Raw genomic sequence first — 72,089 nt, forward strand, 5'->3', positions numbered from 1 at the left:
GGAAAACGTGGCTGGTACAAATATAGACAGCTTCAAGAGGGGATTAGATAAACATGGAGCAGAGGTCCATCAGTGGTTATTAACCATAATGTACAGATGGAACACTATGTCTGGTGCAGTGATATTCTGTATTCATGGTGCTTGGGAGGCAACAGTGGAAGGGCTTCTGGAGTTCTGGTCCCACTGGTTGACCTCCTGATGGCACTTGGTTTTTGGCCACTGTGTGACACAGAGTGCTGGACTGGATGGGCCACTGGCCTGATCCAGCATGTTTTCTCTTATGTTCTTAAATATTCTTTGGTTGCAGTAGTTGTTCATTACTCATATGTAACCCCATACTGTCAAAGGGGGCAAATGTCCATAGAACTGCCCCCTGATAAAAGCAGGAAAAGAAGAATAGGAGCAGGATCTTGCTGCTACCACTCACACCCTGCCTGTTTAGGGACTGGGCAGCCTGCTCTTGCTGGCTACATCAAGGACCTGGGAGGTTGGTTTCCAGCAACAGCTTCCACCTACTTTGCATGTAATAAAGTCAGTCCCCAGTTTGATGCTGGTGGGGGGGCAGCATATAATCACTATGACAGCCTCTGAGATTACTTAACTGAGCTTTAACTCTCACACAGGAGCAGAGTAAAGATGAATATGAATGGAATTAATAGGAGGCTGTATCCCAAGCCTTGCCATTCTTGTCCTATAATCTGATTTGCCCTATAATCTGGATTTCCCAGTTCCCAATCTAGCACTCTGCACTGCCAGTCTAATCCCAAAACATTTGTATCCTATTTAGATCATGGACTTCAATGAGTATAACTCTGTTTCGGATTGCACTGCTACCCTCAAGATGTTACAGTCCTACCAGCAACTACAAAAATCACATGTTTTCCCTTTCTGTAGTACTTATATTGCCAAGCCAGGTAAAAGTGCTGATAAAATGACACTGATGATGCCAGTACTTGTAGGCAGAAAGTTTTACAGACAGGGTATTGGAGTGTTGGCCAACAATCCCTAAAGTAGCTCTATAAAAAAAATTGCAGTTGTCCACCAGGGGTTAATATCTCATTCCAGCAGTCATTTTAAAACACTAGCGTTTCAGATTGTGGAATGGATCTGTTCCTAGAGCGGGGAAAGAGATTGCAAGAGCTGAGGGAGAAAAGCAAACATGTAAGGTGTCTGTGCCACTGAGTCTAGTATTAAGAGTTTTAATAAAAATGTGTGTGTAGTATTTGTTCATATATTGTGGCTCTCAAAGATCTGGTGATTATTCTTTGTGGCTCTTACATTAAGCAAGTTTGGCCACCCCTGTTTTAGCCTGTAAATACATAGTGCAGTTCTGCCTTCGCCTTGTTCTGCATCTGTTTCTGCAGCATGAACTTTATGGTTCCTTCTCAGACTTTTACACTTATAATTCTGCTTGGGTGGTAGACAAAGAGTGATTCTACATTCATGTTTGAGCCAGATTTTCTGAGAACTGAAACCGCCTTATAGAAATCCAGATTATTTTTAAAGCATTTACACTGTTTCTCTCATTTGCTGCAGTTCTTGTCTATGGCAGTTGTTTTGACATGTTTCATCCACAAGGTGGTACTATTGCTCTCTGTGTAATCACTAAAAGCCTCAATAGCTCATGTGGTAATCATAGGGTTGCATGTTCAAGCCCCACTTCCCAAGGACTTCAGGAGGCTGAAGTTGGTTCCTTATTCGCAGTTCCTTATGCATTCCTTATTTGTTACTTATTCGTGAATTCAACCAAAACACTGAAGAGAGTTTGAAAGCTCTGAACCCCAAAATAAGGTCTGGTCCCCCATATATCATACACCTCCTTGTTCAGGGGACTCTACTCTTCAAGAAGATATGTGCTGCCTCATGGTCCAATGAGCGATTCTTGTGCCAGCTGCTGCAGAGCTAGGTGCCCCCAAAGAGGCAGACACTGGGGCCAGGCTGTACCCCAAAACAACATTTGAACCACCCCAAGAGACACATGCCCACGCTCGGGACACTGTCCCCTGCAAGAAGATATGCAGTGCTGCCCGGTCCAAACACTGCTTCTGGCACCACAAGTTTCCATTTGGAGTGCCACCAAGAAGCCTGTATTTCAAAGGAGAGTTGAATAAGGAACTATTTTAATTAATTGCCCTCTACACCCCAAAAAGCAATATGGACCACCACATACCATACACCCCCACGTCCAGGGAATACCACAATTAGAGTTCCAAATAGAGTTCCCAACTCTGGGGTGGGAAACTCCTGGAGATTTGGGGGTGAAGCCAGGGGAGGATGGGGTTCAGGAAAGGGCAAGGAGGATAAATAGTATTATACCTGAGACACCTCAGCAGGGTATAATGCCATACAGTCCACCCTCCAACATCTTTGGAGTTCTGTTTTCTGTCTCCCTCCATCCTCCAATATTCACTGAAGGGTATATCTCAAATAAACTGGTCTAAATACTTTTATTTGCATATATTATTTATACTGGGCTCTATAATCCACTTTCTCTTGAAGTTCTCACTACTCCATTTGCCAGACTGGAGAAAAAAAATGTCTCTTTAAATCTCTTACAAACAGATAGGTGGCAGCTCGGAGAAGAATTTGCATTTAAATGTTGCTTTATCCCCTCATTCCATGTCTATTTGCCTTCCCTTCTTCTTTTTTTAATGCTTTGCACCCTCCCTTCCCCCCTCCCTCCATTGCTTTGTTGAGGCTTTGAAAAACTCTGATATGCACGTTTTGCTGCTCTCAGAAATCTGATGTTTATTCTATGTGGCTATTACATTGAGCAAGTTTGGCCACCACTTATCTACACCAAGCAAAAACCATGTAAGAAAGCTGGGTTACCGCCTCAGAGAATGTAAATATTCCAAAATGTTTTTGGTGTATGTGTGTGTGTGTGGGTGGGGGATTGATAACGGTTGATTTGGAATTTCCAGGACCATTGTCCTCAATTGCTATTTTCAGCATTGGAAATGATCCTTTATATTTGAATATTAAATGTGGCATCGTGAGATCTCCAGTTTCCCCCTTTAATTTAGCAGGAAATATAAATAAATATAAAACACACCATTAATTGATAACATTAAACAGTAGAGAAAGTGAACACACACACTTTCCACTGGCAGTGCCAGAGGCTGGCAAACCACCTTTCCCCCTTTAGATCCAGTGCCAGAGACTGGCAAACTATCTTTCCCCCCTGACAACCCAGCCCTAGAGCTGTAAAACTACCTTTTCCCCTGGCAATCCAGTCCTGGAGGCTGGCAAACTACCTTCCCATCTTAAAAGTTGAAGAACTGCAGAACAGAATTGGTGAGTAGCTGGCTGCAGAATGAGAGGCACTTTCAAAGCTCACAGCAGAAGGAACGACAAGAAACATGTCACATAAGAGTTACCAATAGCAATTGCTGAAGAAAACGCCACCTGCTGGTGGTAATGGAGAAAAGATGATGATGATGATGATGATGATGATGATGATGATGATGATGATGATGATATGATGATATTGGATTTATATCCCGCCCTCCACTCCAAAGAGTCTCAGAGCGGCTCACAATCTCCTTTACCTTCCTCCCCCACAACAGACACCCTGTGAGGTGGGTGGGGCTGGAGAGGGCTCTCACAGCAGCTGCCCTTTCAAGGACAACCTCTGCCAGAGCTATGGTTGACCCAAGGCCATTCCAGCTGGTGCAAGTGGAGGAGTGGGGAATCAAACCCGGTTCTCCCAGATAAGAGTCCACACACTTAACCACTACACCAAACTGGCTCTCCGCAGTTCCTTATGCATTCCTTATTTATTAAGAAAAGCAACAAAAAGAACTAAAGCCATCTACACTCATGCCGTAGATGGGGAGCAAATGGGAAAACTCCACTTAAGAAATGGTCTGCGAAAGTAAGGAGCAAAACCATGCTGGAGACGGCTTCACTGCTGATCCAGGATTTTAAGTGTAAATGATAGCCAAAACACCGGAGCAAGACAGTAGTGAGGCCAGTTTGTAATGCAGATGGTCAAATCTGAAAGGGTAGCATTACTGGATCTTTTGCCCAGTGTAGAATCCCCCAACGACACTGGTTTGTATCACTCTCATTTTCTTGGGATACAACTATACCTAAGGTGGAGACCATAGTTTGAGTGTAAAAATTGCCAATATGCCTGCATTTTTCTTGCCACGCTGTTTTGTTTCTTGGACTTGGAGAATTAAGTAACTTGCTGAAGTTGTCACCCTCCCTGTCACTTGAAACTCCCGTGACACATGAGTAGTAGCTTCCTTGAACCACCAAAAAGACAAATCAGTGAGTTCTAGACAGTGCTTTTCTTCCCCCTGGAAAAAGAGGTACCAGAACTCTCAAGACAGAAATGAAGGAGAAACACAGAGGTGCCCCTCATGAACTTTTTTGGGAGAACTTTGTTTCCACAAAGAGGTTCCAGAACAAGGGCTTTTTTGTAGCAGGAACTCCTTTGCATATTAGGCTATCCCCCCCCCTGCTGTAGCCAATCCTCCAAAAGCTTACAGAGCATTTCTTACAGGGCCTACTGTAAGCTCTTAGAGGATTGACTAAATCAGGGGGTTGTAGCCTAATATGCAAAAAAGTTCCTGCTACAAAAAAAAACAACCCTGTCCAGAACTCTGTTCTGCCACATTCCCCCAGGGGAAAAAAGCCCTAGTTCTAGACCAAATCAAGCCTTAAAGTGACTGAACTGAGGCTATTGTTCTTGGTCACATTATGAGAAGGCAAAAGTCACCGGAAAAGACAATAATGCTAGGAAAAATTGAAGGCAGCATGAAAAGAGGAAGAGCCAGCATGAGATGAATTGAGTCAATCAAGGAAGCCACAGCCTTCAGTTGCAGGGCCTGAGCAAAGCTGTTAATAATAGGATGCTTTGGAGGTCATTAACTTGTAGGGTCACTGTTAAATACTGGGTTCGATGCATAGATGTTCAAAACAGGAACATGCTTTATTGATAACTCTGGAACAAGACAAAATGGCGGGACCACGACCCCGCTTATATGCATGCAAAGAACCTCTCCCCAGATCCCCATACCAAATCATGGCAGTCAAGCTTCATGCCAGAACTGCTCATTGGTTCCCTTTTAGATTCCAGATCTCAGAATCTATCCCAGAGTCTTCCACCAAAAAGCCTCCCACCAAACATAAACTCCAGTACACAACAGTCACCATGTCAGAAGTGATTTGACAGCACTTATCACACACAGTTGTGTCAGTGGCTACCAATTATATTGACCAGAGGCAGTAAACCTCTAAACACCATACCATGGAGGCAAATTGGCCCTGCAAAATAACTTTTTGGCCATTGTATTAAACACTGTGCTGTACTAGATAGACCACTAGTCTGATCCACCAAGGCTGTTATGTTCTTATCATTTTATGTTCTTACATGTCACTTCCATTCATGGTATTGGGGAGTAGTAGAATGGTAGGAAGTCAGGCAGGGATCAAGTTGTTGGCTTATGCTAAGTACATTGAACATGTTATTAACCTCCTTCAGAATCCTTTTGTTAAAGATGTGCCCTAACTTTAAAACAGTAGACAGAACAATTGAAGAAGGCAACAGACAGACAGCATCCTTCAGTTAATCTGCAATTCTAGTTTTATCTGAGCCTTTTAAACAGCTTTTGATGTATCTTATCTGACCTATTTGGTTTAACTGGACTTGTACTAGCTGTCTTTGGACTCCTTCCGCTCTTTAAATACTGGATGGATTGTGTTGCTTCTGGATACAAGAGCTGTGACCCTCCAATCTCTTTTGAAGGTCATACAGAGTCAAATGGGGAAGAAAAAGTAACTAAGAAGGCATATAGATTCTCTCTAAAGTTGGCCAGTTATACATTGATGATCTTTCATTGAAAGATCATTGAAAAAGTGACCAAGAAGGCACACAAATTCTCACTCACCTCTAAAGTTAGCCAGTTGTACATTGATGATCTTTCATTGAAAGAACTAGTAAGTGACATTTCTTCTTTTCCCTCCCCAAATAATTTTAATGAGCTAAATTTAGTGAAGGAGTTGCTAATACAGTTATCTCCAAACCATCATTTATCTGTGGGAGCCAAATCCCCTAATGTGAATGGGATGATAAGTCTCTCAACTGGCACCCAACATGGATCTATCCCTTTACTGAAGTGTATAGGCGATCACTGCCCATTTACAGGCGAAACGGTAATGGCTATTTGGGGTATGTAGAAAAAAAATTTGCTATTTTTCAGATTCAGGTATACCTTAAAAAATTCCAATATCCCCAAATTCCAGTACTGGTGTGGTATTCAGATATGGTGAAGTTTTTTCAACTTTTTGTTGTTGTTGTTCATTATACTCCATGGAGGAGTTCCCTGGGTTTCTGGAGGGGACTGCTTTTCAAGATACAGTCACCAAATTTGCAGCAGAGCTAGTGGTAACTATTTGCAGAAGAACAGGGAGGTCCAGTTTTATGAGACCTCAAAGATGGTGCCTTTATTTATCCTCCATTATTTCCAACAGGAGAAACAGCCTTTCCCCCCTCCAGGGCAAAAACAAAGAGAGAAGCCTGCAGCAGCTGCTGATCAATGCTCCTCATGCCAAGAACCAACACAAGCACAAAGGAATGAAAAGAAAACCCAGGAATCCATGCAGAACCACAAGCCAGCGTGGTAAACCCAGAAGAACTAATGTCAAACCAGGGAATCTCTTGCAAACCCAACAGAACCCAGTGCCAGTGTGGCAGTGCCAGGTCAGCTGAACCAGTGTCAAACCAGAGAATTCCATCAGGGTTCCCTTCCCACATTGGTAAAGTTATTCCCATTCTTCAAGAATGCTTTGCCAACTGAAATAACTGCTTGAAATTCTGTCTCTTGGAGGAATTGTTGATTCATGTCTTCTGTGTAACAATTTTGCTATTTTTTTTCCTCATTATGTTTTTTGACATGTGCATGGATGATAACAGCTCACTCCTCTTCTGAGGAAGGCTGTGAAAAGAATGATATGATCTGAAAACTCGTTGAGAAAGAAGCAAGACTCAAGGAGAGTTTTGAGAATACTTAGACTGTATGGGTTTAACATAAAATGCCTAAGTTTTGGACATGAGTTACATTTACCTTGACTATCAGGTTGGAATTTGAACACATATGTTGATTAGATGGTATGTATTGCACGCTGGATTATTTACTTAAAGAACACACACAGAGGATATGATAATACATTTTATTGTATTTTATTATTAATTTATTGTACTTAGTGACCCTTATCAATTTATTGTACTTAGTGACCCGCCCTGAGCCTGCTTCGGCGGGGAGGGCGGGATATAAATAAAACGATTGATTATCACCGTGTTTTTGCTTACGGAGGACTACTGAGAGTGGAAGCAGGGTTGGTCCCATTCAAAGTACATGCCTGGCTTCAAACTATATGGTTTTGGCTCAAGTAAATTTTATTCTCCCTTGGATTAACTTCTACTCTGGGTGTGTGAGAACAGTAGAGTACAAATGACAATGATACATTTTCTCTCATCCAGTCTTACTGCATCTCAGGTACTTGGAAGCCAGAGCAAGAATTCAACAGAGACTATGGGATACAGCCCTCCAAGTTGACAGATCATGGACCTGTTCTGTTCCAGCTATGGAAAATAGTAGCCAAATTTTTGTCCACAGAATTCCCCAAATATCATAGGGCTTTTACCTTTAACATTCTCCCATCTGCCTTTGTTGAAGGGAGATATGCATACCTCATATGCACAACATCTCTGTTCCTGTCTGTCTGATATGATAGAAACAATTCAACATGTCTTTCTATACTGGGGTTTTTTTTACAAGGACATTTGGAATATGTATATCACTTCAATTACATCCAAAAACTTAAGCAGATCCAATATTTTTTGTGTTTTCTTCTTGCTGACTGTTTTAATGAAACTACCTTTAGGGTTGCAAGATTTGTGCACTGGTGTGCTCAATAAGGAAACAATTGTTTGAGTATTTTAATAATGTTATTTTATCGTTAATTGCAGGAGTTCTGCACCTGCTCATGTATCTAATGTGTATTATGCATGGTTATTTTTTTTTTTTATTGGCTGCTCCTGGGTCATAATAAAACTATGTATGTATATACTTTAGACATACCTAGGCATCTCATGCAATCCTCACTCCTGCTCTTGAAACAACCACACCTGGAAAAAGCATTGCAAGAACAATATGCACGTTGTTGGCATTTGGTTCTAACATCTGGAAAACCTGGATACAACAAAAAGCAGTATCTATTAGGGGGAGTATCTATTGGGCTCAATACACTCTGCCAATCTTTTTCTGTATTATATGTTTGTCTACATAAAATGACCCTTTTTGAAGCCATCCGCTGTGATCTATAAGAAGTATGGCAACAACACTTTGGAAATACTTGCTATATTAGGCCACAGGGAATATATATATTAGAGAATATATCTATTAGAGAATATATATATATAAACAGGCAATTTCTGCCAGAGCTCTCTCTTCCCCACCCACCTCACAGGGTTCTGTTGTGGAGAGGGGAAGGGAAAGGAGATTGTAAGCCACTCTGAGGCTCCAAGTGAAGGGGTGGGGTATATATCCAATATCTTCTCTCTTAGGGCTCCAGCCCCATTAAGTCCTCCCTCAGAATACAAAACCTGGGTAGCGCTCTGTCTCACCTGCCTTTTACTGACAAAAACTAAAGCTTGGCATTTGTCAATATTGTTGTGGTTTCCTAGCAACCTCCAGAATGGCCAGTAAGATGGCATTTGTTTCTTAAAGCTACAGCTCCTGCTTCTATTATTTTGAGTGTTTTAACTCCCCAATATTTTCTTTTTTTTTATTTCAGATTTCTCCACAGACCTGGAGCTTTTTTATTTAGGTTTGTAGAAAGATCCATCTTGTTGGTTCATGGCTCTGTTCTGTAAATTTAAGTATCCACAAATCTGGCCACATTGATTAGATATAGTGACAAATAGTGACCCATGATACTCACGGGAGGGAAATCCTTCTTTCCATCTTAACTTACCATCATTGCTTGTGGGTCCAGCATGTGTCCCAACCTTTGCTGCTGGCTCACTGCAGTTCTTTCCCCCTCCATGCCAGAGTCATCGCCAGGTCTACCACAGCTACCAAGCACCCCTTCATCACTGTCACCAGTGCTGCCACCTAGCGGAGGCATGGGTGTTGTCTGTGCATGAGCAGACTATTTTTTAAATTTTAGAAGAATTTAACACCACCACCCCTTTTTTTAGTTTTCAGTTTTTTCTGCTAACCTGGCAGCTCCCCAAGTTTTCAGGAAAATCTATTTAGTGTCAATGTGGCCCCAATCTGCAGATTTTTATATCTTCATATAGAGGCCATACTTGAGAAGTAAATATATAGATACAAGGCTATGACAGTGTTTAGGGATAGCCAACTAAAATAGAAGTAAGAAAACAACCTCTCCCCTTTCACAATACCATCTAAATATTCCAAGCCGGATGAGGCTGAAAATCCCATGACATCATGTTGTCTGTCCTATAAAGGAATGAAAGACTGCGAAGTTTCTTCTGAATCCCAAAGCCAAGTATGGAGAGAATGGCTGTATAGCTTCATAAATTTATATTGTGCCTAATTCCAAAGAGCATGTGTGGGCCAACTGGCAGTAATCCAATAGCCTCAGGTCTTCAATTGCTTATCACTGAACCATTACATATCAATAGATCAGAATCAGATAATAGATGCAGGAATGTAGGTACCGACATCACGTTAGCACATTCCATAGAGAAGAAACTGCAACAACTTTCTTTCCATTCCTGGTATCCATATTGGTTTCTTTCCCACACTAAGCTTCTTTCCCAGTCAGTGTTTCTTACAGCACTGTGTCTAGAAGCATGAATGCTAATGCCCTCTTTTCCTTCTTCTGTATTGTGGAGATAAAAAAAATGCACCTTGATTCTACTCACAGGATGGAATGGAAAGGTGTGTTCCAATTGCCACAGGGGTAGAAACTGTAGTAATTTCTTCCGCCCTTCTCTAGAAGAGATTGGGAACTGCAGAAGTTTACCCTGACATATTTAGTAGGGTTGCCATTTCCCTCCTGGAGGAGGCAGATCTCCTACTCTCAGCAGCCCCTTTCTCAGGCTGCTGAGCTGGATGGTGAGAGACAAATGGCAGTGTAAAGGGGGGGGGGTTTACTTCCAGAGTGTTGGCTGATTGATAGAGTATTGCTGGCAATGCACTGACATCACTTCCGGTCAACACGTCAGCACATCACTGGCAATGTAACTAAATTGCTGGTTGGCAAGCCCTGCCAGTTTACAGCTTTGTGCTGCTGACCCTAATATTTAGAAAGGTTAGCTGGAGAGCTAGTGAAGCAAGACAGACTTATTACCTCTAAGCATTAGTGATGGAGTGCTACTTTAATGTCATAGATCAATGCATCATAAACGTTTATGGAGAAACATTGCACCTCTTTGTAACTTCTGGAGAATAATGGAGGCAGATGCAAGAATGGAATCCACCAGGAGCAGGTCCTTCTCAGCTTCTACTGGCATTCTGTAACCATCTTCCATAAACATATATTTATTTCCTTCACTTGCTAATTTTTAGAGGGAGGTGAAAGCTTCCTCTTCTGGGTGTTTGAACTAAAACTGAGGGTGGGATCCAGGCAAAATTGAAAAATTTCAATCCATTTTCTCCTCCTGCTGAAGACCTCCCCTGTATCATTCCCCTCAGTTGCTTATCCTGGAAGATCGGCATTTCATGGAGGTCAGTGGGAGCGGGGAGGCAGGAAAATTCCATTCTGCTACTAGAAAATTTAGTCTCAATCCATCCCTGATTTTCTAAACTTGATTGTGTATAATACTTATTTGTTCAAAAATCTTACTTCTCTATTATAAAACTTACTCAAGTTGGTCTCTGTTGATTTTAAGCTTTTATTAGCTGCTATAATACTTTTAGACAGTTATAGTCAGGGCTTTGGGGGGTAGAAAAAGCCCAGCAGGAACTCATTTGGATATTAGGCCACACCCCTGATGTCAGCATTGTTCCACACAGGAACTAAATTGCATATGAGGCCACACCCCCTGACACCAATCAGCCTGTATTCCTGTGCATTCCTGCTTTTTTAAAAAAGCCTTGGCTGTAGTGATGTAATTTTTGATGCATTATATCATAGAAAAGACAACTTTCCTTATTGCTGGTTGCTAAGCCTGATGTTTTAGAATGATTTGATTCAGTTGTAGTAGATGGAGTGGAGTCAGCATTTGGGGAACAGGCATTTGGGGTGTTCATGGACCCAGCCTTGTTGTTTAAGAATCAAGTTGGCATAGTGGCCAAGAATTTCTTCTATCATCTGTACCTATTCCTCAATCTGTCTTCCTTCTTAGACTTAGTGAATCAAGCTACATTGATCCATGGTTTGGATCCCATGGTTAGGTTACTCTAATGTACTTTATGTTGGGCTTTCCTTGAAGACAGCAAGGCTGGTTCAGATTCTAGAAGGCCTATTATTGTTATGGGCTAGCCAACAGGAACATAAATAAAATAGGGTTCTTCAAGTCAGTACAGTACAGTAATTTTATTACAGTTCATAACCAGCACAAAACAGTCCCTTTTGGGGACAATATTGTACTTTCGATTACAAAAACTGGTTTTAGGAAATCAGCAATGAGCAAAGCCTCCCTTCCTTCACATATTTGTACATATATATTCTGGATCTTTTTCATGATTTTCCAGATGCAGCAGTCATTGTCATTTATGGGATAATATGCTAGGAACATTTATAGTTTCATTGGGTTTTTATTATTTCTGTTTGGTTTTAATCTGTAAACCACTAAGCAGACCTTCTGTGACTGAAAAGCTGTACAAAGATATAAAACAAAGATCTATTGCAGGTAATTCTACAGTGAAGTTGAGTGCAGATCTGATACCAGAGGTGTCAGATGCGCCAGCTTGTCCTATGGATACTGGCAGGGTCCTTGGGAGTATTAAGGCCACCACTTGTGCTCAGAATCCATGCCCATCCTGGCTTTTAAAATCTTGCCAGGGAAAAGTATTGAAGCCAATAGTGAAAATCATCAACTCCTCTCTAATTGAGGGGGCTCTCCCTAGGCCTTCGAAGGTGGCAGTTACTAGATCTCTGCTCAGAAAACCTTCATTGGGTAGGGATGAGGTGGCCAATTACAGGCCAGTCTCCAATTTACCTTTTCTAGGAAAGGTAATAGAGCATATGGTAGCAAGCAGCTTCAGGGCATTTTGGATGACCCATCTGTCCTTGACTCATTTCAATCTTGGTTCAGGCCTGTGACTTTAATTGGCTTTAATTGAATTGGTGAATGATCTTCAAAGCACAGGGAACCATCTTCCCTGTTGATACTGGTGGACCTTTCAGGAGACTTTGACACAGCTGACCACTCCATCTTATCCACAGGGTTCTATTATCTCATCTATGCTATTTAACATATATGTGAGGGTGCTGAATGAGATTGTCCAGAGTTTTGAGGTTGGGTGTCATCAATATGCAGATGACACTCGGCTCCATTCTTTATTATCTATCTGTCTTAGTTCTGAAATGGACCTCTGAGTCTTGGCCAGGTGGTTATGACAAAACAAACTGAAGTTGAACCCGCACAAGACAGAGGTAGTGTCATGGGTGCTGGGGACCCTGCAGAAGAAGCTGAGCCTGCAGAAGAAACTGTACCCCTGCCACCTGCACCCATGCCCCTGCCGCCTACTGGAGAAGATCCAAGCCCCCCGGCCTCGCCCTCTCGTGTGGCTCGTGTACGTGACCGCCTGCATCAGGATCTCAGGGACCGGAGGAGGGCGGCACACTCATGAGCAAGACGCTCCCTGAGCCCTGAGTTTTAAAAGGATCCTGGCTCCTCTAGGAGTGAGGATGCTTGAGTCCCAGCAGGATCCTGGCCGCCCTCTGAGTCAGCAATTAATCCAAATGGGCAACAGCCAGCAGAGGGCTATATAGCTGTGGGCTTTGGGAGAAGGCTTTGTGGAAGCAACTAGTCACTTACCTGACATTCTAGCATCCACTTCGGCTTCTGACTTTGGCTTTAACTTCTGGACACCCCCCCCCCCCGACTTCGGCTCCTGGACCTTTGATTTGCGATACCTGGACTGTGATTCGGTTTTGGCGTATTGGACCCTCGTTGCTCCCCAGCTACAGACCTTGGACTGTCCCTGGACTTTGCCTGACCCAGCCCCAGCATGTGACAGGTAATGCTGTTCAGGAAAGTTTATATTCTATAGGGAATGAATCCAGTTGTTCTATATGGAGTGACATTGTCTTTTTCAGGACAGGTTAAGAGCTTGGGAGTTATCATGGAGCCTGCCTTCAATCAGCGGTATATGATTCACCAACTCTCTCACTACCTAGACTCAGGCAATCTGTCCACAATGATCCATAATTCTGTAATCTCACAGCTTGCTGCCCTCTAATACAAAAGAAAAAAAAGGAATATAAATCCAACAAAAAAATCTAAGTAGGTACTACGAAGTTAAGCAGTAACAATGTTAAAAATGAATTAAACAAAATAAATCAATTTATGGTACACTACTTTTAAAATACACATTAAAATATAGGCCTTTAATTTAGTCTTCAGATAGAAACCGCTGGACTAAGTAGTCCTTATTGTAATAGATAATACAAACAAATATCCACAGGCTGCCCTTGAAGACAACCCAGAAACTAACTAGCTGTTCCCTCCAATGAATTTCATTGCCATTCTTCTTCAGCTTACAAATACCAGGCTGTGAACTGTCAGCTAAACAGGTGGTATGTAGTAGTTTTGGAGGAGTATGCCTTTTGTTTCCAAGGAATCTGATCTCCTCCATTAGTTTCTCATCTGATGCAATGCATTGTACACATGACTGACATCATTCTGAATGACTATCAACAACTTTTTGAATGTCCCTGAGGCCATTCATGTATAGTCATTTGTGGTGTTATCACCCTTGACAATTCAGAGGATAGTTTTACGTGCATATAGAATTGTTCTTGCAAACAACTTATTTTGAGAACTGAAAATTGCAGGAATAAACTTCATATGAAGAGATGTTAATATGTGCAAAATGGAATATTTGGGAATTTACAGACTGATATTGAGCAAGAAAACAGTGTTGCCACTGGAGTGCACACCCTGAAATAATAATATGTTAGCACTGGGTGTGTGAGGGGGGAACAGGTGCATGAAAGAGACTGTAGGTATATAAAAAAGGTTGGTAGGGAAGCAATGGCAATGAAACTTTCAGAAGGTAGTTGTCTCTGTCCTGCTCCTGTTAACAGAGGATTATCAGCTTTTCATTTCTTCCAGCACCTGGTCTCCTTCCAGAGCAACTAGTCTACTCCGGTAACGTCTTATGTTTGATTGATACAGTCTTTTGCCACATAAGAATGGTGCAGTCATCTCATGGTGATCCTTCTAATGTTTTGACAAATCTTTGGATGCTAATATTGTAAATGCCTGCTTCTTTTACAAATGGATGAAATATTATGTTTGATTAAGGCTTTACAGAATAAGTCTGCATCTAACTTAAGATGAAAGCAATCATCTCTAGTTTATAATAGGCTGGATAATAACTCTTTCACAGTTCCATCCTCTGCAGAGTTACTTTTGCTGAAACTGATTGATTTTAATGAGTTTAGCCTGAACTAACTCTGCAAATTTGGATCATACTGTGACTGTTTATATAGTTGGAAGTCTTATGTAATGACGGCAGTTTTAACAGGACAGTTTACCAAACCAAACATAAAGACATGTATTGCACTTTTAGAGCATCTTTACTATTATGAAATTTAAGAGTCAAGATTAGACCTTCTGGCTCAACATGTAATTTATCCACCAAAAACAGCTGCAGGGACAACTGATGCAATGTAAGTGAGAGATATCACTGGGCAGTTGTCATGGCATCAGTGGCGGACTGGCCAGGGTGCCAGCTTGCCTGATGGCATGTGGGCCCCCTTAAACATTAGACAATAGGTTAAAAATGTTAATGACCTTTTAGTAGCTTGAAAATATAATAGAAGTTCCAGTATTACTGTAATGCAACTAAAATTTACATTGTATTTAGGGTTGCAGCCTCCAGGTGGGGCCTGGGGATCTCCAGGTGGCAGAGATCACCTCCCCTGGAGAAAATGCAATCTGTATTTCCATATAGTATCTACTGTATACTGCCAGTAATATGTACAATATATGTACACTGTAATTACTAAAAATATGTTTATTTTGCAAATTTAATCGTACCTTTTTTCCACTTATGTATTTTTTGAAAATTTTATTTATTTCTTACAAAAATGGAATGATACCCTTATGGTTGTGAGTGGGCCCCCTATGTCTCCTGGCAACCAATATTTTTAGACCCAGTCTGCCACTACATGGCATTATGGCCTTTTGAAGAACCCACTATTATGAAGCAGCACTGAGTGCAGCTTGTGCTTTTCCTTGTATGGTGGATTGGGCTTGCCTGAACCTCATGCTACCCCTTTTCTGATAGCTGAGGGGGAGGGATGACATTGTCCATTGTTGACACACCTATTCGAACAAGCAGTTAGGAACAGTGGCCTCTGCCTTGAAGAAGAGGGTAGGTGACAAGTGGTCTCTGCAGCTACCCATGCTGGTGGCTGCTAAATGCTCAGGTGTAGGGTTGCCAAGTCCAATTTAAGAAATATCTGGGGACTTTGGGGGTGGAGCCAGGAGACTTTGGGGGTGGAGCCAGGAGCAAGGAAGTGACATCACTTCCAAGTCAAAGGTCAAGTGATGTCACTTCCTGAGCTTCACTCCTCTATATCACTTCCAGCACACTGCATCAAACCCCACCTCTAAAACCCTTCACGGGGGTTTAGGAATCCTAATTTCTACATCACTTAAATTGAATGTGTCCATCTAAAAAATTCAAACCCATGGGCAATGGCTATCCTCCTACACTTCAAAATGGGGTCTCTTCTAATACTAAATGTATATATCCCTCCCCAGCAAAAATGATCAGATATAGCAAGGTGCTGTAATTAATCTGAATTGTTTATTGAAGAACTTTTATTAGATACTCCAGCACACCTGATTCTTAAGGGGGGGGGGGAGAGAGACTTTAGTGCTAGACTCAATTCAAATGATAAGATTCTAATTGACAAATTTGGATGAAAGCTTGCTAAATAATGTCACTTAATTCAAAACAGATATGGGCTTCCCCCTTAAACAGTGGAAGCCATTCCCAACCTAGTAAGACTTAGTTACTGCTGTCTTCTCAGGTCAAACACAATTACAAGGCTAAGTAGCTCTATCATACCTCTGGTAATTCTGTGGTCAGGTATTTCTCAGTTGCATTCCCTTTGCCACAAAAAAGAATTTGTTGCTCTTTATGCTTCAGGAACTTGGCAATTTGGAAGCTTAAGATAATTCACACCAGAGAAAATTCTTATATGCACACTAGAGCATATTATGTCCTCCTCTATGTCTAGCAATTGGGAGTGGAGGTTTGCATATATCACCCCTACCAAAAATCCTAATAAGCAGCTCTGGTTACCATCATGTAATAGAATAGCTCTAGGGTTGCCAGGACCTGTCACTGACCAGAGGCAGGAGTAGGGTTGCCAGCTCCAGGTTGGGGTATTCCTGGAGACTTGGAGGTGGAGCCTGGGGAGGACACAGAACTCAGGGGATTACAATGCTCCCAAAGGCCACCCTCCAAAGCATCCATTTTCTCCAGTAGAAATTGACTTTGTAATCTGGAGATATGCCATAATTCCAGGAAATACTTTCAAGTATCAGTTATTCATCTTTCCATTTAGTGGGATTAGAAAAGAACACAATATCAAAGCAATATCTGCAGTACTGCATTTAGAACACCTGAGACTCAGAAGCAATGTTCCCTCTAAGCTGTGGGGTCATGTGAGCAAAAAATCTACTTTGTGAGCTACTGGCATTGAAGTCATGAGCTCCTGCATAAATTAGTTTCATGTGGGGCCATTTTTCCTGAGCTAAGACAAAAATGTGTGAGCTGGAGACTAAAAACTGAACTAGCTCACACTAACTCAGCTTAGAGGAAACATTGCTCAAAAATATGTTTAAATGTCATCTAGAACCAACATATTCATAATGCAATAAACTATATTGCTTCTTTTTCACAAAAAATACAATTCCTGTCAAACTATCTGATCTTTACCTGGAAAATCCCTCCCCCCAGTTGTTATAGGATTGGTTTGTTTGGTGTGTTTGTTGTGATAAAAAAAAACCCTGCTATATCTTAAGGGGGGGGGAAGGAGAGCAAGATAATTAACTCAGCTAAACAATGCTAGCAAATAAAAATAGGTTAGTTTAACACCCATTTTCTCAAGTGAAAATGACTTCTGTAATCTGGAAATGAGTTGAATAAGTATGCTTGCACATGAAAAAATATACCTTGAATTAAACGTTGTTGGTCTTAAAGGTGCCACTGGGTTCAAAGTTTTAGCAAGGTTTTAAAAATTAAGACAAATTTCTTCAGAATGTTCCAGACACCCGGGCCAGCATATACTAAAGTTAAGCTGAACATGGGGTAGCCAAAGGCAATAAAAGCAGAGGAGGCAATAAATCAGATAAGACAATGAAAAAATAAACAGTCTCCACAAGAACACAAGGCTGGGACTGCGCTTAGCCCAGCCCGGCTGAAAAGCACATAAAACGAAAACTTAAGCACTCTAAACCAATACCTTAAATCATTGTAGAAAGCACCTTAGTAGCAGAGCAAAACAGCGTCAGAAGATTACTCCTTGCCTGTACACCCACCCACTGCAATTCCTGTTCTGGAAGAGAGGCTTTTCGTCTTAAAAGCAAAGCAACCCCAAAAGTTCTCAATAAGTATTCTACTGCAAAGTTCTGCAGAAGTTGCTGCTGACAGGTTGAGGGCAAGGCAGTTTATCAGTTCATGCATCATTCAAAATCTCATCAAGAACACCTCATGCCTTTCTGTTCTGTAGTGAAGGCACAGGGCAGGTTTGTGTGAGGAGAAAATGTTTGCTAGATCTCCCCTCTCTCGGTGCCTGGAAGGAATGTTTATTTACACACCAACCACCGTTTGAGCAATGAGATCTACAAATCGCGCAGGCTCTACAAATCTTCCTTACTAACAGGACAGGACAGACACCCCCCCCCTCCCTTCCCTTCTTTTTAGGCTCTTTCTTAGTATGCCTGGGTGATGACTGGACTCCAGTGCCGAGCCTTCGGTGGGTGCAGGGAATCAGGCAGGCTCTCTCCAGGAGAGTGGCATGAAATTGGAGCCGTTCCCCTCCCCCCCTCCCGCTTCTGGACTTTTGAAGAGCGGGGGAGGAGGCTATAAATTCTGGAGTCCCCCGCCAGGGCGGGGGGGTTGGGAAGCCTACTCAGGTGGGTGATCAAGAAACACTAGTGAGTAGGAGCAGCATTCATTCCTCACTTGCCTATTTTTGCTGTATTTATCATGACCATGCCTGGAAGGTCCCCACATCTGGCCAGGGCTGAAATAATGGGATGGTAATTTTATCTATTTTACTGGTCCTGTTTCCCTAACTGAAAATGCACCACCCCAGGTGGTTTTAGTGCTAGTAGAGAAAAATAAATAGATAGGAATTGGCTATGTGCCTGTCTTTTTTCCTTTTAGAGATGCTAAAAGCACAGGGATGGGAGCATTTTTAATCAGGGAAATAGCGCAAAGAAAGAATTAAAGCCCTGTCCCATTCCCAGCATTTCTCACTGTATATTGTGCATCCTGGGTCTGTTTTTCATGGCTAGATTAAACATAGGCCTATTATCATAAATCTTGAACATCAAGTGTAATTTGGACCCAAAACTTACTGAAATCATTTAGGAACAAACTAAATGTTGTGACTGTGAACAGCAAAGTGACAGAGAGTGATTTCAGTTTGCACTGAAGACCAATAAAGGAAATGGAGAAAGAACCCTTTAACTATTTTCTTGCTGTTCGTTTCTGCCCTTCCCTGGCTGTTATTTTCTCACCGAAGGCTAAAGTCCCCATATCTTTTATCTGATTGGTGGGATGAAAGCCTGTAGGTGGGGCAGTTTGAGAAGACAAATGGCTTGTAAGGAAAGACTTCAAAATTCCCTTTCCTCCACACTAAATAGCAGGTAGCTTGGGTGGTAGGCAAGTAATGAGTGGATTTTCAGAACCCAACAGTATATTACACAATTGGAAGACACGTGTATTTATTGCAAATGTTTCTAAATGGGGTGCATACTAAGGACTAAAGGATGGGGTGTTTGATCCTTTCCCACATACTGTACAGTTACTTCTTGAAGCACATGGATGATCTTTATTGTTGGGCAAGAACAGAGAAGGCAACTCATAATGATACCACCATTATGGAACTGCATCCAAAATGGAGGCATGGCTCTTGGCCTTTTGGGGAAATGGGTGATTTTTTAAAAAACAGTAATTTTTTTAATCTAAGATGTAGTTATAGGTCTTGTATGAACTAGAAGCATTTAATAGCACTATTATAAGAAGCCATAATATCTGAATTAACTCTTTGTGTAGAGTATGTATGTAAATGTGGTATTCTTATAATAAACATGTCTGCCTGTTTGTCAGTTCCTTCCTCTAGGAAGCTTTTACCTATGAAAATCAAACAACACCTTATTTAATACAGAAACAAAATGTGGCAGTTCCTTTTGGTGTTTTATGTGATCCAAGGAACTGTGTCTTCAGAATGCGATACTACAGATGTGAATCCTGAAGTATACATGAATATTGTAAGTTTTAATTTATTATTGTGGATAAGCTAGATCAGGGTGTTGAATTCATTTGTTATGTGGGCCAGATCTGACATAAATGGGACTTTGTGGGGCTGGGCCATGTAATGCCAGGTAGTGGAGATATAAACTTTATAAAGGATACAGGTAAACACAATTAAAGATATTATTTTAAACTTAAAGTACAAACACGCTTAAAAGATTAGCACTCTTGCAATATTTTGCAATATAAATGAAATGAAATGTTTATTTAATGTTTAATGTGAAATGTTTATTTACAAATCAAATGAAACGAAATGTTTATTTAATAGTCTTTGAAAACTAACACCTCTGAATTATTGCATCATATCAGGTGCAGAGGAAAACCCAGATAGGCAAACTGGAGAACCAGCAAACCCTTTCCCCAGCCTCCTCTCATGCTCAAGGACTAGGACCCAAGGGAAAACATGAAATGGATGGGCATTGAAAGCTTCTCCCCACTTCCAGGTTTACTCAGAATAGTGGTGACTCGCTAGGCAAGGTTTATCAAATTATGCATGGGATGGAGATAGATAGCAAAGACAAACTTTCTTCCCTCTCCCCAAATACTGAGAACTTGAGGGCATAAGCAGCCAGTTCAGGACAGACAAAAGGAAATATGTCTCATATTTAATTATTTCATAGATTAATAAAATTAACAACAACCTGCAAAAACTGCCCTTGAAAAGCTTCTCTGTGACAGACTGCATTTAACAACAAATTTCCCACACAGCAATTTCAGAAATCTGGGAAGTGGAAGGGAGAGCCTGAGTGGCAGGGTTTTTCCTCCCCCCTCCCTCTTTGGCCAGCACCAGCTGAGAACTATACCTTTAGCTGACTTCAGAAACACCTTGCTAAAGCACTTGCTGGGATCGTAAATCAGAAGGAGCCTGGTGCAAAATGGAGAGCTAATCAGCAGCCGCTTGTTTCAAAATGAGATTGCTAATTTGGTAACATGCACAGCAGAGGGAAAGTAAAAACAAGCCCCAACAACACATTGCAACTAAAAGACCACATGGTTCTAAACTTCAGCCTCGGGAAGAACCATCTCCTTCTGGATCTTGCTCTGTTTTCTGAAGAATCCCTTCTCCCTTCTAAGAAGTGAAATAGAATTTTCTTGGTTTTAAGGGACTAAGACTTTGCTCACTCTGATGTGCTCTCCCTCCCTCCTTTTCCCAAAGGAGAAGGGGAGAGGAGACTCAGCCAATGGAGGAATGGAGGCTTTTCTTTTCATCTCAGTCACACAGACAAACAGACATCAAGTCTCAAAGTAAACAGCAGAGCAGAACAATATCCCATCCCTCCAAAGAAGAAAGTTTATGCCTGATAGAAAACTTTCATGGTCTTAAAGAGGTGCCATAGGACTGATTCCACCTTTCTCTTGCACGCGTTTCTTTCCCTTCCTCCTCCCCTTATTCCCATAGGAAGAGGGGGGAGGAGACTCAGCCAATGGAGGAAAGGTAGGTGTGGCTGCGGTGTGATTGAGGAGCCCCAGGAAAGCAATCTGTGATGTCACAGCAGCCCCAGAGAAGAAAGCAAGATTCTACTGCAGGAAGGAGTCAGCTATCAGGAGCCAGAGAGGAACCCTGCATGGGCCACATATGGCCCACAGGCCATACATTTGACACCCCTGAGATAGATGCTTCAGACCTTAGTAAACAATATTATAAACTGAGACTTCAGCATTTAAATGGGGAAGTTATCAAAAATGGTTTGATCTTCTTTCATTCATCTATCTCGCCTATCAATAATACTAATAAAGATGTCCTAGGAACTTCAAACACTTCATTCCTTCCTTCCTTCCTTCATTCTTTTCTATTTATAGCCCACCCTTTCCGGAATGGGCTCTGAGTCGGTGACAACAGTCAATAATACAAGGTCAAAATCAGATACATATAATAAAACAATATTTACTTTACTTTATTTGATCTATATCCCGCCCTCACAGCGGCTCACAGCATAAGACTACAACAAACAATTAAAATCCATACAATATTATAAAATTTCACATTCAATAATTAAAAGTAAAAAATGATTTGGTGCTAGCCTCTTTGATGTTGTATAACAATCTAGCCTCTTTGATTGTTATATAACAATCCAAAAAACAATATAACTGTCTAAGAACAAACTCAAATTCTGCAGTTGGTGGTATCAATTGCCTCCACTCCTACATGAGAAGCACTGTCATATATTGCTAAAACAACAGAATCTCTGTGTGTATCATCTTGTGTAACAATTTTGCTGTACATGCATGTGGTGAAATAAGTGCACATGATTTTCACATATGATAATACCTAATGCAAGTCTCATGTTTCTGCACTGAAATGTTTTCTCCCTCTTGTCATTTCCAACAATTTTCTCTCTCTTGTCTTTTGATAACTTTCTGATCCTTTAATGACTTCTTACAGTTCTCCTGAGACATTTATTTTCTAAACATCAGCCCAAGAAAGTTCATGGGTATTGACTCCATTATGAATAGAAGAACCTCAGCTGCTTCAGCAAATGGATATTACATAACAATACATTCAGTTACCAGCAAGTAGCTTGTTTCTGCTGTTACTAGAAAATTTGTCCATCACATTTGAACTACACCCCCTTTTAAAGAAAACAAATTTTTTTTGCAAACAAATTTTCATAAACAGTTTTAGTTCTTTATTGAAAAGGGGTAACGTTCTCTAGATAATTTAGGCATCATTTTGTGATCAATATAAGAAGGTAATGTTTTCCAACTACTTATGTCCTTCAATAGAGTGAGATTATCCGGCATGAAGGATACCCAGCTGAAGAATATGAAGTGATAACAGATGATGGTTACATCCTCACGTTAAACAGAATTCCTAAAAGACAAGAGTGGTCACGTAAGTAATTATGCTTGATCTGGAGCTTTATTGATACATGGAATAAGCTTGAGGAAAAAACTGCCATACTATTTGCATAGGGCCTGTTCTTAAGTGTTCAATACTGAGAACACCATGTGCAAATGGTGCAAATTGTAGACCCACCCAGTAGTGCTCTATTCCTGTAACTCTTCTACCTCAGTAAAAGGACTGGCTGGTACAATAAGGATCTATATGCACTTTCATGAGACTTTAAGTATCATTATTCTTCAGTCTCTAGTTAAACAGCCAGTGTGGTGTAATTTTGGAAGGGGTGTTGAAAGACCTGAGTCAGATTGAGGTGACAAGAGAGGAGGTCCTACAACTGATAGACGAATTAAAAACTAATAAGTCACCAGGTCCGAATGGCATACATCCAAGAGTTCTGAAAGAACTCAAAGGTGAGCTTGTGGATCTCCTGACAAAAATATGTAATCTTTCATTGAAATCTGCCTCCACTCCTGGGGACTGGAAGGTAGCAAATGTCACCCCCATCTTTAAAAAGGGTTCCAGAGGAGATCCGGGAAATTACAGGCCAGTCGACTTCAATACCGGGAAAGTTGGTAGAAAGCATTATCAAGGACAGAATGAGCAGGCACACTGATGAACATAAGAGAAGATCTTGCCTCAACTAACCTGTTACAGTTATTTGAAGGGGTGAACAAACTTGGACAAAGGGGACCCAATAGATGTAGTTTACCTTAACTTCCAGAAAGCTTTTGATAAAGTTCCTCATCAAAGGCTCCTTAGTAAGCTCGAGAGTAAAAAAAAAAGACAAGTCCTCTTATGGATCAAAAACTGGCTAATTAATAGGAAGCAGAGAGTGAGTATAAATGGGCAATCTTCACAGTGGAAGATGGTAAGCAGTGGGGTGCCGCAGGGCTCAGTACTGGGTCCCATGCTCTTTAACTTGTTCATTAATGCTTTGGAGTTGAGAGTAAGCAGTGAAGTGGCTAAGTCTGCAGATGACACAAAATTGTTCAGGTTGGTGAGAACCAGAGAGGATTGTGAGGCACTCCAAAGGGATCTGTTGAGGCTGGGTGACTGGGCGTCAATGTGGCAGATGACGTTCAGTGTGGCCAAGTGCAAAGTAATGCACATTAGGGCCAAAAATCCCAGCTACAAATACAAGTTGATGGGGTGTGAGCTGGCAGAGACTGACCAAGAGAAAGATCTTGGGATCATTGTAGATAACTCACTGAAAATGTCAAAGTGTGCGATTGCAATAAAAAAGGTGGAAGCCATGCTGGGAATTATTAGGAAGGGAATTGAAAACAAATCAGCCAGTATCATAATGCCCCTGTATAAATCAATGGTGCAGTCTCATTTGGAATACTGTGTACAATTCTGGTCACTGCACCTCAAAAAGGATATTATAGCATTGGAGAAAGTCCAGAAAAAGGCAACTAGAATGATTAAAGGTTTGGAACACTTTCCCTATGAAGAAAGGTTAAAACGCTTGGAGAAACGTCATCTGCGGGGTGACATGATAGAGGTTTACAAGATTATGCATGGGATGGAGAAAGTAGAGAAAGAAGTACTTTTCTCCCTTTCTCACAATACAAGAACTCGTGGGCATTCAATGAAATTGCTGAGCAGTAGGGTTAGAACAGATAAAAGGAAGTACTTCTTCACCCAAAGGGTGATTAACATGTGGAATTCACTGCCACAGGAGGTGGTGGCAGCTACAAGCATAGCCAGCTTCAAGAGGGGTTTGGATAAAAAAAACCCTAATCTTTCTTCTAATTGAGGGCTTGAAGTAATAGAGCTCAATTAGGTAGTGGTGTACTGGTTAAGAGTGGCAGACTCTTATCTGGGAGAACTAGCTTTGATTGTCCACTCCTCCACATGCAGCTGCTGGACTGACCTTGGATCAGTCATAACTCTTTCAGAGCTGTTCTCTCAAGAGCAGTTTCTGCCAGAGCTCTCTCAGTCCCACCTACCTCACAGGGTGCCTGTTGTGGGGAGAGGAAGGCAAGGCAATTGTAAGCCACTTTGAGACTCCTTAAGGTAACCCCCCAACCAATCTTTCTTCTAATTGAGGGCTTGAAGGAATAGAGCTCAATTAGGTACCCAAGAGTCTGACACTGCATATTAGAGAATATCAGTAGTGTGAAGAGCATACTCCTGACATTCCATCATACCCTCATCATTTTAAAGATTTAGACCCGCTTGTGGGAAGAGTGGGATATAAATCCAATAAAATAAATATAAATAAATTTAAGAAAGAATTTTGCATAAAAAGTTTCAGAATTTGGAAACAACAGAAAGCCTGGGGAAATGTGTGGACTGGAGGGACTGGTGCATAACAGTGCAGTCCTAATCAGAGTTACACCTTTGTAAACCCTTTGATTTCAATTGCCTTTGAAGAGAGTCACTCTGTTTAGTAATGTAAATTACTTGTAGCCATTCTTACGAAACAAGCTGAATATGCTTAGAAAAATCTCCCTTTCGGGCCCCTAAAGCCGATTTTCTTTTCAACTCTTGTATATGAGATGTCCTAGTATATTAGATTTTTGCAGGGCTTTTTTTTGTAGAAAAAGCTCAGCAGGAACTCATTTGCATATTAGGCAACATCCCCTGACACCAAGCCAGTTGGAACTACATTCCTGCTAAAAAAAAAAAAGCACTATTCCAGACGATCTTAAAAGGCAGAAATCCAGACCATCTGTTGCCAATTCTTCTTTTGCAATATTTCAAGAGCATAGAAAATTACAAGAGATTGGTTGTGCAAACTAGTAGAAAATGAACATAGTGGTTTAGGAAGAAAGTGATCACTTCTGATGGAAACAATTGTTCTCTTTGATTAAATCAGTGGCTGTGTGTTTTATTGTTACTATTGAGTACTAGACTTTGTATCAGTCTCTTTTCTGCAGCCTGTGTTCCTCATGCATTCTTGCAATGCTGCTGTCTGTCCTGGAGTGTGTTCACAAGATGATTTCACAGGCATTGTGCACACATCCAGTACATAAGAAGACAAGACACAACCATTATGGGTCGAATGGCCACAAGTTTGAAAAGAATGAACCTGGTAAAATTCTATTTTAAAAAAACCAATACAGATGTTATTTACTAGAACCAAAGTGGCTTACAACATTGTCATCATCTTCATTTTTTCTTCATGACATCCCTTTGATATAGGTTAGGCTGAGAATGTAAGTCTGACCCAATGTCACCCAGTAAACATCCAAAATATCTGGATCTATCAAATTCTAGTCTAACATTCTAAGCACTATATCATCTTTGCTGTAGGTGGCTGAATCCTTATCTGCCTATTTAATTTTTCTGTATAGTTGAGCAACCCTACCCTGCTGAGTCCAAAAGCAACTTTTAACTGCTCCTGGATCCTTATAGTCACAGATTAACTGCACCAAAGGAGGTATTTCCAAATTATCCCTTATCTTTGGATAGGTGAATCAGTCAGGTCCCAAGGAGGTGCCTGTCCCAACTCTTAGTACATCCAGGAGACGAGAGAGGCTAATCTGAAGAAACCGTCACCCTTTAGGTAATACTTTAGGGTGTGGATGCAAACTTGGCTTACTCTCTTCACTTTCTCCCTAACTGTGGCTGCATGCATACCTCGCCACTCTAATACTCAATGCAAGAAGAAAACAGTGAGTAAAGGTAAAACAACATAAACATATAAAAGCAAAGAAACAAAACTGAATGCACCAACTAGCTCAGTAGACCAAATTCTGTGCTATGACATGAGCAGGTCTGAAAATCAGCATCAGATTACCATGCCAAGTATCGAGCATACAGTGGGTAAAGTTGTGCAAGTAATATTTCATCTTTTTAACAACCACAGTATTAATTACTTAATAGCATTTAACAAAATGTGCATGAAATGAGAGGTTCACTAAATTCACAAACACACCTATTTGATAACTCCACACAACAGTTTAAACACCAAGTTAATAATGCCATAGAAGAAGGAAATGCCTTAACTGATTTGCCTATATATATAGATATAGATATAGAACTCAAAATGACATACAGGGTTCTCTCGTCTTCCTCATTATCCTTGCAACAAACCTGTGAGGTACATTGGGCTGAGAATGTGTGATTAGCTTGAGGTCACAAACTCATTAGTTTGAGCTTCATTGTTGATAGTATTCTAATAAGAAAGAATACTTAGAACAGATAATAAAGGGGGGAGAATTTGTGGGTATAGTACAACATTCTGAAGTTAGCAGATTTCTTAGCCTAATACACAGTTTTTCACAGTGTTATGTCTCTAGTCTCTCACAAAGAAGTTTGCACCACAAATCCTCAGTAACAGAACAACTTCTTTGTTCAGCCATTTTGAACACAATGCTATACAGTGAGTGAAAACTCTGTTGTCTCCTCTGGTCTACCAACAAACTGCGCTTCTAATATACTCTGTATTATTACACACAGGACTTTTGGTCCTGTGAAGTTCTTGTTGTGAAATAATAACCTGTTTGTCCCCTTTTTCCCCAGCTGAAAAGCCAGTTGTGCTTTTGCAGCATGGTTTTGCTCTAGAAGGCAGCAGCTGGGTTGCAAACATGCCGAATAATAGCCTTGGATTCATGCTGGCAGATGCTGGCTGTGATGTTTGGATAGGGAACAACAGAGGCACCTCCTGGTCACGAAAACATCAAAACTTGACTATTGACGAAGAACAATATTCTGCTTACAGGTACTATGAATGTAAATGTATAAAAGGGTAACGGTAGTCCCCTGTGCAAGCACCAGTCATTTTCAACTCTGGGGTAATGCTGCTTTCACGATGTTTTCATGGCAGCCTTTTTACAGGGTGGTTTGCCATTGCCTTCCCCAGTCATCTACACTTTCCCCCAGCAAGCTGGGTACTCATTTTACTGACCTCAAAAGGATGGAAGGCTGAGTTAACCTCAAGCTGGCCACCTAAACTAGCTTTCGTTGGCATTGAACTCAGGTCGTGAGCAGAGGGCTCCGACTGCAGTACTGCAGCTTTACCACTGCACCACGGGGCTCTTGCAATGTAAATGTATACAGATCATTTAAAACAAACAATTCACTTTCTCATATTGAGCTTCTTACTAATTCATACTATATGGAGGATTCCTTCAGCCTTGTAGTAAAAATGAAAACATATTCCGTTTCCAAAATTTGAATTTTTGAATTATCAGACTATATAGCATATTGAAGATCAAGAATTGTAGGAGAGAATCTTGTAATTCAATTCATGTGAACTCTTCATAGTGTGCCTTCTTTGTTAGTCTACTGATGATCAGGGCTTTTTTTCTGGGGGAACATGGTGGGATGGAGTTCCGGAACCTCTTTGTGCAAACAAAATTCTCAAAAAATGTTTAAGAGTTCATGAAGGACACCCGTGTGTTTTTCCTTCATTCCCCTCTTGAGAGCTCTGGCGCCTCCTTTTCTAGAAAAAAAGCCCTGCTGATGATCCTTCTATAAGGTGCTTTCCCTTAGTACTGCCCATATAGTCATGGTGAGGTTAAAGGCCTTTTCTGTGCTGGGCCCAGCCCTTTGGAATGGCCTTCAGAGGCGGCCCATCCACTAGGCAGACCTAGGCAGTTGCCTAGGGCATGCGCTGGGGGTACACCAATTGGGCCCTCTCCCCCATCCCAGGCTATTGATATTGCCCAGGAGGAGATGCCCTTTCAAAGCTGGACAGAGGTCATGGGCTTCCCAGCCTCCTCCACAGCACTGCCCCACCTCACTGCCTGCCACCTTGCTCCCTGTGGACAAAGCCAGAGGGCGGGGAGGGCACACACAGCAGCAAGGCAAGGGGCAGAGAGCCTGCATGCTGCCTGGCTGCCATCACTCCATTTCCACTTCCAGAAGGTGAAGTGACAGCAACTGGTGGCGGGCAGCCTCTCTGAGCTACTCAGGGCCTTGTTGCACCACTGCTCATGCCCTCCCCACCCTCGGTCTTTGCCCATGGGGGTGGGACCTCACTTAGGTGCCTTCCAGAATAGGTGAGAACACCTTCACATCCTACATGTAGGAAGGCATGTAAGGCAGTCCAATTCCAGAGAATTTTCAGAGGGTGGATTTTTCCAGCAGATTTAGCTGTGAGCGTGTATAATTCTTGCATGATTTAAATATGGCATGTTTTGAAACTGGTGTTCTGTGTACATATGAACATATGAAGCTGCCTTATCAGACCCTTGGTCCATCAAAGTCAGTATTGTCTACTCAGACTGACAGCGGCTCTCCAGGGTCTCAAGCTGAGCTTTTTCACACCTATTTGCCTGGACCCTTTTTTTGGAGATGCCAGGGATTGAACCTGGGACCTTCTGCTTCCCAAGCAGATGCTCTACCACTGAGCATCTCTTTATGTTTTATTAATTGCCCTATTGTTTATGTCCTTGCAACCTGGTTGCTACATTGTTCACTGCCTTTGAGACTATGGAGATAAGGCAGGATAATATTGTTTTAAATAAAACACAGTCTACAATTCGGAACTCAAATCCATGTAACCATTGGGGTTTTTATTAATAGCTGGTAGCCCAGAAACTGGAAATTGAAACACATTTTTGTAACAATGCTGTGGAAAAATCCATATACGCTCAAAAATAATAGTTATAATCATGGGTTGTTTTGTAGAAAAATAGGTGGTGGAGCTCATCCAGGGATTGTTATGCAACTGCACATACTATTCAATGGACAAGGAGGTGGAACTCTTAGAAAGGTTCAGGAGCTGTGCTCCTGTGAGCTCCCGCTGAATCTGAGGCCTGGTTATAATATACAGAATCTATTAGCAGAATAATTTACCTTGTTTAGTTTCTGTGGGCTGGCTTCAAAGAACAGTAAGTAGAGCAGCACTTGAGGAATGAGTCATTCCTGCCACTCCCATTTCCCTCAATCTTTTGTACTGAAAAGCTGTTCCTAGGGCCAGGGCAGCTTTTGGAATGATGTGGAATCTGGTGCTGGGCTGAAGCTTGACTGAGAAGCCTGAGGAAACCGAGGACTTCTCTTCCATTCATGCAGGACACCTTGTGTGCCAGATCATAACATTCTGGTGCAAATCTATCTACTTTGAATACAGACTGAGTGCAATTAAAACAGTTGTCTGGTTACAATAAAGTGAATGCTCTCACCTGTTAGTTATTGTACATTTTATTTCGTACTGCAGTTTTGATGAAATGGCCAAATATGACCTCCCAGCAATGATCAACTTTATTCTGGAGAAAACTGGAAAGCCCCAAATACATTTTGTGGGATTTTCTCAAGGTGCCACTGAAGGTATGTTGTTGTTGTTACACAAAGCAATGGATGGATGGTTGTTTAATGCATACTTATAGGTGTTCTTTGGCTACATTATAATGGAAAGTCAAGTGTTTCCTTTTGAGTTAGAATAAAAGAGAAAGCCCTTCTGATTTAGGAGTTTATTTATTTATATCCTATTTTCCCCCACACTAGAGAGTCAAAAGCAGCTTACAGAATCCTCTTCCCCTCCATTTTATCCTTACAACAACCCAATGAGGTAGGTTGACTGAAGGTCACCCAGCAAACTTCCCTAAAAGAGTGGGGATTCAAATTTAAGCTTCTATGCTAGCTTTCAGTTGTGTATCATTGTACAACAACAACAACAATTTTTATTTGTATCCTGCCCTACCCGCCGGAGCAGGCTCAGGGCGGCTAACATGATTCATACATTGATTATACAAAATTGAATAAAACTACATTTAACAGTTTAATTAAAATTCTGATTAAATTTTTAAAATTAATAAAATGTATTAGTGCTATGTTTACTTTTATGATGGCAGTTTTCTTGACAATTTCCTTCTTCGTCAGCGAAAGCCAATCGGAAGAGGATGGTCTTGCAGGCCCTGCGGAACTGTTCAAGGTCCCGCAGGGCCCGCATTTCCTCTGGAAGTTGGTTCCATAGGCTTGGAGCCATAGAGGAGAAAGCCCGGTTACGGGTGCTTTGCAGCTTCACCTCTTTCGGTTCAGTATTAAAAAGGAAAAAGAGGGGGACCACTGAGGAATTGTGTGGGGAGAGAAAATCCCATTTTTCTCCCACTGTTAGTTTCATGCTAATCCTGCATCTGGGTCTGTCTTTGGTTCCTGCCCCTTTGCTGGCTCCACTTCCCCTTTGCCAGACCCTGCTCCTTCCTGCTGACTCCAACTTTCCTGCATCCCTTAGCTTCTCCTAAGATGCCTAAACACTGCCACTCATCTATGTAGGTACTGACATCAGCTTTGCTTTGTTATTTTTATCCCCATTTTTAAAAAATGGAAATCATGTTTTCCTGTAAACCAGAAGTTTCCTACGCTTGGTGGTGGAAATTGCCAACAAGTCACAACTAACTTACAACAATCTCATAGGGTTTTCAAGGCAAGCGATGAACAGAGGTGACCTCTATTGCTGACCTCTGCATAGCAACATTGTTAGCCTCTGCCTAGCAACTAAGTATGGACATGAACCAGAAAAATTGTGATTAGTTTTATTTCATGGTTTGTTCAGTTCTCAATTTGGTGATTTGGTTTGTTTCATTTTTTATTTTTTGAACAAATTGTGGTTCATTGGTTCGTTTGGTTCAGGAAGGTGTGGAATGGCTCCCGAGAGGGCTAGAAAGCACAGGCCCAGTAGAAAGCACAATGTGCCTGGTGTGATAACATCACTGGGGGGACACTCTATCACTTGGGGGGAACTCTATGATAACCATAAAGTTTTTTCCCAAATGACAGAGCATTGCCCCAAGTGATGTGCCTGGCGTGATAATGTCACTTCCAGGTGACATCATTGCAGCAGGCATGTGCAGTATGTGAGGAGGATTCCTCAAACAAGCATTGCCTGGAAATTAATTGCCTTGGCACTAGCATGTCTGCTAAAAACAAATCGATAATGACACATATGAACTACACAAAAACCAAGCCATATTGTTTTTGTGTGCCATTTGCCAAACCTAGGTCTCAGATTCAGCAGGAGCCCACAGGAGCACAGCTCCTGAATCTTTTTGAGGGTTCCCCCTCCTCCTCCCCATTTTGTCCATTGAATAGTAGTTGCAGCTGCATAACAATCCCTGGATGAGCTCCACCACCTATTTTTCTACAAAGTGACCCGCTGGCCAAACCGATTCGTAATGACCCATGAATCGGACATTTTTTGCATGAATTGCCGTTTGTGTATCTATTAGTTCCCATCTATAGTTGCAACTCTGAACTTCTTGTGTGGTGTCCCACCCAAACACTAACCAGAGCCAACCCATGTTTGCCAGGCCAGGCATGTCCCTGGTGTGAAGATTTTTCCAAACTGCACAGTGGCCAGTTTATGGCTATTCTGTGCAGATGGTTAGAGCAGGCCAAATTCTCAACTGAAATCACAGAAGAAATGCCATTATGAATTGGAGAGAAGACTATGGCATAAAATTTCTTCGTTATACTAAAGAACAGATGAAAATTACTTTGAGTTTCTCTATGCTGGGTTTTTAATAATGCTCTGTTAATATTTTGTTAATGTTTAGTAAGCATGTTTTAATCATATTTTACTTTGTAAGGTACCATGAGCAGGTTCTCTGGTTTTACAGCTGAAAACCTAGAGAAGTAAGAATGCTATAATATATTTTCTCTGTGTGCGTTGCCTTCTCAGGATTCATTGCATTTTCATCCATGCCTGACCTGGGTTTCAAGATTAAAATGTTTTATGCTTTGGCTCCATTAAGCACCCTTCAGAATATCCCAAAACACTATGCCATGCTCCTTTCCATGTCTGATGGAATGATCAAGGTATATATATATATTTCACTCAATGGTAATAATGATAATGGGATAAGTGCAACCATCTGAAGCCTTTGGAGGGCAGGACTCTCCTGCTCCCCCTGATTCCACAGGGAAAACATTGCTTTTGAAATGCTTGGGCTTGGATCCAGACAACTGTTCTACAGGTGCAAAAAGGAAGAGAACCTCTTCTGGCTCCCAAGAAGGCTGTACCAAGGTTGTTGTTGTTTACCATCAAGTTACAACCAATTTATGGGGGGAGGGGGAAGATAAGAGACATTCAGAAGTGGTTTGCCATTGCCTCACTATGCATAGCAACCCTTGAATTCCATGATGGCCCTACTTCCAAATACCAACTAAGGCCAATCCTGCTTAACTTCTGAGATCTGATGAGCAGGCCTCAGATTCAGCAGGAGCTCACAGGAGCACAGCTCCTGAACCTTTCTAAGAGTTCCATCTCCTCCTTCCCACCATGTCCATTGAATGGTGGGTGCAGCTGCAACAATCCCGGATGAGCACCACCTATTTTTCTACAAAACGACCCCTGCTGATGAGCGTGAGCTAGTCTAGGCTATCCAGGATCATTGGACCTTTATTAAAAAAAGGCATGTGTCCTGTAATAAAGAGGGACATTGGGTAAATTTGAATAATCTGGGTTCAACCAACACATAGGATGCTATTTATTTAAAATTAAAGATATTCAGTATCCCATATTCTCTATAAAACATATTCAACCAAAAAGGTCACATAAAAGATTAATGAACATTGTGAGGTCAACAAAAGAAAAATCATACGGCTTGAATCTTAAAGTGTCTCTCCTTCTTGCACTTTCATCATTGCACAAGCAGAACCTTACTTTGAAAATTTAGCTTAGTGGAATGAATAACCTCTGAAGAGGTGACATGAGTACATGCACTGTGGAAGCCCTGCCTCTGAACAACCTTAAGGGTGATGTGTTCAATATATCATTCAATAAGTATTAATGCTTGTGTAAAAATACCCCGGCACAGGTGCTTTTTTTTGCACAACAGTAGTATTTATGAAATATTTTGCACACACTATGATAAGATCCAAATCATGCTAATTAAAACAATTGGAGGAAAGCTAATTAAAACAGAATAGGGTTGCCAAGTCCAATTAAAGAAATATCTGGGGACTTTGGGGGTGGAGCCAGGAGACATTGGGGTGGAGACAAGATCAAGGCTGTGACAAGCATAATTGAACTCCAAAGGGAGTTCTGGCCATCACATTTAAAGGGATGGCACACCTTTTCAATTCCTTCCTTCCATAGGAAATAATGAAGGATAGGGGCACCTTCTTTTGGGGCTCATAGAATTGGATCCCCTGGTCCAATCTTTTTGAAACTTGGTGGGTATTTTGGGGGAAGGCACTAGATGCTATATTGAAAATTTGGTGCCTCTGCCCCCCAAAATAACCCCCCCATAGCCCCAGATACCCGCAGATCAATTCTCCATGATTTTCTATGGGAATAAATCTCCATAGGGAATAATAGAGTTCCCATCAGACATTTCCCTCCCCTCCCCTCGCTTTCTGATGACCCTGAAGTGGGGGGAGGGTCTCCAAACCGGGGGATCCCCTGCCCCCACCTGGGGATTGGCAACCCTAAAACAGAATCAGAATAAGATTTCAAAGAGCAGACCTTACACAAGAACTTGAGAGTGAAAGCCACAACTATCAAAGCAGCAGGACAGAATTATGGAGGTTCCAACAGGGAGTTTCAGCAAGTCTAGTTCTTACACTGGGATGATAATGGCTGATGTCATCAGATCTTGGAAGCTAAACAGGGTTGATACTTGGATGGGAGACCACCAAGGAAGACTTTGCAGAGGAAGGCAATGGCAGACTACCTCTTGCCTTGAAAACCCTGTAAGATCATCATAAGTCGGCTGCAACTTGACAGCACTCTACATACACATAGTTCTTGCATTATAAAAACACAACTATGAGAAAACACATCTGGCACAAGCCACAGAGCTGCAGACCACAGGAAGAGATCATTATTGCCAGTATAAGGTGTTAGAGGCCTGTTTTGCATTCCAAAGGTCTTAGACTGGTATAACTCCGCTTAGGATAGTACTGTCCATTCATTAAAGCACAAAGTTAAAAGCAGGTAATTAAGACAGTTACCTAAAACTAATATCAATGTACTCATAGGTCACTCTTGGGTCTTAACAAATAAACACTGGCTTCACTGGTTCAGTCTTCAGGGTCGGGCACATGCAATAAATCTACAAAATATAGCATTGCCAGATCTCCCCCCCTGCAGTGTGGGCCAGGGTCCCCTGGTTTTGGGCATTCCTCTCCATTGCCAGTCAGCTGGCTGCTGGGAGGGGGGATTACCCCCACAACAGGCAAAAAGCCAGAAATAAAAGTAGCATGCCTACATCATCCAGAAGTGGTGTAGGCACATCAGTGATGGGTGCATGATGCTCTGGTTTTGGGGCAAAACTCTATGGTTAGAACCTAATTCTACCATAGAGGTTTTGCCCACAAAACAGAGCATTATCCCCAACCTGCCTACATCAGTTTCAGAAGTCCCCCACACATGCAGAAAAATGTTTGATCTCCAGATGGTCCCAATTCACAGATATAGATATCCACAGATGGCAACCACATGTAGCTAATAAACAGGGGTGGCCAACGGTGGCTCTCCAGATGTTTTTTGCCTACAACTCCCATCAACCCCAGCCATTGGCCTTGCTGACTGGAGCTAATGGGAGTTGTAGGCAAAAAACATCTGGAGAGCTACCATTGGCCACCCCTGAATAGATATACATATCATTAGGGATGGGCACAAACCCCATTTTTGCAGTTTGGCTCATGGTTCATGATTTAGCTATTTAAAGTTTAATTCATGATCCATTCATAGTTTAAACCCCAGCTTCCTGCTCACTGTGGCTTTTGGTGACAACAGAAAAGCAGGGGGTGAAGCTGGGAGGCATTTCGTTCCCAGCTTTCTGCTGGCTGCAAAAAGGGATGGGGAAGAGAAAGCAAAGGATGAAATGGCTGAGAGACTCCCAGCCATTTCACCCCCTGCTTCTTGCTTGCTGCCAAAAACTGTAGCAAACAGGAAGCTGGGAGCTAAATGGCTTGTAGCCATTTAAACCCTGACTTTCTGCTTTTTGCTGCTTTTTGCAGAGAGCAAAAAGCAGTGGTTTAAATGATTCCAAGGTCTTTAAACAAACAGTTGTTTTTCTGCTTCCTGATGCTTTTTACAGGGAGCAGAAAGCAATGTTTTAAATGGCTCAAAGCCATTTAAACCAAACAGCTGTTTTTTCCTGGAGAGCAGAAGCAGAGAGAGACTGGTCATACAAAGAGAGCTTTTAAAAATAGAAATTGTCCAGGGCACCAGATGAAATGCTGAGGAAGGGAGAACTAGGTAGTTGTGTAGGTTGGGGAGGGAGTGAAAAGACTTACAATTGGATGGGCTGGGGATGGTGGAGGGAAATGGAAATTTGGGCAGGTTAAGGGGAAGGAAAATTGTCAACTGAATTACTGGGAATGGGGCCAAAGACATGAAGAAAATAAAAGAAAGGGGCAGGGGAACTGGAATAATGTCTTCCTTATGAGTCCACACAAGCTGATATAATACTGATTTATTTATATACTTTTAACACTGAAAATATGTATATTTTATTAGAAGAACTTGGTGCATGAGGTCTGCTTTGAGTATGAGAAAATGAGGTAGGATACAAATATTTAAAAAATGTTTAAATACAAGTGCACAGGTCTGAGTCACATAGGGGAGAATTGAAATCAAAATGTAGTTTTGCTTGTTTGAAACAGCAGGGATAAGACCTACTTGATAATGCCAAATACTGTCATGGGGTTGTAACTGTTTCACTGATACATTTGCAGATGCTTTTGGGCAAGAAGGATTTCTTGCTGAGAAGTGAGACTAAGAGAAACATCACTAGATCTATGTGCAGCTCTAAACGCTTGAAGAAGTTGTGTTCTTGGAACCTTTCAGTTACTGGAGGTGCCAAAGAGAATCACCTGAATATGGTAAGTATTAACAGAAAGCTGTATTGGATGCCTTTTAGAGATTGTTCATTCATAGGGTTGCCCTATGTCAGAAAGGAATTGATGGCACATAACACACACACACATTGTATCTGAAATAGTTTGAACTAGTATTACTTACCTTGTGGTGAGAGAGGTTAAAGTATTTTATTTTTAAATTTTTATTTAATAGGCTTATATTCCGCCTTTTCCCGTAAACAAATTTAAGGCGATCACAACATATAAAAGTAGTGATTTGAATATGCTGATTCATGTACATAGATGGAAGTGTGGATAGAGCTATGACTATTAAGATATTGTCTTCCCCGTCCTTGGTAAACAATGATAGCAAAATAATATGTGTCTTTCCCCCTCCTTTAAAAATTAAACTTATGACATTTCTTTTGCAGAGTCGACTTGATGTATACAAATCGCATTTTCCAGATTCAACATCTGTTCAAAATCTACTCCACTGGGCACAGGTAGAGTGATTGACTATTCAAAGCTGAAACTTGACAAGCACTTGAACACCTGTACTTGTGGAAACATCACAAGGAAACAAAACAGGAATTCCAGACTCCGCCCCCCTTCCTTTAAGACCTTATTAAAATGAGGTTGGTCCTAAAAATATAGAATCTATTTAAATTCACAAAAAAACTACATTATCAAAAATTCACTACAAAGTTGGTTATGGTGTAGCGTTGATTAAATCCATATTCTTTCCCCAACATGTCCATGTTTTGTGTTCAGACCATTCGAAATATAAATGTGAGACTGCTGAGGCAAAAGCACTCGGGGGACATTGTATTTGTACAAATCTTGTTTAAATTGGGATGTTCCTGTTCAGAAGCTGCAACTAGTGCAGGGCCCTACCAGAAGCATATTGATTAGGGCACTGATAATCTATGCAGGACTATTCTTCTGTGTGTCTGGTTACTTGGGAACTCCTATTTTATCTCTGACAGCCCTATTTTGCTCTTGTATCGATAAAACAGCTTAGTTGAAACTTAGTTCTGAAAGGAATTTTGACAGTCACAAAACCCTCAATGAAAATAGTCCTGTTCACATGCTACATTGAACATCTGTTTGTAAGAAAGAGCCAACATAAATTCACTTTATAAAAGAAACTGGGTGTGTCTGTGTATTCAGCTGTGTATGCATTAACTGTAACATGACAATTGCTCAATTTACATATAAAGGAAAATGAAATGTACCTTGTACATAGACTGTACATGTTTTTGTTGTGAACAGGGCTATTCTGTGACATGCTCTGGTTTCTTATTCTTAGATTGCAATTCTGAACACTCTTAATTGGAAATAAATTCCAGTGATCTCAGTGGGACTTTCTTCCAAGTAAACATGTGCAATATCAAATCCCCCCATAGTTGACTGACCAAACATTTTAGGCCAAATCCTCTGAGGATTTAAGAAAACTCACTAGTTCCATTTGTGATACTATGGAGTAAAGAAAAATAATAAATCAATCACAATATTTCTGTTTAGAATTCATCCTCTTGCTTTCATTCCTAGGTATACAAATCTGGAACACTGAGAAAATTTGATTATGGAAGTGAAAACCAAGATAGATACAATCAGGTGAGAACATCTGCAACATTTAAAAAATGATGTCTGGATCCAGTGCTCAACATATGCAGCATTGTGTTTATTTATTTATTTATTTCGCTTTATATCCCGCCCTACCCCACCAAAGCGAGCTCAGGGCAGCTCACAACACATAATTCTAACAATAAAATCAAGAATTAAAATACATTAATAATTTACACAATAAAAATAAACACGATTAGTCAGCGTACTATCCTACAGTCTTCCTTAAAATTCAGATTCAGATGCCGGTTAGTTGTATGCCAACCGGAAGAGGACTGTCTTACAGGCCCTGCGGAACTGCCCAAGGTTCTGCAGGGCCCTCACCTCTTCCGGCAGCTGGTTCCACCAACGAAGGGCTGTGATCGAAAAAGCCCTGTCCCTAGTTGACTTCAAACGGGCCTCCTTTGGCCCGGGGATTGTAAGGAGATTCTGAGAACCCGATCTCAGTACTCTCCGGGGAACATATGGGGAGAGGCGGTCCCTAAGGTAAGCAGGTCCTAGGCCATATAGGGCTTTAAAGGTAATAACCAGCACCTTGTACCGAACTTGATATATTATTGGCAGCCAGTGCACAAAGTGCCTCTACATTAGTGGTATGCTCTGTAAAAACTTCCATTTTAATTTCAGTTTTGCCTTCATGGACCCCTCCCCTTCCTCCATAAAAATATTTAAAATTATATTTTATGGCCCTCTCTCTGCCATTATTCAGTTGGCACCTATGGCTGAAGCCATGTGGCCATACAGTGACCATACATTTTACAGTCACTAAGCTTCTCACTATAGTACAAAATAATAGTGCATATAACAAAGTCTTCTCCATTTTGATTACTTAAAAGGTATGTATTATAAGTAATTTCATTGGTAAATTATCTACTATTTAAGTTAAGGATTACCTTATATGAATAATTTATTATTCACTAAATATGTGTGAATAAATTTTAATGGTAGGAAGTGCACATGTATATTTTATTATGTCTATATTGTATGCTTAATTATAACTTTTGGAAAAAATGGTTACATCTCAAATACACTCACCTTATTTCAGAACTGATTATAAGTAGTTCCATAATGTATTATTAATTCTAAGTAGTTGATTATAACACATGACCATTCATGTTTCGGCCTCACGGGCCTTCCTCAGTGGTCAATAATACATACTTTGAAAGTTTATTGCATGGTCAACAGACCTGTGAAATGCAATAATTAAGGGACCATAGCAATTATTATAATTTTGATTGACAACTTTTTTGTCTATCAGAACCCTATTTTAGGGTTACCAACCTCCAAGTGGGGCCTGAAGATCTCCTGGAATTACAACTAATCTCCAGCTGACAGAGATCAGTTCCCTTGAAGAAAATTGCTGCTTTGGAGGGTGAACTCTATGGCATTAGTCTTCCCACCCCACCATCCACAGGCTCTTCCCTAAATCTCCAGAAATTTGCCAATTTAGAGTTGACAACTCTAAAGTGGCTACATTGAGGCTTTAACTTTATGTCCACAGGCATTCAAGGAAGGGGAAACGCCCAAGCCATTTTTATTTATTCTGATTTGTGAGGGGTGGTTGTTGTTGTTAACAATTGTCTTGGTTTAACATGTCAAATATCTCCGTATTTTTTCTAGTCTGAACCTCCTGCATATGACCTAGGATGTATGAGAGTAAAAACAGCCATATGGTATGGTGAAGATGACTGGTTTGCTGGTCCTGATAATGTTAAACAATTAATGTATCAACTCCATGATGTGGTACATGAATGCAAAATACCTAACTGGACTCATTTTGATTTTATTTGGGGTCTTGATGCACCTGAGAAAGTTTACAATGACCTAATTACGCTTGTCATGAATGTACCATAGCACTATAACTTTTTATTTGTTAATGTAAAGGAGTACAGATAATAAAGAGGATGTATAACATGTTCTAACATTTTCCACTATAGGTTAAATGTTAGGCAAAGGACATTCATTTTATACCATACTAACCAAATATTCATCATTTTACCAGATAGGATAAGTGAAGTATAGGGTTGTTACAGGGTGGGGAATTTCTTGTATCTAAAACTTACTGTTTAGATATAGCCACTCATCCCTCTTATTCTCTTCTGATTTCTCTTTCTTGTCTCTTTGACAAAAAATCAACATACTGTTTTTGTATCTTCAGTTCTGGCAGTTGTTTTATGTTTATAAACTACACGATGGTGCTCTAGCAGAATGGTGAGAAGGTTTGGGAAGACATTGGGTGTGATCACATGAGCAGTTTTGCCTGACATAGCCACTCCTCTCGTCTGGATTAAATGGGTGTGGTCAAAACAGGCCACATCAGGCTCCTGTGCCCCACTCATCCTTACCTCTCCTTAAAATAACTCCCATGTGGATTAAATAGCCACCAGCAAATTCCAGTGGCTACCTCAGTGAAGGGCTTCCATGGTGGGTTTCTGGGTGGCTGATTGGCTGGGTTCACCATGGAAACGTATGAGCAGTGTGATCGTTCCACTTTGTTTCTGGTGCATCCTCCCCCACCTCACCCCACTTCAATGTGTACTTCAGCACCCCCCTAGAACACAGCCAGGAGTGTGTGTGAACTTGTCTGCTTCTGCACATGCACAGTGGAAATTTGAAGAAAAAAACCCCCATCCCAGCCATGGCTCCATGGTTGTTGTGCAGATGACTGACCATGAGCCTGTGGCAGCTGTCTGATTGATATAAGCCACCTCAGATTTAAGCAGTTTATTTAAAGTTGAGATACTGCCACAGCAACCTGCCCATCTGAGCACACCCATTCCCTGCCTCTAAGCATCTACCAAGAGAAATCCTGAAATTTAGCAGTCCCTTCCTTCCTGCCTCCCCTCTCTTCAAATTTCTCTTTGATTAAAATGGAATTGGTTAGAAATTGACTTCAGATTCCTAAAAAGAGGGGCAGGGGGAAGGATTGTTAGAAAAATTGGATAAATAGAATTTAAGAGAATTTTTCTCAACAGCCCTAGTGAATGGTCTGTATGTTTCAACGACATCTTGAAATAGCAGTAAACCATGTTCTCTCCGTTCATGGAGACACACTGTACCATCCATGAGATCCCTGTTAATCATAGCTAAGTGATGTATTGTCTGGGATAACTGGTAGATTTTGCCACATTATCATTTCCCCCCCTCTATGGTCTCTGCCTGCTTTGTCTGCACAATAGCACCACTTCATCTTCATAACCACCTCCTGGGTTCTGTTTGTTGGCTATGGTAGAATGTAAAAGAATATGGATAGTATATGGCTGAAACTGACCACTGCTTTTTATAACGGACTTGTTTGTAGGTTTCTAAACCTGCCCAAGATCTAGAGCTGCATGGTGGCTGTGGTGGCAGGGCTTCCCCCACTGGCCAGCTGGGTGGGGGCAGTGGGAAGCTTGTAAAACTGGGGGACCCCCCGCTGGGACCTGGGGATTGGGAAGTCTAAAGGGCCGGGGGGGTCGGGGGGTTAAAAGAAAAAGCTCAGCAGGAACATATTTGCATATCAGGCCACACCCTCTGATGCCAAGCCAGACGGAACTGCGGTCCTGCTCAAAAAAAGCCCTTCTGAAGGGTGTTTATGTTAGCATGGTTAAATGTGTTGTCTGCAGTTTTATTGGGAAGATGCCAAGAAACATTATTATTTTACAGATTATGTACCTGCAGTTCAGGTCAAATATTTCCAAGAGTTTAAATTGTTGAATAAAGCATTAAACAAAGTTTAAAATGTTGTCTAAAATCTAGTAATCATCTATTGTCTAACTACTACACAACTTCCATAACTGAGACTGATTTTGCACTAGGCTTGTTCCGGGTGGAGAGCCCTTTTGCCCCCAGCACTTCTCTCCATTTTTGCACAAGCTGCCATGGAGCTGCGGGCTGGTGCACCACTTTCCCAGAGCAAGGAAGATCCTCTTACAAGTGGTTTCTGCTTGCCATGGAAAAGCGGCACACCAACTCACAGCTTCGAGGCAGTTTGTGTAAAAATGGAGAGAAGTGCCGGGGGCAAGAGAGTTCTCCACCTGGAACAAGCCATAGTGCGAAATCAGTCAGAATATTACCATACACAAACTGACTACTTGGTAGGTAATCTTGGGGCATCTATCAGATAGAAGGAACTCAAGTTTAGCTCTTTCTGGAGGGCCTGATTTTTTTTCAATCAGCTGTGTAATTCTCTCCTTACCTTATAATATAGGCATTTGAAAACAATCTTCTAACTCTAGAACTGAAACTTATTCTTCTATGATGTTGCATTAAGAAGTAACTTTAGAATTATCACATTTCTGTTTCATGCAATATTTTGGCCTCTCTCTCTCAGCCATTCCTGAGCTTCTTAATTTATGTTTCTCCTTTTTCTGAAGCTTTCCCATTCCAGTCTATTCCTGTCCATTTCACAATTTTGGCCTTCCAACTAAGAACAAAATCCCCTTTTTACACTTTTCAATTCGCAATGATTGAAGTGTACAAGTTTTTCTTTAAGAAAGCCATGAGTCTTGAAGTTATAGGAAGCAGCTGCTTAGTTTGGTCAGCTGTAACGTACTCAGACGGGAGACGCAAGTAGGGCAACATTCTTTATTAGGAGCACGTTGCAAGAGCGAGAACACGCGGGCCGGGCCCCGCTTATATACAATATCCCGGAACAACCTCCCTGGCTGGCCAGCCCAATCCTGGCCAGTTAAACTTCCCGCCACAGCCTGTGATGGGCGGGGTGATTCGCGCCCTGTGCGGAGTCGCCTGGGGGCAGCCCAGTCGCCTCTGCACATGGCCACGTTTGCTTGGTCTATCGTCCTTGCGTTATATCATAATGGCATCCTAGCGATACACTACACAGCTATACTTCTTAACATGAAGGAGCATCTTCCTCACCTTGGCAAACAGCCAACTGGCAAAACTTGATCTGTAACCTTTGCCTACCCAAGATGGTTGCTTTAGTTTAATTACTGGGAGTTAACAGAGTGCATTTACGGTCAAAAGTTGTAATTTTTACCAAGATGCCTATGAGTGAAGTGGCATTTTATCCCAGATATTTCTGGCTTGGCATGCTGAGACCTGCAACAGCACACCATTGCCAGGTGAAGTTACCTTGTTTGAATTTCCATAGTTAAATGCCAAGTGAACTACTGGCAAAGTTCAACTTGAGCATAATACTGTGCTGATTAACTCTGCAGATGCATAGTAGCATCTTGTACTACAGGTCCAGGCATTTAATCTCGGGGCTGTTTTTGCCCATGGCCCACAGTTTGCAAGGTATGGCTAAGGCTGTTAATGATAGGATGTTTTGGAGGACATTAATTCATAGGTTTACCTTAAGTCAGAGGTGACTTGATGGTGCATAACACATGGAAACATTTTACCAAACAATGGATCACAAATGACAAGCAGGATGAGAAGTGAGCCAGCAGGTGTTTTCAAGCATAACTATAACTGTTAATTAATGTTACTGTTGATTATGACAAAAGTAATCTAGTGCATGAGGTCAAAAAATGACAGCACTATTTTACTAATACCACCCACTAATTCTAGCTTGGAATATGCTTAAACATTATGGGCATCAGCTGAAGTATGCTGTGAAGTTTCACGTTGTTTTAACAATATAAATCCAAGAGCTAAAAAAAAAAAAAATCTTTCAGAATTCTTTACAATAGCTTTTGGGCCTATTTAAAATTTCAACGTAGATGAGTCCATCTGTGAAGGAATTCGGTAGTTTTTCTGTCAGAAGCTCAATTTCCACATATATCACAGTAATAAAGAAAAGCAATTCAGCATCCAATAAGATACACCAGTAATACCTCCCACTAAATCTTAGAACATTTTTCAAGAGTTTAGGAAACCTGCAATGAAAAGGGCGAGTTACTTTAAAAAATAATAATAATAATCAAAGATGGGAATGCAGAGATTAGAACATTAGTGCAAATTTTAACAATCTCCAAAAGCTCTGTTTGTTTGTTTACTGGTTTTGAGTTATAACCCACCCTTCCCTCTTGGGCCCTGGGCAGAGAACAACAATTAATAAATATACAGAGTTAAAAATTAATTCATGCAATAATACAATATAACAACCTTAAAAACAAGTCAAATTCTGCAGATGGCAATATCAAACTGCAGCCCCTTCTCCCCCAGCTGGTATAAGGGATGACATAGCCTTAATGTAGTGGGTCAATTCAACAAAATGATTTCAGCAGGGAGACCCCAGATTGACAAATGTCCACTGCTTTAGTTGAAAGCCTGGCAAAACAGCTGTTTTACAGGCTCTGAGGAATTGCAACAGTCCCCTGCAGGGCCCTAATCCCAGTGGGAGCTTGTTCCACCAGGTAGGGGCCAGGACAGAAAATGCCCTGGCCTGGGTTGAGGCTAAGTGGACTTCTTTGGGGCCAGGGATCACCATCAAATGTTGATCCATGGAGTATAAAACTCTCCAGGGGGTTTATGGGAAGAGGCAGTTGTGCGGCAGGGGAAAATTCTGTAAAAATGGTGGCTCATTTGGGTGGATGCAGCTATAGAAATGTAAGTCAGTCACAAATCATATACATCAGTCATAAAGAAATACCCTATTCTTAAAAATCCTATCTTTTGGTGTTTCTCTAAGTAGTCCTTAATGACATTAAGGACTGTCAGCCTGTTTGGACCCCAGCTTTTGCCACATCCACTTTTTAAAAACAATGCAAACCTGTTTAGCAGGTAATCAAGTCATTCAACAGGAACCAGACAAACAGGGTGACTGGCTGGCTGCAGACTGGCTGCCGTCAGATTGTCATGTTTGAACACAGTAAGGTCAACTGTCAAATAAGTTCAATGTGAAATTTGTGGTGTGGCTAAATCCACAATTTGTGTGAAATTCCCAACTCCTCTGGTTAAAAAAAAAAAAAAAACAGAGAAAGAGGGGAGACACTGCCCAAAGAGGGATCAAATGGGCTGTGGAAAAAGAGGGCAGAGGAAAGAAAGAGGCTTTGATCATGTAGGTATGCTGTAGGACTGGTGAAATGACAAACAAGACAGACCAACTGAGAACAGGGAATGAAGAAGCTAAGGGGTGAGGAGCAGGAAGAGACACGTGGAAATTAAAAGAAAAACATATTTAGAAGTGTCTTGATATGGAGGGCCCAGTTATGTCATGTTCATTGTGTTGGTAGAAAGTTCTGGAGTTGAACCAGCTACAAGAAGTTCAGCTCCCACCCCTAGTGGTTTGGAATCTGTTCCTGCTCTTTCTCACACACACCCATATTAGGAAACACACTGAGTTTTCTTGAGAGGTAGGTGGGGAGGATGGGCTGAGGATCAAGCAAATCTTGTAAGCTTGTTCCTTTTAGGTTTGCCAGGTCCAATTCAAGAAATATCTGGGGATTTTGGGGGTGGAGCCAGGAGACTTTGGGGGTGGAGCCAGGAGACACTGGGGGCGGAGCCAGGAACAAGGGTGTGACAAGCATAATTGAACTCCAAGAGAGTTCTGGCCATCACATTTAAAGGGACAGCACACCTTTTTAAATGTCTTCCTTCCATAGGAAATAATGAAGGATAGGGCCACCTTCTTTTGGGGCTCATAGAACTGGACCCCCTGGTCCAATCGTTTTGAAACTTGGGGGGGTACTTTGGGGAGAGGCACTAGATACTATATTGAAATTTTGGTGCCTCTACCTCAAAAAACAGCTCCCCCAGAGCCCCCGAAACCTCCAGAACAATTCCCCATTATACCCTATGAGAATCGATCACATAGGGAATAATGAAGACGTTTCCCTCTCCCTCCCCCCCCCCCTTTCTGGCCAGTCTGAAGCAGTGGATCAGCCTCTCTACTCACCATTTGCTGCCAGCTTCTTCACAGACACACCATCCTAAATTGAAGTCAAGCCTATGGAGGTGCAAAGGCACATGGTCCTTTGCAGGCGGGGCTCCCTCCCCCCCCCCGCCAGCCAGCTGATTGGGGTGGGAAGCAGCCTGGGAAAACTGAAGAAAGGCTGCTGCGATCGAGGCTGGGTGGGAAGAGCAGGGCAAGGAGAAGCTGCTGAGATCGGGGCTGGGTGGGAAGGACAGGGCAAGGAGAAGCTGCTGAGATCGGGGCTGGGTGGGAAGGGCCGCCATTCCCCCCGCTTTCCAGATTTTTGGCTAGTGGGGGGAGAAGGCTCCAAATCGGGGGTCCCCAGGCAAGGCGGGGGATTTGGGAAGCCTAGTTCCTTTCCAGTAATGCTACTTACTCTTTGGAGCTGCCCACAAATCCAATCCTGTGGGAACATCCGGTTGCTTCAAGGCCTAGCAGTCTCTCTCTAGATTCTTTCAGATTGGCTGAGAAAGAATTGTTTTTCATCTGCTCCACTTTGCCATGATTATGTTGTTCTAATTAGGCTGGGTTAGGATTGGTTACCCTCTACTGAGATAGGCTGTAACAGTGCATACTTTTATTTAAGTTAAGTATCTCTAGTGAACACCCTGAGGCATCTTATGATGGATGGAGGCTTCCTGAACCATCCTATCATGGCTTACCAGTCAGGAGGTCTGGTGAGGATTTACCTGGGTGCTGAAAGTTGGTGCCAGCTTGGCTGAATTTGGTGCAGAATTAGGACCTGAGATTGTATAGACCCAAAAGTTCAAGATCTGTGAGCTGGAGTCTAAAAAAAATTGTGAGCTATCTTACACTAACTCAGCTTGTAGGGCACACTGCTCAGGAATCATCTAGTCCAGCATCTTGTCTCACACACTGGCCAACCAGTTCCTCTGGAGGTCCAACAACCTCCAGAGATTCTAAGAGCTTTGGGAAAATGCTTAGTACTGCAGACCTGGGTCATTACTAATAGCAATGGATGTCAGAAGCTTTGGAAGTTCAACAAAAGAACCTTGCTTAACATTCCCCTAGAGTATTCAGACAGGCTACTGGTGTAGAGCTCTAGCTAGTGGTGAGAGGGCTGTGGTATTTCCACAGATGGACAAAGAGGAGATGGTTGCAGTAGTTAAGGCACTAGATGATTACATACTAAGTAAATGTTTTCAACACCCGCGTGGCAGAATGCTTCAAGCCAACATTGCTAAGCTGTTCTGTTACATTTTTGCATCACTTGGATCCAGTTAAATGTGCACTCTACTTCCAATAGTCAGTTGCTGCATCATCATCATCATCATCATCATCATCATCATCATCATCATCATCATCATCATCTCCTCAAGTGCACAGGTATGAGCAGCTCCTGAGTGATTCCAGTGATGTAGGCAAAGAATAATTGAAAGCAGATTCTTGAGGCGTGACTGAGCTACATCTGCTCTGTTAGAGCTCCGTCTATTATGCCATTAAAAATGTGGTGATATTTTAAAATGTAAAAGATGATTTGTTTATATTTGAACACCTAGATTCAGTTGTTTCAGAACTTGTAGAAGTGGGAGGGAGCTCAGGCAGTGATTCTTTTATGCCAGAATAGAAGTGTTAAATTAAAATAGGACTGCCTGTATCTTAAAATGTGAAAAAGGAAGCCTGTATATATTACCATACATATTGACAGCCAATGTTGTGCCTACTTGTGAGGCTGCTTGCTGCACGTGGAAGTGGTGAGGTATGCAAGTATGCATTTCAAGTATGATGCAATCCTCTGAATTCCAAAGACCTGGAAGCACAACTGCCTTACAAATACATCTATAACTGTATAAACATCTGTATAAACTTGAACACATGACTTTATACAATATGGAAGCCTTACTTTAAGCACATGGCTCAAATATTGCACATATCTGAGACATATTCCCTGTTCCATAAAAATAATTAGGCGGAAAGTTACACTTTAATGTGGTTTAAACAAACAAACACAAATCACAACACAGTCTAAAATAGAAGCAGCAGCCAGGAAGTAGTGTTGAGCAGCTTCAAGAACTTTTCCTTTGAAGGAACAGTGTCTCCCGGGGAAGCAGCAGCACAAACAGCCACAGGTAGAAGCAGCTTTTAAGGCCTGAGCAGTCAAGGGGTGGGGCTGCAAATCTGGAAAAACTCAGCCCCTTATAGAATACTCTCCACTGGAAAGCAGCACCACTATTTGGTCTACAAAAAAGACCCAGCTCTTCCTCCTGTCTACAATAAAAGAGTCACAGAAACAAGAGCTTCCATTGATAGTATTCCTGTGCTGGGTTTCACACCTTATAGAGCACACAGGTTAGGTCCAGGGTTCCCACTCCATATAACTGTCAGATATGAGCTGTGAATTTGGATCAGAAGTTTTGTGATAGCGGAAAAAAGGTTTCAGGCTTCTCCGTTATGCTGTTTTTCCATCCTACAGTCACAGGGAGCCCTCTAGGGAAACTCTTCTTGTTCTAGGAAGCTAAAGTACAGATAACACTAGCATGTGCCACATTTAATAAGATGTTATCAGTATGACACCTGACAAAAACTGGTTGGGTGTTCCTAACAAAACTGACTAGAACTTGGCAGCCACACGATGACATGCATTCCTGCTATGTCACACAGCATACCAGTGAAAAGCCAGTGAGCAAAGGAATCACCTGTCTGTTCAAATACCTCTGCAATTGGGTAGGATGCAAAGGTATGGCTCAGGCAATATCTTCCAGTGCCAGCACCATTGAGGGAAGCATCTGCCAAACATTCTGCTGACTTCTAAGTACAACAAGGAAACTCTGGAAGGTAATACGTTCACTTAGTTTCTACATTTGATTTATTTAAAAAAATGGCTGCTTTTAGGGGACAAGCTAGTTCAACAAATGTTATTGTTGCTAGTATGATTATTGTGCCATACAGAATTTGTTCAGAATTCTAACAGTGTTTTTTTTTAAGTTGTTGTTTAATGAAGTTGTCGTGTGGGGAAGAAATAAAATATCTGAACTCTGAACTTGTTTGAAGTTCTGGAAGGGGACAGAACTAGATGGAAAGAGGGGGTTGGGGGCAAGTCAGCAGTCAAAAAGGTAATGGAGAGTGAAGTGAGAAGTGGTTAAGGTGGTTCAAGGGAAGTTTTTGAAGAAAGGCTTTGATGAATTAAAGAAGCAATGACAGAAAATATGTAAGTGCCCAGGGCTGGATTAACAATTAGACCAAGTAGGCATGGCCTATGGGCCCCCACTCCTTTAGGGGCTCTGGGCCAGCTCCCCCTGGTTTTCCCCCTGCTTGCAGTCCTCCCAGCCTGCATGTGCAGCCAGCAACTGAGCCGTTCTTTGCCCGACTTGCCTGGTGCAGCTGCTGCTGGTGTTGTCACCAAGTTTGCCTCTTTCTGCCTCTCCCCCACAGCTTTGTCAAAGGGGCTTTTAAGAAGGTGCCTGCAGGCTGCAAGGGAGGCCATGCGCAGTGGGGCAAGTGCTCCGACTCTGAGATAATTTGCAAGGGGGCCCCTGAGATTTTGATTGCTTAGGGCAGGGGTGGCCAACGGTAGCTCTCCAGATATTTTTTTGCCTACAACTCCCATCAGCCCCAGCCAGCATGGCCAATGGCTGGGGCTGATGGGAGTTGTAGGCAAAAAAACATCTGGAGACCTACCATTGGCCACCCCTGGCCTAGGGGCCTCCACAGGGTTTAATTCGGCACTGTAAGTGACCTCTGCTTCTTCTGATTGCATTTCCTGCACATATGAAAACATCTCTTACATTTTCATGCTACTGAAGACTAGAATCTACACCTTTGTTTTTTTAAAGGACTTTGTGAGCCTGGGAAGACCTATTGAGTTGCCATATTGCACAATTTGAAAAGTAACTCTTAATATGCAGGTCCCAGACTCAATCAGTGTTAATGACAGGATGTTTCATTAATTTACAGGGTCACCATAAGTCACAAGCGACTTAATGTGTGCACACAAATACAATCAGAGGGGCACTGTGGAAAATGAAGGGGGGGTTGTTTTCTTTTACTAGTGAAAGCTTGACCTATACCGTGACCTTTTGAAGTTACATTTGACTCTATAATTTAAAGCCCAGACCTTCCAGATTCAGGGGCTAATGCTACTTTTTGCAGTGCCAGTGCACATTCATATCATGTGAACAAAGAGACTCTGTCTGATTTCTCACTAGTATTGCTCACCTCCAGGCTTCTGTTTTCCCCAGCACAAGTAATTCATTTCTCACCAGCTGCTCCGTGGACATGTTTTGACATGGGGCTCCCTCTAGTCCCCCTCGCAGTTTTGCAATGCTTTTAAGGATTAAGATACTATGAGGGGAACTGGAGTGAGCCCCATGTCAAAATGCCTCTGCAGAGCAACTGGTGGGAAATTGATTGCTTGCACCGGGGGAGAACGGAAGCCTGGGGGAGCAACACTAGTGAGAAATCAGTCTCTGTGTAGTCTGCAAATCTGTTTTTAACCGGATGTTGCAGTGAATATGGAAGTTTAAGATAACCTATAGTCTTTAGATATACAGGAATACAAGTTGCCTTTGGTCTAGAGAGGAACATTTTGTCACTGTTACTGATGAAAATATTGAGCTTTCACTTATTTTCTCTCTTCCCCATTGTTTTACAGAAGTAATATGTGGTGGTTTTTTGTAACAGCCTTTCTAATACCAGCAACTGTAAGCTCAGAAGAACTCACCAGGACAAGAAGAGATGGGAATCCTGAAGCTTATATGAATGTTGTAAGCTGAAAAGTCTAATAAATATTTTAGATATAGAATGGGATGGGGTTGAAATGGAGCTGGGATACACATTTAATTTGCAGGAGTAGAACACAAGATGTGCTCTTTTGGTTTCCTCTGGAGTCAAAGTTTGGACACTGGGGAGGGGGGCAACTCTGAATAGAAAAGACAGTGAATGTATACATAATGTTTGCTTTGGCCATAAACAAACTATCCAGTCCTGAAGCCTACACTGTTTGAGATTGACCATGACTTGCAGCATGCAACAGGCAACCAGGAAATGATGTGTTGATCTGGCAGGCCATAATAACAAGATGAGAAGGGGAACGAGAATGATCTGGCAGGCCATAATAACAAGATGAGAAGGGGAATGAGAATGCAGGAAGAGAATGTCAGACACCAGAAAGAATAAGAACTTTATGGGAGAACTCTCTGGAGCTTTTAAGGGGAAAAGCATGGGGAAAAGGAGTGTTGCTGATGTAGTGATGTCACTCCTGGGTTATCACCCAGCATTAATATCACCACTTCAACAGTCCAGGACTATCCCAATCTCTATGGCATATTCCATAAATATTGTGGAAATGTGTATAGCAACATAAACATGGGAACTGGAAGTGACATCTTCTCATCTAAACCATCATCCCACCTGCCATTTTCTCCCACCGCAAGAATGGGAGAGAGTGGGGGACAGCCAGTGGGAGAGCTAGTGGCTGTGGGAAGTTACCTGGGAGAGGACTAGCAAGGGAATGGTTCTCACTTGTGGTCAATAAGCAGATAACCAGTCCTGGGAAACTACCAAGGTCCTATGGCATTGGAAAGGATCCAGCAGATGACGGAACTCCTTATAGGAACTGTGGTAAGATTGCTTTGCCCTGTTTTGAGTTTGACTGAGAGACGAAGGGAGTAGGAAGAGAATATGTACAGCTTGTACCAACATTGGGATCATTGCCTTGGGTAGGGGGTAATTAAAGTGTCTGGATAAAAAATACCAAAGAAAACTTGTCACCCACATTCTCACATCCTAATTAAACAAGATGGAACAAAGATATACCTCTGCCTCAGTTCTCAAGGATGGTGTGATGCACCCCTTCCACTTCCCTCCAATGGAGTTTTCACTCAGTTTTTCTGTCCCTTCACTGACTGAGTATCCCTGGGAAAATGTTTTCTAATTATTTTTATTTGAGTGATCACTGACTCTTTTGGTGCCCAGAAGGCTGGTACCCTCTTCTCAGCACCCAAACCCTTTCTCTTGTAACACCAGTACTCTCCTTGATTTGTTCACTGACTTGTATGATTGTACTTAAAGTGAAATCATGATTTGACAATTGCTGTACAATTGGGAAGCATTTTCATGATTTCATCACCTTTAAGTATTCCACTTGCTAAATAACTATTCCACTTGCTAAATACTTAATTTAAACCAATGTTTTTTTCATTGCACTGGATTAATCCCATTATCTATTGTATTCAACCTTGATGAAAGGCACCCTGAGCCCTGTTCAGATCCTCACTCTGCCATGAAGTTTACTGGCTGACCTTAGATCAGTCACTGTCTCATACTAATGTAATTTACAGTGTTGTTTTGAGGGTAAAATGGAGGAAAGAAGAACCATGGAGGAAGGGTGGAATAAAAATGTACTTAAACAAACATTTATTAATTTGCCACCTTGGCTCAGATTTCCTTTCCCCAATAAAGTCTCTATGATGCTTAGATCTTGTTCAGTGAACACTATCAATTTACCAGTGATCACAATAAATGCTACTCATTTCTGATTAATCCAAGTCTGCCTGAATCATTTTAATCAAAATACCTTCCCTGTGGAGAAGAGAACACAGGGTTGCCAGGTCCAACTCAAAAATATCTGGTAACTTTGCGGGTGGAGCCAGAAGACTTCCACATTCCCAAAAATAAATAAAAATACAGTAGGGAAGTTCCCCTGAATACAATCTTCATTTCCTGATCCCCCCCAGAAGCTGGCTGCATCTCCCCCCACACACACAGAGCAGCCAAAATAAAGAGTTTTCAAGCCTACACATTTTTGATCTCACTGGGGCAATTTACTCACAGGAATTGGTGAACATAAGCATCTGTTGCATTTCCACAACTTCTCCAGGCTAACAGGAAAAGAGAGAGCAGCCTAGGGAGGGGTGGAGTTTTACTCCAAACAAACACTTTTCTTCCTTTCTCACACATGCTTCACAGAACCATGTTGTTCTGCCTGCTCACCCGGCCCATACAGCTCTAGTCAGTGAGATTTAAAGGCACATACACCTTCCAGAGATGATCTCCTTGGGCTTTTGCAAGGCAAGAAAAAAGTTTCCCCTTCTCCCCACCCCAAAGACAGAGATGAGCAGAGTAAGGTGCAAGTGAGTGTTTTCAACCCTCTGGGTTTTTGCAAGGAAACAGACTGCCTGATCTCCCCAGGCTTTTGCAAGGCAAGGCAAACACACCCTCTTATCTCCTTGGGCTTCTCCCCATGGCTCTGGAGAGGCAAACTGGCCCTGGGCCCCTAAAGGTATGGGGGCCCATAGGCCAGTGCCTACTTGGCCTAATTGTTAATTTGGCTCTGCATTCAATTAAGATAGAAATCTGACTGTCAGCATTTAAACCCTTTTTCTATCAGAGCTATACTCAGTCTCAGTACAGGTCTCTTCTCAGTTAATGCAGGAGACTGGATCTCCTCAGCATCCAGCTCTCAGTACTTTTTCCCCCTCAACTGATGCTAACTAATCAGATTGCTTAGAGCAGCCAGTCATTCAAGGCTCTTTGGCTCATTGAAGAATTAACCCTTCACAATCCTTTAGTTGTTGGTACAGCACTTCTAAGCCTCTTAAAAAGTGCAACCTGTCACAGCTGGTGATATTGAGAGTATGGAGGATGCAAAACAGATGAGTAGGACCTTCTTTTTGTGTTTTCTATGCTGTAAAATGTTAAAAGCTACTCAGAGATTCCCAACATTTCTATGTAGTAGTGTAGTTTCTATGGGCCATTTCTGTGAACTCTAATGTTTTCCATTCCATATTTTAATACCTGTTTTGTTGGATAGTTAAGCATGTTTACCCAGTATTAAACATCATACAAATAGATTAACCTCTTTGCATTTCCTGCTTCAATATCTTGTCTGCCAGATTTTCAAATTTTCTGCATGATCTCAAGAGTTTAGTTTTTCTCTTTTCAGAGTCAAATCATTTCCTTCCAAGGATACCCCAGTGAGGAGTATGAAGTCTTGACGGATGATGCTTATTATTTAACAATAAACAGAATTCCCTGTGGAAGAAAAAATCTTAAATGTAGAGGTATTCTGGGTTTTTTTTTTTTTTTGAGTATAGGAATTGGCAACTGCTAAAGTTTTTAGAATTTGTACAATAGTGATTTCACTAGTTTGGAACTTGCAGGCTGGGAAACTAAGGCTACCAGTGGAGTACCAGATCACGTTCAAGGCTCTGGCATTGAACTTTAAAGCCCTTAATGGTCTGGGACCCAAATATCTTTGGGACCACCTCTTCTGATTTAATCCCAGAAGAGCATTGTGCTCAGTAGATCAGAATCTACTGGGGCGGTCAGATAGTGTGCAGCCATTACTGGAACAGGGACAGGCTGTGCGCACCCCAGAGAAGCTGTCACACCTTTCAAGCACTTAAATGACAATTCCCTGGTAATTCAGATGGCCGGAAAATGTGCTCCAGAAGTGCTTCAGCAATTTGCTACCACTTCTTACCTGGTAGCTTTTTGAAGCAGCAGAGCGATGACAGAGGACGAGGTAAGAGCAGAAATGAGGTGGGACCCAGATGTGCACATTTGAACATGTCTTTTTGATCCAGAAGCAGGCCATTCCTGTGTCAGCCCAAATTGGCCATTTGTATCCAGCCAAAGATATAAATGAAGCCATTCCCCATGAGAATTTTATGTCATGAAGTAAAAATTATTGTCTTTTTCAAAGAAATATCTACCTATCGTCATTTCTGTCTCTCTTTGCTGTAAACTAGGTCCAAAGCCTGTTATACTACTGCAACATGGAATATTTGCAGATGGTAGCTATTGGGTTGAAAATATGGCCAACAACAGCTTCGGTTTCATATTGGCGGATGATGGCTATGATGTTTGGCTAGGAAACAGCAGAGGATCAAGTTGGTCTCAGAGACACCAAAAGTATTCAACTGACAAAGAGGAATTCTGGAACTTCAGGTGGTTTGAATAAGTCACAATATAAAATAACTTTTACCTTTATGGGTCACTGTAAGAAAGCACATGTCATTACTCAGACTACTGTGATATAGTATATAATTCTGAATGCAAATCATGTAGTCAAAATTACAAAGCTTATCAACCCACAATTAAAACCTGTTGATTATTACAGCCTTAGAGGAAAAAAACATCATGGGATCCTGTGGAGTTGTCAGGAGAAACTGTTCCTGCTGCCAATCTCATTTTAATCCTCCAAAGGTCTTGGGACATTTTGTCCAGGCCTCATTTTGGGCAGGAGTTCAGTGGAAGGGAGCTCCAAAACCTCTAAATGTTATTGTGTTCTTTCTTTCTCTCTCCCCCTCATCCCATTATTTGCTTCTGGGCTCCATTGTTCAACCCCCCTGTGAGAATTTTGCTTAAGATTTGACAAACTTTCTAATATTTTTCCCCACAAAAAAAATGGAAAAGTAACCAAAACATATAAAGCATAGAGTTGGAAATCTTTATCATGCCACTGTGGCCACTATGAGAAAGTAATTCAGCCGCCCTGAGCCTCTTCGGTGGGAAGGGCGGATATAAATCGAAATATAAATAAATAAATAAAAATAATTTTAAAAGTATGATGGCAGTAAGGTTTTATTATGACAATTATAATTCAAGAAGCATTTTAAGGCAGATGCTGAACTGATATAATTTAGTACACCCTCAGGTGATGGCAAAGGTGCGTAGCATATAAGTTGTGCTAATGAGCTCCAGCACCTCTTTTTCTACAAAATGACCCCTGATTTTATCATCACAACAGCCCTGTGCACTATATTAGGTTTACAGAAAGCAGCTGGCCCAGAATAAGTCAGTTTATGGATGAGGAAATCGTTCAGCATCCCTAATTAAAGTCCAGCATTCTAACTCCTGCATTACATCAGAAGTCCAGTGACCACTCCAAAGAGGAATAGAAGGCTCTGCCCTCAACAAAAAAAACCCTGAAGGAATCAGTCTGAACTCAGAGGAGATGCATACTCTCTTAGCTCAATTTCTTCCTCAATGCATTGGCCATTCAGGTGAAGGGAAGGCACAGCATCTTTTTAGCCTTTTCTCAACCAAGGCTTCTTCTGTATTGGAAGAAGAAAACTGCAGATTTATTCCCCGCCCTTCTCTCTGAATCAGAGATTCAGAGCAGCTTACAATCTCCTGTATCTTCTCCCCCCACAACAGACACCCTGTGAGGTGGGTGGGGCTGAGATGGCTCTCACAGCAGCTGCCCTTTCAAGGACAACTCCTGTGATAGCTATGGCTAACCCAAGGCCATTCCAGCAGCTGTAAGTGGAGGAGCTGTAAGAGGGAAGGCAGTAGTAGGCAACAAGCAGGGAACAAAACTTGAGCAAACGCTCCGAAGGTGGAGAAAAACTGCAGCCAACCAGGGGGTAAAGAGGATCAGTATGATAAGAGGGCTGGTGGTGATGGGGGGGGGGGGGGGATGAAGGGATTTCTCTTCCGCTGCTTGTCTTCATAGGTCCTCCATATGTTTCCTATATTACTGGTCTTCAGGCCCCAGGAAAGGATGAGGTGGAGAAAAACTGCAGCCAACCAGGGGGTAAAGAGAATCAGTATGATGAGAGGGCTGGTGCAGGGAGGAGATGAAGGGATTTCTCTTCTGCTGCTTGTCTTCATAGGTCCTCCATATGTTTCCTATATTACTGGTCCTCAGGCCCCAGATTCAGCAGGAGCTCACAGGAGGAGCAAAACTACAATAATCAAAGAAACAGGACAAAGCTAAAGAATATAATGGATTTTCCCCTCATTATAGGCTGTTTGAATGGGGAATTTGTTTCATCTTACTATAATTACAAAAATCTGCTTTATTTGTACTTAGTGCAATTAAAACCAAAAGAAGCACACTAGGATGATCTCATCTTCTTACACTGCATTGACATCCAGGTATTGTCTATTTTTATTACAGTTTCCATGAAATGGCCATGCATGACCTTCCAGCAATAATAAACTTTATCCTACAGAAAACCCAGCAGAAGCAATTGTACTATGTTGGCTATTCTCAAGGTGCTTCTATTGGTAAGCTAATATAGAATAATATAGAAATCCCTGTTTTGAAATCCTGTCCTGTGTTCTGTTTCATTAGTTCACTGGGTCAGATATAAGGGTCTACCTTAAAGCATTCATCCCTTTAGTATGGCACTGGGACCAATTCTTTTTGGCTATCAGCCTTGCTGTGCCACTTTTTCTTCATGGCTCTCTGTGACACACCTAGGAGCCATGGCACATGAGACTTCACTAGTGAGGGAGAGAGAGAGAGAGAGAGAGAGATGACAGTAGCTTTCTCCTGTTTGATCTCGAGCTGCTCTGGACTGAATACATCAACATTGTCCTCTAAGGTTTTCCCTCATTAAACAGATAGGGTACTATGTTTTCCACTTGGTTTGGCTTATATTTTAGCTGCTTTGTAGGGTCGTCAGCAGTGTTCCCTCTAAGCTGAGTTAGTGTGAGTTAGCTCACAGTTTTTTAGCCTCCAGCTCACACATTTTTGTCTTAGCTCAGGAAAAATGGCCCCAGAGCAAACTAATTTATGCAGTAGCTCAAAACTTTAATGCCAGCAGCTCACAAAATAGACTTTTTCCTCACAAGACTCCACAGCTTAGAGGGAGTATTTGTTGTCAGTATCTGAAATAAAATAACATACCCAAGCAGGCAACGTCCAGGATGAATCTGAGAGGAAAGTACAGAGCCCTGCAGTTTTTAGCTACTCCAAGGGCAGAGGCCATAATAGAAATCTATCTGTTCCCTAAAGTATAAAAACCTGAAGAAAAAAAAACATACTTGGTAGTCTAGTAGCTGGTCCAAAGCAAGCACACCCCTCTTCCAGCCAGATGGCAACCCTACCTGAAAATATTTTATTAATTGGGTACATTTTTGAATAGATTTCTCCAAACTTAAACATACTTATGAACAGATCTTAAAGCATACTATCCTTTCCCCCCCAGGTTTCATAGCATTTTCCGCCATGCCAGAGCTGTCTCGAAAAATCAAAATGTTTTTTGCCTTGGCACCTGTGATTTCTCTTAAGCATACTCCAAACCCTTCATTAAAGTTATTATTCTCCCTTTCTGAAAACGCCATCAAGGTATTGGCTTTATTTTGAAACTGCTGGATTCAAAGAAGTATATGGCTGCCACAAACTCAAATTCCAAAACTGTGATCTGCACCCTTTGCATGGAAAGGACAGTGTTGCTGGAGGACATTTCCAATGTTCACCACTGGGAGCACATAGGGACCTGTTCTCAGGGTTTGATAACTATCATTCAACACTGAAGGCAGTGCACTCTGCATGTGCTCAGAGGTTCTTGGTCTTATAAGGTGAATTTCACACTGCAGACATTCCACTGGAGCTCTTTCTGCCCAGTTCTCCCCAGACTAGCAGTGTATACCCTTCTAAATCAATTGAAGTCAATTGGCTTTGTTGGGTGTAATCTTGTTTAGGTTGGCACTATAAAGCTCCCTCAACCTAATCTCACCTACAGTAGGTGCTTCTGAGGAGACATGTAGACTTCCAAGGATCAGACAAAAGTCATCAAATCCATGTCATCTCCAATTCAAGTTCTACTTATTTCATAAAACCCAATAGCTGCCTGGGAGGGAAGGTGGCATGGTGTAACCTGATCTCATCAGATCTTGGAAGCTAATCAAAGTTAGTACTTGAAAGGGAGACCATGAAGGAAGACTCTGAAGAGGAAGGCAATGGCAAACCACCTCTGCTTCTCACTTGTCTTGAAAGCCCCTTCCTGGAGTCACTGTAGATTGCTTGTTGTGGACAGAGGTCATTTTGTAGGGAAAAAAGGTGCAGGTGCTCAGTAGCATATCTCATTTGCATATGCCTCAGTGCAGCAAGGAGAAAACTCACCACTGCATGCAGACCTTGGTTGGAGGTTCAGGAGCTGTGCTCTTGTGAGCTCCTGCTGAATTCAAGCCCTAGTTATGGTACATATTGTGTATGTATGTAGGTGCAGGTGCTCAGTAGCATATCTCATTTGCATATGCCTCAGTGCAGCAAGGAGAAAACTCACCACTGCATGCAGACCTTGGTTGGAGGTTCAGGAGCTGTGCTCTTGTGAGCTCCTGCTGAATTCAAGCCCTAGTTATGGTACATATTGTGTATGTATGTAAATAGGTGCATGTGAAGTCCAGGTCCAACTCACCAGATGCTTTGAGGCTGGGAACTTCTTTCCAGATAAGAATGGTTTGAGCTACTGTATTGTTGATATTTACAATACTGTAGAAAGTATTGTAAATATGTGGGCAATACATTCTTAATCCTACCCTCCCAACAATAAAGAAATATTACTTTCTTTACAGAACATGTACAGAACACTCCTGAGGAATTATTTCAATATTACCAAAGTTGTTTTATTTTTACTCAAGATTTCTTGAAAGCAGAGAAACTTCAATTTAGCTTCCAATTGTGCTTTTGGCACAATTCAGTGGGAATTCTAAAGTAAGCCAATCAAAAGACTGGCAAAACCCATTAAAAATTCTTCAATACATGACTCATTAAAAGGAATGAGATCTGTTCAAAAGCGCTACTAAGTTTACAGCCTTTCTGGAAACACCATTCAAATACTTTAGTGAATCTCTGGGATAAATGTTAGCCCTTGAGACAATTTTATGTGGCATGCTGATGGAATACAGTAGATGGGGCAGATTTAAGAGATGGTGACAGGGCAAAGGGAAGTCTTTAAAGTATCCATAACTAGTCATGCAAGGAGTTCAATATAAATTATGCCTATTATATTTCTACAGGGACTATTTGACTCCAAAGATGTGGTTATTTGGAACAAGCCAATGAGAGAGTTTATCATCGAGCTATGCAGGAATCCATGCATGCAGAACATATATGGCCATTTGCTGTTTTCTTCGGGTGGATTCAATGCCACAAATTTAAATATGGTGTGTAGCAGAATATAATAGCTGAACAGAGATTTGCTCTTAAATATGGTATTGATTTCTCATGTTGTTTTATTTTCCAGTAAAAAAAAAAATGGACTTCAATGGCTGTAAAAAGTTCCTTAAATATTTAAGTGATCTCTTTGCAGGGTTGGTTGTGCCTCTTTACTGTTCTGCTTTTTATTTTGGGTGCTATTTTTAGATCTTCGCTTTCTTTGCTTTGTGATTCCAGGCAGTCAGGGATCACTTGATGAACATTACAGTGTCACGGAGTATGTAATAAATCAGCTGTGACTACATCCTGTCATGAATGAAATCTAAATTCTCCTACTGCCTTTCTAGTGTGTATGGGGGGAATAGGAAAAAAGAGTATTTCCCTGCAGTCTAGGCAAGGGGTCTTTTTGCTTGTTGGGTGCTGGCAGTTTCATTGTTAGCCAGACTGTTCCTGTTTAACCTTTGCTGTGATCGAGCTGTAGGTGTGCTTAGTTATGCAAGACAAGTTGGTGGGGCATTATGTAACAGAGATGCAATCAAATGCACTTTTGAAGCTGCAATGTAGGGAGACCATGTTGACCAAACAGGAGAGGAACTGCTGAAATATAGTGCCCCTGATCTCCATTATCAGCCAACAAGTCCATAAAGATCCCACAGAACCCATATGGCATTTGAACCTGGGTCTCCTAAATCCTTGTCTGACACCCAAAAACCTGGGCCACGCTGACTAGAAATCTAGAATTTTCCTGTTCCTTCGTTAGCGGTTTAATAGGATGTTATTTACCAGATAAAGTAATTTCTCTCCATGCCATGAAAAGCTTCATGCCTTTTCCACACATTGAATCTATTGCCCTGTCCTAGCTATGTCTGTGTTTTTAGACAGTTGTCAAAATAATATTTAAATATGTGAAGGGGATTAAAACATGGGATGTTTGGTTCTGCTGTTCCTCGGGATTAGTGTTTCTCAGATGGTGTTATTTTAAATGCAAAGCTGCAATGAATTGTTTCACTTTTTTAATACATAATTTTAATTAATTTTTCAAAAATATACAACACAATTACAACAACTATCTTCTTCACAGTTATTTGTCACAGTGGTAATAAACATTTTTATAATAAAATAAATAAATAATATAAACTAACTCACAAAGCACTACCATATCTTAACATTATCATTGTTTACCATACACAGAAATGAATCACATATCAATGTCATAGAAGGCGATGTCAGTAAAATGAAAAATTGAGATTTTTTTAGGGATGGAAGATTTAAATTCCGTACTGGTGTTAATATATTCAAAAAAGGGGAACCACTTTTCTACAAAATTATTCTAATTGTTTCACTTTAATTGCATTTTTCCACTCATAGTTCTCTTTTGAGTTTCTTTTTTTAATCTTTCTCTGCAGAGTCGAATGGATGTATATGCAGCTCGATATCCAGGTGGTTGCTCTGTTAAAAATGTTCTACACTGGCTACAGGTACAATTGGCTATATTTTTAGTCAATTATTGTTGTGGTCAAAATGTTAAAGGTTTATATTGGCTGAATATTTTTCTATTATAATTGTACTATCAAAGTTTACTCTATGTAGGGTTGCCAGCAACCTGAAGAAAAAAGAAACGTCCTTTGCCTTCGCTAGAGGCTTAATAGGATGTTATTGACCTGGTGATGTTACTGACCTCCCATCCTAAAAACCTTCAGCTGCTCATTTTAACGCATTGTGCCTCTATTAAAGGAGCAGGGCATTTTTTCCTCCAGGATGTTGACAACCGCAATTCTATGGGTCTAGCATAAGCTAGAACACTAGATCTTTGAGGGGAATGGTTTTTTGCATCAATTAAAATTGTTTGTGCATCTATATATTTAAAATAATTACAAACTGCTACTATGACACTCAGGGTTGATGAAGGCATTCACAGGTTGTGATATAGCAATTGGAGAAACAATAAAAAGTATACATATTTAAAACACAAAAAAGCAATATCAAAATCCCACTGTAAGATTCAGAGATGTAAAATAGTCTGCAAAAGAAACCAGTTCATAACTGAAAGGCCATCTGTTTAGCTAAGTGCTAGTCTACAAAGCAGGATTTTATACTCATATTCAAGAAACAAGCTGGCTGGAACTATGTTTTCTAATTATTCTAGGTGATGATTCTGAATAGGTGGGGGAGAATCACAGGAAAAGCCTGATTTATAGCCCCTGTTGGTCTCACCTGGCAAAAAGAGACAGAGTATACTATCTGCTCATGCAACCTTAACTGGGCCAGGGACTCATATAGAGAGATTTTTCAAATCTTCCAGACCTACTAAATGAGAAGCTTTAAGGGTTACAACTAAATGTTGAATCAAACTTGGAAGTAAATTACTTATAAGAGTTGCTGCTGGGAATAAGGCAAGATAGGATCATAACATCCAGGACCAGTCAGCATGCAAGAAACTGCATTTTTTGTCATCCAACTTATCTTCAAAGGCAGCCCCACAAAGAACATGCCACAGTTGTCTAGCCTGTGTGCTACGATGTGTGAGCCACCAAAAAAGTACAAAAATATACTCAGTGTGAGATCAAGAAAAGCACTCATATATCTTTATTTATTTGCATTATTCTCACTGAAATGCAAGGTGGATTACACAGTGTAAGACAATGCAGTCAACAGGATGGAACATCCAATAAGCAATGCAATAGGGTTTGGATTGCAAAAATCTGTCTGTCCATTTATTGTAATTAGCCATTGGCTGTTACAAGCCTACAAAAATCTCAAGGAAAAGCAAAGTAAAGTAGTGTCAGAGCAAAAATCTGAGACCAAGCAGAAATCCAAAATTAGGCTAAAATAAAACATAAATATTACATGACATGTTAAACAAGGGAGACATTACATTACATGTTAGGATCATACATACAGCAACAGCCAGTAGTATTATACACAGTCGCAGTCTATTATCCCCATTTCTTCTACCAAAGCATCTTTCTGAAACATTTTGTTGCAGTGCAGTCCTAATCACCTGTGCAAAAGAAAAAAAGAAAAACCTTTATAAATAATTCAGTTTTGCATAGTTTGCGCTAATACAGGAGGGTAGCAGCCTTCTTTGACCTCATCAAGCAGGCCATTCCATAAGGTTGGGACCACAACAGAGAATGCACCTGCATAAATAGTTGTTGATTTTTCATCATTTGCAGGGTGGCACCTGCAGGATGGCACCTGCAGGATGTCCTGTTCTGATGAGCAAGCCTGTCATGGCAGAGTATAGGGAGAACAGGTGGTTCTGCAGATATGAGGGACAAAGGCCATAAAGAGCTTTGTATGTGATTATCAATATCTTGAACTGAGCCTTGTTACTGATGGGCAGCCAATGGACTAATATGCAGAATGGGAGTTATATGCACACTCCATCTAGCTTCTCTTAATAACACCTAATGGCACATGTTATGTTTCCACCAATAGGTGGGAAAGTCAGGTTCATTCAGCTTTTTTGACTATGGGGATGAGAATCAAGCAAAATATAATCAGGTAAGAGACATTTTTCTTTTTTCTTTGTTCACTGAATACCCGGTAATCCTTTATTTATGTGATTTATGTGATTAGAAGCTTTATAAGCTTCACAAAAGTTACAAGAAAAAGTTATCATTAATCACATTCGCTACAAGGAGAAAAACCTTCACATCTATACAATACAAATATATACAGTACAAAATAAAAAATTGTCAATTAAAACATTCTATACAATCTTACATAAAGTCCAGACTTTCCTAGCTCCACAACATTTTCAGCAAAAATGTATATTGCGCATATTTCTTTAGAACTGGTGAGAATGCAGGCCACTGGGGGCAGTCACCACCACAGTATTTAACAGAAGACTGAGGACAACTAAAAACAAACACACACACACACCCCACACACACACAAACACACACTGTAACTAGTTTGGCTAAGTAAGCCTGTCAAAAAAACTCTGTTCATTATATACATAAAATAATTTTTACAAACGGCAGTAATAAAAAGCAGCCTGAGAAACATAGCTCAATTCATCACATGCTATGGAGTGTCTATCCATAGCAGATGCATCTATACTTGCAGTTATAGGTAGGGTTGGGTATAAACCAGAAAATTTTGATTTGGATTGGGGTTCGGGGTGTGCATGAACTGAACCCTGAACTGAACCAAGAAACAAATGCTCAAACCAAACTGGCCAGTTAGGACTTTCTTTTCCCCAGCCATGGCAAGCCGCAGCTGATAGAAAGTGGGGGATCACCCAGGGGAGTGAGAGGGATTGCTGAAATGGCTTGCTTCCATTTCAACCTAACAACATGTAAGGTACAATTAATTTAGCTATACCTTTATATGACCATGTCTGACTCCTCCTTCTTCAGACTGGACCCATCATGCCCTGACGAACCCCTTTCTGCAGCCATGGTTCAAGTCTTGGCATTGTATCGCACCCAGTCAGGAAAAAAAAATGTTATTGCTTACATCTACCCCCCTCCCCCAAATATATTATTTACATTCTATTATTTTCTTTTTAGCCCTCTCCTCCTTTATATAAAATTAAAGATATGACAGTGCCAACAGCAGTATGGTCTGGAGGAAATGACTTGGTGGCAGACCCAGAAGATGTAAAGGTGTTACTTTCTCAGATCAGCAACCTCTTTTACCATCATCATGTTTCTGACTGGAACCACTGGGATTTCATCTGGGGTCTCAATGCTCCCCGGCGCATGTACTCTAAAATCATCAAGTTCATGAGGAAGTCTTTATAAAGAAATTTTGACACAGTAGATTTTATTTTTGGTCATAACACAAATGTACTTTATGCAGAGATTTTGGGGAACAATGTTATGGTGGGGGTGGGGCTTAAAAAAGCTTAAGGTACTAAAACCTATTGGGAAAACTGTAAGAAGAAAAACAACAATAATCTGTTTTATGAGCCACCAGCAAGTAGGCCTAGACTCTTCCAAGGGTTTGGTCAAACAAGCTCAAGGATTGCACAGGTTCTTCTTCTTCTTTTTTTAATCCTGACACTCTGGAGTTTCCCTGGACATGCATATAGTTCACTGGTTTCTTTAAAAATCACTTTGCAGGGCTGTTTGTGTTTGTGTTATAATTAATCTTCCTAGCTAGAACAAAAATTAGACTTTAAGTAACATGTTCTACATATGTGCAGAGTCTCATTTTTATTGTGCACATTTAGAACTCATTTAAAAAGCCTGACCATGGTGTTCATGATTAACAAATGAATGACTGTCTAAGGGCGGAGAGTCACCAATCTCTAGCCGTAACTTTTCAATCAGAAACAGACTCATAGTTTATATGAACAGGCATATGGATGTTCATGAAGAAAAGTGTATGTATTTCTGTCTTTTTCACTATTTCAGAAACCAATAAACACATTGCTATTAAATATAGAACCAACATCTGGCTTTATTTTTCATGGCATTGAGAAGAAAAAGAAGAATTGCAGATTTATACCCCACCCTTCTCCCTGAATCAGAGACTCAGAGAGACTTTCAATCTCCTATGTCTTCTCCCCCCGCAACAGACACCCTGTGAGGTGGGTGGGGCTGAGAGGGCTCTCACAGCAGCTGCCCTTTCAAGGACAAGTTCTGTGATAGCTATGGCTAATCCAAGGCCATTCCAGCAGATGCAAGTGGAGGAATCAAACCCAGTTCTCCCAGATAAGAGTCCGCACACTTAACCACTACACTACACCACTACATTTCTGGGGAAAGTTTTAGTTTGTTCACCCTATTCTAGTCAGTCTTTACATGTTGATTCAGTTGTTTCTTAACTGATTTCCCCAGGTTTCCCATAGATACTAGACAGCATGAGAAAAAAGATAGAAGCTTGCCAAATCCCACAAGTCAAAGGACAGGGGAAAGATAATTTCCTAGCACCGTGCTCTAGATTCTGCCCTCTAGAAACCCTGGTACCATCATAGAACATTATGTCCAAATCCCATCTCAATCAATGTTTGGCAAAAATACCATGGTCAATGGTACTCAGAAATTCAGAAGAATTAATAGGAGCATTTGGCCATCAACTAAGGCAGATTACCAGCTAAAACACAGTAACAAAGCCAGGTTCAAAGCCAGACTGGTATGGATCTAGGTAATCTGCTTCATACTAGAAAATCAAGAGCTAGAAAGATGCCGCTTGCTCACTCACCATGCTGAAGAAGGGTAAACTGAAGGTGTGGCAATCATCCTCAAAAGTCCCACCTCTCTTCCAGGGCTCTAAATGAATTCTTATGATTTTGGCCTCAAACAAAGCCAAGTAATGGTTAGCCAACCAGAGCCCATGGAACTCCACAGAATTGGAGTGGGTGAGTGAGCTCTAACTTGTTGGGTGAACAATATTTTTTTTTTCATTCAGGCAGGGAATTGTGGCGTTGGAAAAAAATAAATAAAACATCAGCTTACTCAGGCTGATGGAAGGAAGGTTGCCACTCCAGAAACCCCCCGGATAGAGTTCTTCTACCTGACTGTGGGCTGCTTGTTGCACAAGCAAGGAAACTGCTTATTCAAATAATACACAGTCCTTCTTTATTTGGTAAATTCCAAGAACCAAGCGAGGGGGGTGGGGGAGGCAAGAAGTCAAAATAATGATACTTAGTCCATGTCACGATAGTTACCACAAAAGTACCATAACAGTTCCAAGCCTTCAGCAAATTCTTTGACTTCAAGGGAGAGCCTTTGCCCCCCAAGGTCGGAATAAAGAGTCAGACACAATGCATTGGTATAAAATTGGGCTACTTTATTAAATATCAACATAAACGGCAAGGGCACCCAACCAGCGGCCTGGCCAGGGCTAGGGGTCACCGTGACCACTCCCCTGCCATTAGCGGGCAAGAGACCCAGCCCCCCAGCTAGAGATGAGTTACTCAGCTCCCTCCAGGCAGGTCCAACAGGGAGACACGCACCAGAGGGCCCAAACCCAGATGCACGTCTCGATGGAAAGGCACCCTCTAGTCGAGCCTTCAGGATGGTCTGCATTCTCCAAACCCCAAGGTTGATCATGCCAGACCCCTAATTCCCCAAAAGGGGGATGCTTCACAGTCCTCCCTAGCCGCATAGTGCCCTAAACCCCAAAAACCTGCCAACTAAAGTGACCGCCTATTTACCAGCACCTCCCGATAGCCAATTCCACAATCCACTGCACTGCTATGCAGGGTAGGCAAAAAACACATCCCCAGCAACAGCCAATCAGCTGGGGCATAAAAAATTCCTACCTGGATCCCCAAATGAGGCAACCAGTAAACGCCTATATAACAGACAGGGCGGGCAGGAGGGCCAATATTCTGCAGAACTGAAAGCGGGGAGCTAGCCATTAAAATGGCCAGACCCTACCCCCAACATTGCACGCCCAAAAGGGCGAACCCTGACTCCTCCCTCCCAGGGAGGCAAACCAGGCTAAAGCAGCCTAGCAGCTACGCTGCAGGCTGCAAGCCCCAGATAGCCCCCCAAGGTCGGAATAAAGAGTAAGACACAATGCATTGGTATAAAATTGGGCCACTTTATTAAATATCAACATAAACAGAAAGGGCACTCAACCAGCGGCCTGGCCAGAGCTAGGGGTCACTGCAACTGCTCCCCTGCCATTAGTGGGTGAGAGACCAGGCCCCCAGACAGAGCTGAGTTACTCAGCTCCATCCAGGCAGGCCCAGCAGGGAGGCACGCACCAGAGGGCCCAAACCCAGATGGACGTCTCGACAGAAAGGCACCCTCTAGTTGAGCCTCCAGGACGGTCTGCATTCTCCAAACTCGGGTCTCCAAACCCCAAGGTTGATCATGTCAGACCCCTAATTCCCCAAAAGGGGGATGCTTCACAGTCCTCCCCTAGCTGCATAGTGCCCTAAACCCCAAAAACCTGCCACTACTAAGGCCAAGTCTGTACTTAGGGCTTAGCGCCCACCGGGAGGCCCAAAGCCACCCACAACCCTTGCCGCAAATCTCTCAGGAAAAGCATGTTACCCTTTCCCGAGAGATGCACCCCATCCCCTCTGTAGAGGTCAGAAAATTTCGACGAAATGTCCAGATGGGGCACAAAGTGGCCCAACCCCCCTTCTAACACCTTCTTAATCTCCTTATTAGCTTTATGCCGGGCCCTCTCAATAGCTGCAGGGTCCCAAGCACAGCGCCACACCTGGCAGGGCAGCATGGCTGACCACATTATGATGGTTCCAAGCCATCGCTCCCTAATGTGCTGAAAATCATCACGGGCCTGCCAAACTAAGGCCTTGCCCTTTAAAAGCCCCAGATCATTGCCTCCCAGGTGAACAATTAAAACCTGAGAAGGAGGACCCGCACTATCTTGAAATAACAAAGGCAGCAGGCCCGGCTACTGAAGGCCCTGGCGCCCCCGCCATTCAATACAAACACGTTGGCTGAGTCCCAGCTGAGAGCCGACCAAAGTTCTCCGCGCCTGGTGAGCGGCCCAAAACACATGGGTATGGCCACAGACAAGAACTCGGCTCCTCTGGCCAGGAACAACAGCATCTAAAGTGAAAAAAACAGTTAAACAAGAACAGAACCAATAACAACAAAATTACTCAAAGCCTGAAAAAAGGTCGAATGTAAGACTTGTAGGCCAATGAATGCTACCGGTCCAAGCACTGAATGGAAGCGGAAGGATACCCCATGGCGGCAGCTGTCGAGGCTGCCCCAATTCTAAAGGAGTGGGTACCAAACCACACTCCCATCAACCACAGTTCACCTAAAGACCGTGACGTCACTGCCCAAAACTGATGTTTCATCAATGGGCTACCATCATGATGGCAAAACAAAAACCCATCCTTGGGCCCTGGACTGCCAAATAAGCAGCCAGCGCTGTAACTGGACACAGCTCAAGCTCTGAACAGCTACCCAACTCAAGTACTTTCTGCAACTGATCCATCTTAGAACGACGGACAGTAATCACTGCCCTACCCTCAGATAGACTCAGATCCCTCAACAAAAGAGCCTTACCAGAAACATTGTTTCTGGACTGCGCCACCAGCTCGCTGACTCTAAGGGCCCCCAAAAAGGCTACTAAAGACATGGAATGAAACAAACATGCTTCAAAAGAAGAAGCACACACCACGTCCCAAACCCCTCTCAAACCCCGCAGAATCAATGGAGATACAGGATTCTGCATATCAACCCTGGGTCCGGCCTCTCTGGCCCACTCCTCCAGCATTTTTCGCAGTCAAAAGTCAGCTGTTTCCTCCCTATAACCCAGCGCCTTACTGGCAAAAGCCAATGCAGACAGGCACCCCCTAATGGATCGCACAGCCAATCCCTTACCTCAAAGTGAAACACAGTAATGGAGCAACTGCTCCACCGGGAGGAGCCAAACCATGCGATACCCTACCTCAGCCCTAAAGTCTTCAAACTGTTGCAGAGCCCGTTCATAAGACTTCCTGGTGCTAGGCACAATGGCTAGGCCTATCGCTCTGCAGGCTTCGGCTCTCCAATCTGCTATAGCTCCTGGGGCATTGGCACCACCTCTCTGTTGGCATCTGGGGCCAGCTGACGAAACCTCTCTGTCTGTTTTCGAGATAAAGCGTCAGCCACCCCATTACTCACCCCAGGAACATGCTTGGCTAAGAACAAAATATTAAGCCGCAAACAACGCAGAGTGAAGGCCCTCACCAACCTCATAACCCCCCTGGATTTGGATGAAAGGGAATTAATGACATGGACTACCGCCATATTATCACACCAAAAATGAACGGTGTGATTGGCCATATCCTTCCCTCACAGCCAAACCGCGACTAAAATGGGAAAGAACTCGAGAAACGTAAGATCTCGGTTCAACCCTACCTGTACCCAGGAGTCAGGCCAACTATCCGCACACCAATGCCCACGGAAATAGACTCCAAAACCCAAAGACCCAGCAGCATCAGACATTACCTGGAGCTCAGCTTCAAGCCTCAAGTCCTCTCTCCAAAAAGAAACTCCATTGAAGGACTCCAAAAATTCCTGCCAAACCCTCAAATCATTCCTCGTGCTGCAGGTGACCCTAGTTCTATGCTGAGGCAAGCATAACCCTGCCATAGCATCACAAAGCCTTCTGAGAAAAGCCCTCCCTGGAGCAACCACTTTGCACGCAAAGTTGAGGTGCCCCACAAGTTGCTGCAACTCCAGTAAGGTAACTTTTTTTTTTAGGAAGAAAGGCAAAAATCCTAGCCCTCAATTCCACTATTTTCTGCAAAGGTACCCTGCACAACTGTGCAACAGTATCAATCTCAGTCCCCAAAAATGTCAGCTTTTGGGACGGACCTTCCGTTTTTTCTGGAGCCAAAGGGACTCCAAGCTCCGCCGCCAGCTCAGTAAAGCCAGACAGCAGCTGCCCGCAATGCCCAGTCCCCTTGGGACCCACAAAAAGGTAGTTGTCTAAATAATGAACAACATCCTGCAAACCCACTTTCTCCCGCACAGCCCATTCCAAGAATGTGCTTAAACACTCGAAAGCGGAACATAACACAGAGCAGCCCATTGGCAATGCTCTATCCATGTAAAATTAGCCCCCAAAAGAAAACCCCCAAAGTTCAAAATCATCGGGATGTACAGGTAGAAGGCGATATGCAGATTTAATATCGCATTTTGCCAACTCTGCGCCCACCCCGCAGCGTCTCACCACGGCAACAGCCTGGTCGAAGCTGGTATACCTAACTGAGCATAAGTGCTCAGGGATCCCATCATTCACAGACTTCCCCCTAGGGGAGGACAGATGGTGAATCAAATGAAATTCACCAGGTGCCTTCTTAGGCACCACGCCCAATGGCGAAACCCTAAGAGTGCCCCCTGGAGGATGCAAAAAGGGGCCCAAGATCCTGCCCTCTGCCAGTTTCTTGGCAATCTTATCTCTAACAACTTGCTCCAAACTGTTAACTGACATAAGGTTCCCAGACATAAATGGGACTCATGGCCCCTGAAAAGGGATCCTAAAACCAACTTTAAAACCTTCCAACAAATACAAACTGTCAGCCCTACGAGGGTACCTCGACAGCCAGCGCTCAAGAGGCCCCACCCTTATTGGGCTGGGACCCTTTTTTAGCTGGATAGGATCCACCACCCCCACCAGGCTTCTTTGCATTCTTACGTCCCCTAGCTCTGGGGCAGCTGTCAAAGGAGTGAGACCCACCGCACATGGGGCATTCATGCTTGAACTGTTAAGCCTTCCTGCTACGCACTCCAAGGGACCCAAAGTCTCAGCAGAGCGAGCGGGGTTGAACTGCCTGCCCTGCTGAACCATGGGGAGAGCCTGATGAAGTTGAAGTGGATGCCCTACTCACCAGGTGACCGCTACCAGAGCGATCACCCAAGTTAGGTCTAGCCGGGGACATAACCTGCAGCCACAGCTGCTGATGGATACAATCCCACTGAAGAGACGGATACATGGCAGCCCTCATCCGAAACTCCTGATCCTGATCATACTGCAACCAGGCAGGGCCACTAAATGCCTTGTAGCCCTTATAAATTATATCTAAATATTGAAAAAGGGCCGCTGCCCGCCAAGGCTGTGCTCGGGCAATAACCCCAGCATAAATACAAAACCCTGGCAACCAATTTGCCCAGGTTCTGTCAACCTTCTGCTTTTTTAATTTCTCCTTCTCACCCAACACCTCCTTATCTTTTTTCTCTAACTCTCAAAAAAGCAGAGAAAAAATGTCCACATACTCCCCTTTCAGGATTTTTTCCCTAGTAGCAGGAAGCAAGTGGTTCCCTAATGGCAAAGCAACATCCCCAAACGGCATAGCTGTAAAGGGCACCATCCCGTAAGGAGAATGTCCTCCCATAAGGGAACCTGCCATGCCAATATGCCCTGTCCCCGGATAGGTGCAAGGCCCACCTTGCCCGCATGGCCAAGCCCAATTCGGAACTGAACCAACTCCCGGGGAAGCAGGCACCCCTGAACACACAGCAGAAGTACCTTGCCCTGCTACCAAGGCAGGCCCCCATGTTCCCCATGGCCAAGCCAGCCCAGTCCCAACCTGCCAATTGTCCCCAGACCTACCTCCAAATCCAGCAAGAACCAATGGCAAACCGACTCCCAATGTTCCAGCCACTGCCACCTCACCCACATCAGGACCACTGGGGCCAACATCCCTACCAGGCACGACTCCACCAGACCTGCCCTCAAGAATAGACAGTCTCGTAAGAATATTGGCCTGCATACCCTTCTAACTCCTTTCTGCCCACCTGGAGAAGGGATACCTGACGCCTGTTCCAAAGCCTGCAACCTACTAATAATATTAGAATCTACCACTACATCGCCCTCCTCATCAGATGAGGATGACGGGGGTGGTGGCCTCTTATCAGGCGCCTTGGATGACCTGGGCGCTGGCTTCTTACCTTTGTGCTTACCTGACCCTTTACCTCCTGCCATTTTCAAAAGAAACAGAACCACAAAATGGCCTCCCACGAATACCCTCTAAAATGGCTGCCTCCCTTTCAACAAGAAAGGGACTTAAAATGGCCACTCTAGTGCCTTTTTAATGCACTACTTTCCTTCACAAGGAAAGGGCCTAAAATGGCCGCCCCCCCAAGCCAAAATTGTGAGCTA

At 42.2% G+C, this 72,089-nt stretch overlaps 2 protein-coding genes and 1 long non-coding RNA gene across 3 annotated transcripts; all 3 read left to right on the forward strand.

The window, feature by feature from the left end:
* Nucleotides 1–14,185: 14,185 nt before the first annotated feature.
* Nucleotides 14,186–22,664, forward strand: LOC132573661 (uncharacterized). Its single transcript, XR_009555556.1, has 3 exons — nt 14,186–14,305; nt 19,515–19,675; nt 22,443–22,664. It is a non-coding gene; the product is annotated as an uncharacterized LOC132573661 (long non-coding RNA).
* A 3,612-nt stretch (nt 22,665–26,276) lies between these two features.
* Nucleotides 26,277–40,119, forward strand: LOC132574290 (lipase member M-like). The gene is made up of 8 exons (XM_060242651.1): nt 26,277–26,284; nt 26,990–27,232; nt 29,675–29,784; nt 32,135–32,271; nt 36,142–36,288; nt 36,696–36,767; nt 37,816–37,881; nt 39,511–40,119. Exons 1-8 carry the CDS (start codon nt 26,277–26,279, stop codon nt 39,742–39,744), a joined length of 1,017 nt encoding a protein of 338 aa, XP_060098634.1. The 3' UTR covers nt 39,745–40,119.
* A 10,187-nt stretch (nt 40,120–50,306) lies between these two features.
* On the forward strand, nt 50,307–64,505 carry LOC132573314 (lipase member M-like). Its single transcript, XM_060240820.1, has 9 exons — nt 50,307–50,418; nt 53,598–53,715; nt 54,406–54,604; nt 56,562–56,671; nt 57,598–57,737; nt 59,411–59,557; nt 60,956–61,021; nt 62,985–63,056; nt 64,070–64,505. The coding sequence occupies exons 1-8, from the start codon at nt 50,314–50,316 to the stop codon at nt 62,988–62,990; spliced, it is 891 nt and encodes a 296-aa protein (XP_060096803.1). The 5' UTR covers nt 50,307–50,313; the 3' UTR covers nt 62,991–63,056; nt 64,070–64,505.
* The last annotated feature ends 7,584 nt before the right edge of the window (nt 64,506–72,089 follow it).

The sequence above is a fragment of the Heteronotia binoei genome, chromosome 6 (genome assembly GCF_032191835.1).
Source record: "Heteronotia binoei isolate CCM8104 ecotype False Entrance Well chromosome 6, APGP_CSIRO_Hbin_v1, whole genome shotgun sequence".
NCBI classification, from domain to species: domain Eukaryota; kingdom Metazoa; phylum Chordata; class Lepidosauria; order Squamata; family Gekkonidae; genus Heteronotia; species Heteronotia binoei.

Bases quoted from the DNA above. Each gene is read 5' to 3' on its own strand.
- LOC132574290 (XM_060242651.1), top strand. The intron at 27,233-29,674 runs GTACTATGAATG...TTCGTACTGCAG, and splicing joins GAACAATATTCTGCTTACAG to TTTTGATGAAATGGCCAAAT. The intron at 36,768-37,815 runs GTAGAGTGATTG...TTTCATTCCTAG, and splicing joins ATCTACTCCACTGGGCACAG to GTATACAAATCTGGAACACT.
- LOC132573314 (XM_060240820.1), top strand. From the start codon at position 50,314: ATGTGGTGGTTTTTTGTAACAGCCTTTCTAATACCAGCAACTGTAAGC. The intron at 57,738-59,410 runs GTATTGGCTTTA...ATATTTCTACAG, and splicing joins TTTCTGAAAACGCCATCAAG to GGACTATTTGACTCCAAAGA. The intron at 59,558-60,955 runs GTGTGTAGCAGA...CTTTCTCTGCAG, and splicing joins ATGCCACAAATTTAAATATG to AGTCGAATGGATGTATATGC.